The 70,563-nt window shown below is 36.2% G+C and overlaps 6 protein-coding genes across 8 annotated transcripts; 5 read left to right on the top strand and 1 right to left on the bottom strand.

Moving 5' to 3' along the window:
- Positions 1-2,915: 2,915 nt before the first annotated feature.
- Positions 2,916-9,636, top strand: LOC131022637 (vacuolar cation/proton exchanger 3-like). The gene is made up of 12 exons (XM_057952147.1): positions 2,916-3,417; positions 3,633-3,700; positions 3,770-3,798; positions 4,034-4,230; positions 4,464-4,679; positions 4,784-4,927; positions 5,026-5,142; positions 5,235-5,288; positions 5,658-5,774; positions 5,882-5,972; positions 6,053-6,092; positions 9,348-9,636. Exons 1-12 carry the CDS (start codon positions 3,154-3,156, stop codon positions 9,358-9,360), a joined length of 1,350 nt encoding a protein of 449 aa, XP_057808130.1. The 5' UTR covers positions 2,916-3,153; the 3' UTR covers positions 9,361-9,636.
- Positions 9,637-29,831: 20,195 nt separating this feature from the next.
- Positions 29,832-33,494, top strand: LOC131022636 (thylakoid ADP,ATP carrier protein, chloroplastic). Its single transcript, XM_057952146.1, has 10 exons — positions 29,832-30,285; positions 30,698-30,754; positions 31,194-31,256; positions 31,377-31,433; positions 31,520-31,603; positions 31,797-31,865; positions 31,955-32,067; positions 32,163-32,332; positions 32,688-32,766; positions 33,009-33,494. The coding sequence occupies exons 1-10, from the start codon at positions 29,965-29,967 to the stop codon at positions 33,130-33,132; spliced, it is 1,137 nt and encodes a 378-aa protein (XP_057808129.1). The 5' UTR covers positions 29,832-29,964; the 3' UTR covers positions 33,133-33,494.
- A 1,319-nt stretch (positions 33,495-34,813) lies between these two features.
- On the top strand, positions 34,814-39,588 carry LOC131022634 (protein root UVB sensitive 5). Of its 3 annotated transcripts, XM_057952142.1 has the most exons (16): positions 34,814-35,077; positions 35,170-35,229; positions 35,577-35,734; positions 35,883-35,983; positions 36,350-36,408; positions 36,483-36,529; positions 36,607-36,685; positions 36,769-36,841; positions 36,984-37,073; positions 37,296-37,355; positions 37,453-37,566; positions 37,676-37,736; positions 37,807-37,925; positions 38,151-38,243; positions 38,314-38,563; positions 39,131-39,588. In XM_057952142.1, exons 1-15 carry the CDS (start codon positions 34,941-34,943, stop codon positions 38,560-38,562), a joined length of 1,500 nt encoding a protein of 499 aa, XP_057808125.1. In that variant the 5' UTR covers positions 34,814-34,940; the 3' UTR covers position 38,563; positions 39,131-39,588. The 3 variants fall into 3 exon arrangements, with proteins under 3 accessions (XP_057808125.1, XP_057808126.1, XP_057808127.1); XM_057952144.1 differs by lacking the exon at positions 39,131-39,588 and having other exon boundaries at positions 34,980-35,077; positions 35,170-35,210; positions 38,314-38,708; XM_057952143.1 differs by lacking the exons at positions 37,453-37,566; positions 39,131-39,588 and having other exon boundaries at positions 38,314-38,708.
- A 128-nt stretch (positions 39,589-39,716) lies between these two features.
- On the top strand, positions 39,717-41,922 carry LOC131022635 (cis-prenyltransferase 4, chloroplastic-like). Its single transcript, XM_057952145.1, has 3 exons — positions 39,717-40,443; positions 40,518-40,585; positions 40,912-41,922. Exons 1-3 carry the CDS (start codon positions 39,916-39,918, stop codon positions 41,348-41,350), a joined length of 1,035 nt encoding a protein of 344 aa, XP_057808128.1. The 5' UTR covers positions 39,717-39,915; the 3' UTR covers positions 41,351-41,922.
- A 21,078-nt stretch (positions 41,923-63,000) lies between these two features.
- Positions 63,001-65,602, top strand: LOC131022632 (E3 ubiquitin-protein ligase AIRP2-like). Its single transcript, XM_057952139.1, has 5 exons — positions 63,001-63,594; positions 64,305-64,455; positions 64,542-64,608; positions 64,720-64,954; positions 65,213-65,602. The coding sequence occupies exons 1-5, from the start codon at positions 63,530-63,532 to the stop codon at positions 65,418-65,420; spliced, it is 726 nt and encodes a 241-aa protein (XP_057808122.1). The 5' UTR covers positions 63,001-63,529; the 3' UTR covers positions 65,421-65,602.
- A 490-nt stretch (positions 65,603-66,092) lies between these two features.
- LOC131022633 (high mobility group B protein 1) lies at positions 66,093-68,642 on the bottom strand. Its single transcript, XM_057952141.1, has 8 exons — positions 68,421-68,642; positions 67,639-67,714; positions 67,395-67,514; positions 67,246-67,303; positions 67,103-67,147; positions 66,730-66,810; positions 66,564-66,641; positions 66,093-66,332 (listed from the first exon to the last, which is right to left on the bottom strand). The coding sequence occupies exons 2-8, from the start codon at positions 67,710-67,712 to the stop codon at positions 66,291-66,293; spliced, it is 498 nt and encodes a 165-aa protein (XP_057808124.1). The 5' UTR covers positions 67,713-67,714; positions 68,421-68,642; the 3' UTR covers positions 66,093-66,290.
- Positions 68,643-70,563: the final 1,921 nt, after the last annotated feature.

The following is a 70,563-nucleotide window of genomic DNA, read 5'->3' as shown; positions in this document are numbered from 1 at the left end:
TAATTTTATTTCCTAAAACCCTATTTGATGGACATAGAAATTTCCAACTTTTATTTCATCATTTAAATGAAAGATTATTATTTTTGAAAAAACATGACGTGGAGGATATATCGACATTTCTAAAAAGCTCTAACATAAAAATATGATTTCTTTTAGACGAAAAAGAGGAATATAAAAGTATAATATTTTAGCATATGGTAGATTTGTATTTTTTTTTGTTTTTTTTAAATGGCTCCAACTTCCAATTATTAACGAATAATATAAATTAATTATTGTGTGTGTGTGTGTAATATTTAGAAGCCTCTTTCGTTTCCTACTTAAAAACATACACGTAGATATTATTTGGAAGCGAACAATTAATTAGTCATTTAATATGCTAATAATTTAGTTGTGATGTTTGTATATATAGGAGTGGGGAGTCCTAGCGGTCCTCCACAGATGAGGGCAACATGATGCATTAGGAGCGCGTTATGTGGCAACAATCTTCCAAGGCCTTCCAGGCCAAAAATGTGGAAGAATAAAATGATCATTTTTTTTTTTCCAAAAATTCATTTTTTTCCCGGGACCGTCATCAAAATTATATAAATAATTGAACACCAATATGCATAAAGGTAACCACAAATATGCATGACGTTGGATAAAAATATGCATGAGAAGGTATTAGTGTGTGACCCGTCGAGTGACCAGGGACGAGAGCTACATGACGGTGTCGCATTGTATTATGCATATATTTCAACACAAATATGCATAAAGAAAAACATAAATATACATAACATTACACACAAATATGCATAGCATTTTTCAACAACGAGAGACACCAGTTGGTTTGTATACTGATATTTTCCCATTCATATTTGGGTTTATGTTTATGCATATTGGTGTACAATCATATGCATAATTTTGACGACGGCCGCGAAAAAAAAATGAATTTTCGGTATTAAAAAAAAATAAAAATCGAAATGACTATTTTACCCCTTCGTGTTTTTTACCTTGGGAGGCTGCTGCCATGTGACGCGCTCCTATAGCACTACGTGGCCCCATTGTGTGGTCCGAATTGGGACCTATATACTATGAGGGGAGTGAATATTAGAGGATCCCACCTCTATAGGAGTGTATGTAAACATTTAAGATAATCTATGACATTAAAATAAATAGCTTAGTCCTGCAGCAACGTGTCTAAACATCACCAAAATTAAAGTAGTACTTATATAATGTATTACTTCCTATATCATTAATTTACCTTTTTTCTTATTACAAGTTAATGTCAAGTTCTGAATATAGATAAATCATCTTCAGCAACCGAATAATAAAAAAAAGTTTCAAGTAATTGTCTTAAAATCTGGTGATACGAATAATTACCGATTCCCAACTTAATTAATTTTTAAAAATACTAATGGTTTAGATTATTTTTCTAAGTGTTTTACATATATATTTTTCTTATGTTCGTGTTCATAACATATTTGATAATGATATGCAGAAATCAAAATTTAATTCCATCAGGACTTTTTATATTTGCACGTTTTGATATGTCAAAATCAAATTTAATTCACTTCCATTTTAAATGGTTTGGTTTACCTACATAGAAAATGAAAGGAGTGAGAAAAAAAAAGATATAATGTGTATGTACCCTTAAATATCATAATCATGCACGAATATGCTTCCAGCGCCTAAACTGTGAATGCTTTTTTTTTCTTAGAGCACAACTATGAATGCTTTTAAAATAGTGGAATAAACCTTCAACTTCCTACCCAACATATAGACTTTATTTGTACGTAATCATAAAACTAAATAAATATAATCATTACTTTTTGTATTTTTTTTGTATTTTTATTTTTGAATCCACTACATAAAGTATTTTAAAGTTGATATCTAGTTACCAGTAGCATAGCACCACCAATAAGTTAATAAATTAATTAGCGATTTAAACTATGTGTAATTTGTATATCATGCACATTAAACACAAATAGGCATCGATCGGTACACCGTACACTAAAAACTAGTACTCCCTCCGTCCGCCAAAATTATGTAAAATTGCTTGGGCACGGGATTTAATAAAATTGGTGATGATTTTGATGTAGTGGAGAAAGGGTCCCACCACTTTATGAGATGTGTGGTTGACGCCAAATATAGTAATTTTTACATAATCTTGGCGGACGGAGGGAGTATTAAAAATATGAGTTCAAAATTTTTGTAGGCCACTAACTTAGGACGCTTTGCAAAATTAGGTCACATTTTATTCGGGCTTACAATTTGGGCCATTTATTATTAATTTTGGCATAAATGAGCTATATTTGGGCACGATTGAACTATTTTGCACGTGAGACGTGCGTGACTTCACAGTTGGAGCTGAACGCTGATGTGCAATTTTATTTCATTCTCTTATTTGGTATATATACACATGTAAAAATAAATCATAAAATAATCATAATTAAAAAATCGCGATTCCTATTAGGATCTTTATTAAATACTAGTAATAAAATATTAAGCTTGCAGTGTAGTTTGAATTATTAAATCCAATATTCCCAGTGTCCTTTATAAACTATATTATCCAATATAAATTGAATCAAATAAAAAAATATTTCGGTGTAAGTTATCAATATCAACTCAGCTGTACCCCTATTTTAACATATCGGGAAACAGAAATAGAAAGGGAAAAAATCCATGAACCCAAAATCACGAGATACACATGTAGTTGCAACCGCTTGCTTTCGCATATACACCGATAATGAATGATAACAAACAACCTATATATATACGAACAAAATATGCGGCTTCCACGAAAATTCCATTTTCATTGTCGAAACAAAATAAAAAACAAACATTTTCTGCACCCTTTTCGCTTCACACGTGCCGCCCACATGTGTCTTCATCGTATATAAGTTTCTCTGCGTTTATATGCACAAAAAACTCAAAATATTATTCTTTTAAAAAATAATTAGATAAACGACTAGGTTTTACTCTTCCTTTTTCCTTTTTGTTTTTTAATTTCTTTATATATATATCTCCAACAAATCGAAGCACTCACCGAAAAGCTTACTATGTAGTACAGTACTATCGATAGAGTGTTTCTCTCTGTTTCAGACTTTGAGTCTCTTCGGGCACAGAAACGTTAACGAAATCGAAATCTAGGAAAGGTATAAATTGCCGACAACAATGGCGTCGCCCGAGGCGTGGCTGTTGGAGAACGGGAATATCAAGGTTTTGAGCAAGGAGATGCGGAATGGCCGTACGGCTCACAATGTGTCGTCTTCCTCGCTCCGGAAGAAATCGGATCGGGCGCTGCTCGCGGGTATTCGGGTCGGGTTTCTGAGGAATTTCCTCGGCAATTTGCAGGAGGTTTTGCTGGGGACCAAGCTTTTCGTTTTTTTTGTCGCCATTCCTTTCGCCATTGCCGCTAAGTATTTTCATTTCGGAAGTGTATGCTCTCTCTCTCTAAATTTTTTTTTTTTTTTTTTATATAAATAATCGGAATTAGATTAATTTGCTGGTGTGATGCGATGTTCGTATGCTTGAGTAGCTGTTGTGCATTTATAGTTGAAACATACTTGATTTCTTAAAATATAGTTTGCGTTTTATGGTATTTATTGAATTTAGTTGCAACATTTGAACTAATTTTGATGTTGACTAAACAGCCATGGGTGTTTGCTCTGAGTTGTCTGGGACTCATTCCACTTGCAGAACGTGTTAGCTTTTTGACGGAGTAAGGAATTTTTTTTTCATTTTCTTTTTTGTGTATAATAGAGCTTATAATCTTTGTTTATTTGTGCAGGCAGATTGCTCTCTTCACAGGGCCAACAGGTAATTATTTTTTTTTTCAAAATATCTTTTACACTAGCAATCAGAAATAGCGCATTTGAAATGTGTGTGGTCAGTATTAATAGTTATCATACTATAATGGTTTCCATGACATGCTTCAAGAAAGGACAAAATCCTCACCAAACCATATTTTTTAATCATATTATTTCAATTTAGCATATTCTTTCAAGAACTACATGTGTTTGAATATTTATTTAATTGGGATTTTTGGTTGCAGTTGGTGGGCTTCTAAACGCAACATGTGGAAATGTGACGGAGCTTATCATTTCAATATTTGCTCTGATCCAAAACAAAGTAGATGTTGTGAAATACTCCCTTTTGGGCTCAATTCTCTCCAATCTCCTCTTGGTTTTGGGCTCCTCTCTCTTCTGTGGTGGCATTGTCAACATATCTAAGGAGCAAAAGTTTGAAAGAGTAAGCGATATATTATCCACCTCAATTTTAGTATTAATTGCAATAATAAATTGTGTTATTTGCGACAATTAGTGGGACATGTACCATAATATACTAACAACTTTCCCACCCTCGTGCATGTGCTAATATGTACTGGTGAAATTGAATATTTAATTATGTATAGTTAGGGTTTCAAAAGTCATTAGTAATACTTAATAGTGGGTTTAATTAATTTTGTGGGGATTTTCTGACAGAAACAAGCGGACGTGAACTCGCTGCTTTTGCTGTTGGGGTTGATCTGCCATGTGCTGCCTTTGATGTTCAAGTTTACAGGCAAATCGGATCCGGAATTAACGGCGTTGGCGACGCTGGCGTTATCACGAGCCAGCAGCGTTATCATGCTCATAGCCTACTTTGCTTATCTCGTCTTCCAGCTTTTCACTCATCGTCAGTTATTCCAAGAGCAACGGGTGGGGCCCACTGCTGCGGCCTCTCGATATATCTTTTATTTCATCAATACTAGCTATATTATACCTCAAATATAATAAGTTTCAAATAATTTGATTATCTTCAGGAGGAAGACGCAGTTGACGACGACGGTGACGTCGTCGTGTCGGTGGAGTCGCCGGTGATTGGGGTGTATAGTGCCTTGATTTGGTTAGTTCTGATGACCGGCGTCGTAGCGCTGCTGTCGGAATACGTCGTCGCCACAATCGAAGTGAGTTAGGAGATTTTTCGATACGAAGATTATAGTATAAATGTAGTTTTTGGATGCGTTGAAAATGAGTAATATTGAGTTTGTTTGGTTCAACGCAGGCTGCGTCAAATTCATGGGGATTGTCTGTCTGTTTCATTAGTGTGATTTTACTACCAATTGTTGGAAACGCAGTAGAACACGCAGGGGCCATCATTTTTGCATTTAGGAACAAATTAGTGAGCTCTCTCTCTCTCTCTCTCCAGGTGCAATTTCATGCATTTGTGTATTCTCAAAAATAATAAAAAAATCATGTATTTGTGTGTTGCAGGATATAACTTTAGGGGTGGCTATGGGTTCAGCAACTCAAATCGCCATGTTTGTGGTAAGATAGTAAAAAATTATTTATCTTCGATTGATAGTAGTATTATTTATTATAGGGAGTGGTTCAAATGAGTCAAGGTAGATATCATATAAAATAAGAATAATGTTCAATCCTCGTTTCATGGAGATCTATTATGAATTTGCTGAATAAACTCATAGTCATGTGCTTGAATCGCATGAGTGACAAAAAAATCTTTTTTTTTTTTTTTTAACTTATAATTTTTTTTTACAACGAATTTATAATATTTCATAGTAAATTCATAGGCCATTTTATACAATAAATTTAATTTGTATAAAAATCAATCCCCTTTATTATATACAATAAGTGTGTGCGTGTGACTAATATATGTGAAATTTCTTGAAAAACTAGGTTCCTTTAAGCGTGATAATTTCATGGATCATTGGCGTAAAAATGGATCTTGATTTAAGTCTCCTTGAAACTATTGCTCTTGGCCTGTCGATACTAATAACAGCATTGGCGTTACAGGTATATTAACTCAACTTTGCTAATTTTTAAAAATCTATATTTGATATATTTTTTTAATGACCAAATTAATCAGATTTTGATTTTACGTGTCGTGATATTTTTAACAGGACGGAACCTCTCATTACATGAAGGGGTTGGTGCTTTTATTGTGCTACTTTGTTATTGGGGCATGCTTTTTTGTATCTTGGGAACCACTAAGTAAGCATTTATCCTAAATTAAAATATTTATTGCATACAAATTTTATTCGTAATCAAACTATTGTAATTTTCTTTTGCAGACACTGCTAACTTAGGATCTAATCACACGATCAAGAAATGGTAAGACTTTGAGTAAGAAAAAATATATAATATGTTACTATATTCGTTTCGTTTATATAGGGGAATGGAGATGAACTCTGCATACTGTGTGTATGATCAGTGGGATCCATTTAACAAGAATATGTTTTTACCTTTTTTTTTATATGTTATGAAGATGAGATGAGTTGTAAATGACATGCCAATGAATAATGCATTCATCTATAATCATATTCTATTTGCACAAATTTATATGATGAACAATATTCATTGTATTTCCTCTATAATCATATTCTATTTGCACAAATTAATTCATATGACAATGTGAAATATTTATGGTGGGAGGATATACTTTTACATCAAAGAGTGCACAATCGTAAGCAATAAAATTATGGTTACAAATTTACAACCATTTATATACTGAGGGTGTTTGGCTGAACTTATAAGCTTTTTAAAACAATTTATAAGCTATTTATAATTTATAAATTTCTTTAAAATTTTTGGTAAAATAAATCCTTAAATAATTTATAGGCTATGGAAATAAGTTTCAAGAGCTTATGCCTTCTACAAAATAAGTTCCTTTATCTCAATTTATTTTTTCAAAATTTTATACACAATAATTATTTTGTAAATATTATTTAATTATAATTTATTATTTTCATCATATATCCTTTCAAGTTTATCTCTCTTTATTTTTTTTCTCTTAACAAATTTTTGCTCTCTAATGTTAAATTCACTTTCTAGCTTATAAAAATACTTTCACGCTTTAAAAGCTCTTGAGAAATTACATCTTATAAGTTGTTGGAGCTTATAAACTTTTTAAAATAAGTTTAGCTAAGCACCTTCATTATCTACACTATACTATCTACTGAAGAGGTATTTGATTTGAGTAATAAATCAATTTAAATTAGTCAAGTATTTATAACTCGCCTACACTCTAATCATGTAAATGGATTATTATTTATCACCTCAAATGAGTTTATTGTTTAATTATTCTCTAATCTTATTCAATTCTATATATCACATCCACCAAATTAAACGTTTTCTAAATTTATAGTACCATCTGCACTGGTACAATTGTCGATATTTGAGTGTTATCCTTAGTAATATATAAACTTCTTGCTATAACTTACTCTAAATATCTATAACCCATGGTTAATTGTTTATTCATCTTTATATATATATATATATATATATATATATATACCTATATATATATATAGGGCTACGATATAAACACTTTTTAACATATAAAATATGAACTGCCTAAAATATATGAATTCTATGTGGAACATGTATGAATTCGCTGTGTAAATGCATGAATCGCGAAAAATAAATTTTTTGCTACCTATGAGATTCGAACTCGGGACCATGAATTCATTCAACAAGCTAGGTGATGAATCAACCGTAGATCTTGATGATCTAAAGGCTGAAAATAATTCATATTTTATATTCTAAAATGTATTTTTATTTTAGCCTAGCCCTATATATATATATATATATATATATATATATATATATATATATATATATATATATATAGACACACACACACACACACACACTTCTTTATTATAAATTTCACGTACTAATTAAGAAAATCGACATCTTTTTCAAATAAACAAAAATAGAAAAATCAAAATGTATTATTATTGTAACACAATTTCTATTGTGTTCATGAACTTTTGCATAACTATTCTTAAAACAATATATTTATATGACCATTTTGAAGATGCAAACATAATATTTGGCCACTAATTGAAAAAAACATAAATTTTGGCCATTTTTTACGTTTTCGGACTGTTTTGCCCATGGGCGGATCTTAGTTGAGGCTGCACTGGGCAAAATTTTATTTTATATGTATTAATATATTTAACTTAATATCTATGTAGCTAAGCTCATAGCCCAGTCCAATTTTCAGAGAAAGATAAAAAAAATTCAAAATAATAATAAAAAATTAATTTATTCTTGTAGAAGATAGATTAATTTTTTAAAAAACATAGAGAGATAGTTTTTTATATGCTTTCAATATATTTGTTATTGAATCAATAAAAAGAAAATAAATATTGATTATAATTAGTGATCAAATTATAATTCTAAGTCCATTAAGATTATACTTGAACATAAAGATGAATTGTACGGAGTGTCCGAAAAATTTGGCTCGGTAGCTACCGCCCCCAACCCCCGGGCATACCTTCAAGTTTAGCCTCCCGTATCGACAAATCTTGGATCCGCCCCTGGTTTTACCCTTAAATAGGGCGGACCGGATTCGGGTCGAATTCGGGTTTGCGTGCGGGTTAGACACATATGGCAATATTAGTGCCATTAGTGCCATTTTGAATACTTCCCTGTAGGGTTTAGATTATTATTTAGGGTTTAGATTCTCCATTTAATCTATTGAACGAATGGTACTTATGGCCATATTAGTGTCATTAGTGCCATATACTCTTTTATGTAGTGTTGCACGAATGGTATTTATGGTCATATTAGTGCCATTAGTGACATATACTTAGATTTTTTTTTTCCCGGTTGGCACATATGGCACTAATAGTGACATATGTGCCTAACCCGCGCGTAAATCCAAATTCGACCCAAATTCGGTCCGCCCTAATTAAAGGCAAAACTGTCTTTACACGTAAAAAATGGCAAAATTTTGTGTTTTTTGAATTACTGGTCAAATATGTTTTCTTCTTTAAAATGACTATGTGACGAGCGCTCTCATTATTCTCCTTATGCATAGTCGGACCGAAGATTGACTTCACTCAATTATTATTTTTTTTCTATGGTGAAAATGCTAGACGATCATTTTAGCATGCTCTTTTGATTGCGGCTGAAGTCTCTTAGAAATTGATGTTGTTTTTCTTTTGATTGCGGGAAATTGCTGTTATTTCTCTATTAGAAGATGACTCTAAAAAAATATTGTTGTTATTGTTATTTTTTTTAAAAAAATCGATCGGCTGAAATATTTATGTTGTTTCTCTATATTTTTAGAAATAGCTCTATGTTTCAGAAATCGCTGTTGTTTCTCCTCTCGAAATCTGTTAAGAGGAGAAATTCAAAACCGGTTGTTTATTGAGGGACGCACATTTGTTTAAATCCCCAAAATTAAAAAATAAAAATTGTGAGAGAAACCGTCAAAAGATGCGGTAAAAATTATTCGTTGAACTCTGTATTTTCATACATTAATTAATAGATAATACTATTGATTATATTTCATTTATTATATTATATTTGATGAGGAGAGAATCACGTACTAATCTTGATCGCGATCGAGTACAGGGCTGGATTCTAGCTGGTACCTCACGATGAGATATCCTTCTATGGCGACGCATGGGTGACAATGTTATTGGTAGTATCTGTCTCAGGTTCCACAGTTGGAGAAAAAGACAAAGGCCCGATAATCCCTGACACGTTACGCGGCCTACGTGCCCATAGCCGATTGCTCAATACATGAGGAGTGTGTGCGCGCGTGGAGAAAAGACTAAAATATCCTTTTGTTGTATTTATAAATAGTGGTCCTCTTTGTATTTACGGGTTACACATTTTTATTAGAGCATTTGAAATACTACCTCTTCGTTCGAATTTCCATCTTAGCTTTTTATGAACAGGTGATTAAATTCGTTAATAGCGCTAGGATCTTTACTTACATTTTTTGAGTTCATCAATACTCCCTCTGTCCCACGAATCTTGACATGTTTGGATTCGGCACAGGAATTAATGAGTTGTAGATTAGTGTGTAGTTAATAAAAGAAACAATAGGGCCGAATGGCCCTATTGAGCATACAAAATCAAAATTTAGCCCTAAATCTAAAAACATCAAAATTTAGCCATTAATTAGGTGGAATGCCTAATTTGCCCTTTCTACCCATCGCACTGCAGTTCTTCGATTTGGCCCAATCACTCTGGCGCTCCTCGTTTGTTCCAGCATAGTTTCGCAGACGCAGACGGAGGGCTCTCATATAGAGCGGTCGTGGCTGCTAGCGCGGTGGAGAAAGCGAGCTGCGCCGCGGAGGTCGAGGAAGCGGGAGCGATTGCTGGGGCTCTCGTCGCCAAGCAAAGGCGTAGTGTCGACGGTGGATGCCGCTGTGGGCGACGATGGGCTCTCGTTGTTCGACGACATCGTTTCGATTGGGGGAATTTCGAGTTTCTGATTTTTTTCTAATTTTTTTGGGGCGTGTCTGGGATGATTTTTTGGATCTGATCTGATGAGGCGGCGGCGGTGGATCTGATCTGATCGTTGCGCCGCCTCCTCCATCGGCAGATCTGATCTCCGCCTCCTTCGATTTCAGCCATCGACAGATCTGATCTGATCTGATCTGTGCTGCACGTATGGCACTTATGGCACTATTAGTGCCACAAGTGCCATAAGTGCACACTTCCCCATAGGGTTTAGATATTCCATTTAGTGTTTAGATTATCCATTTGGGGTTTAGATGTTCCATTTAGGGTTTAGATGTTTCATTTAGGGTTTAAATGATGTTGTTATTTCTGTATTTGTGTTGCACGTATGGCACTTATGGCACTATTAGTGCCATAAGTGCCCAAATGACCATTTTACTTAGTTTTATTTTAAATTTCCGTTGGCACTTTTGGCACTATTAGTGCCATAAATGCCAACGGAAATCCAAAATAAAACCAAAGTAAAATCTTGGCACTTATGGCACTATTAGTGCCATAAGTGCCTAACCCGACCCGGCACGCGACCCGCGTGCCTGATCCTACCCGGCCCGCCTCATTAAGGGTAAAAACGTCCAAATCAATAAAAATGACCAATTTTTGTGTTTTTTCAATGTGTGGCCATAAATTGTGTTATGTACTTCATTTTGGCTACTTCAAAATTTTACTCTTAATAAAATATAAAAGTGATAAAGTAGGAGATAGAAGATAATAAAAGTGATAAATTAGGAGAGAAAAGGTAATAATTATTATCCAAAATGGAAACGTGTTAAGATTCGTGGGACGGCCCAAAAAGAAAAACGTGTCAAGATTCGTGGGACGGAGGGAGTATTTAATTTTCTGAGTTCATCTATATTTAATATGGAGCTAGATAGTGGCTATATATTTTGGAAACATGGTCAATTTAATATGAAACTGTCGTATAATTTCAACTAGCACACGCCCACTAGTGCGATGCACGATCAGTATCGAAACCGAACGATGTTTTAAATAAATAAATATGCATATTAAATATATATAATTTAAATATAATAAATATAAATAGTATACCAAAATTAATTATTAATAAATAAAAAGATATTGAATTTATTATTTATTAATCAAGTAAAAAAAAATGCACTACTTAAAAACTAAAATACATCAAATATATGGACAAAACACATAAATTTAAAGAAAATTCAGTTAAAGAATTAATTTAGCCCAAAAAAGAAGAATACAACGACAAGCCCAACAATTATGTTAAGTTGAGTGAAAATTGTAAATTAAAACAATAAAGGAAAGCAAAATAAAGTCAACAAAAAACAAAGAATCCCTAATCTAAACCACGGCGTTGCTCTTCTTCTTCTTCTTCTCCACTCATCACCTCCATTTTTGAGCACCGCTAGACAGCGCCGTCCCGACTCACTACAAGAAAACGCGGCTCTAACGACCGAATTTTCGGTCGTTAAACTCGAAAAAACGGTCGTTACAGACCTAACGACCGAAACAACGACCGAAAATTGTGGTAGCCGTTTTGTTCGTCGTGTGGTCTTCAACGACCGTTTTTTTTCGGTCGTTGAAATTCAACGACCGAAATTTAATTATAACGACCGTTTATTCGGTCTTTAAAACCGTAGCCAAGCTCCCAGGGATGACGAAAATCAGGACTCAGCGACCGAAATTCGGTCGTTGATCAACGACCGTTTTCAAACGGTCGTTGATCTTCTGAGATCATCAACGACCGTTTTTAAACGGTCGTTGATCAACGACCGAAGTTCGGTCGCTGAGTCCTGATTTTCGGTCGTTAAACAACGACCGTTGTTAAAACGGTCGTTGTTCTTCCGAAAGAATTAACGACCGTTTTTAACTCGGTCGTTGTTTAAAGACCGAAATTTCGATCGTTAGAGGTCGTTTTTCCTATTTTTTCAGTCATTTCTTAACGACCGTTTTTTTTAAATTTCGGTCGTTGTTTAATTTCGGTCGTTTTTTTGTTTTTTTGTTTTTTTGTTTTGTATTCCTGTTTTCAATTATATAGCAATCTATAAATTATTCAAAATCATGAAGATGAGCAAAGTAGAAAGACATCAAATATAACAAAGTAGCAAATCATAAAATATGTCAACAAGTTTAGAAATTCAGTATTCAAAGTATAGTATCAAACAAACGATAGTAAATAATATAATCAGAGGTCCGGGTGGGTCCCATCAGAGGCGTCGGAGGGGGACTATGCATGATATCCTCGCATGAGGAGGGCGATCTGGGCTTGCATCTCCTGTATAGCCTTGCTCTGAGCCCCAATCTCACATTTCTGACCTCAGCCGCAAAATCAGGAAATGTGTTGTCAAAATATTTCCATGCAGGTGAGTCTGCAGGGTGTCTCATCACACCATCATTAACTGATGTAGCATGCCATCGCATATCAGCTGCTGTTGCTTTAGATGCATATAACCTTTGCAATCTTGGGGTGATGGGAAAGTAATGCATCTGACTTACTGCAACTAGGCGTCGTTGACGACTACCACTGGGACCAGAAGATTCTTTGTAACGTTTTGCATCGCAAAACTTACACTCGTTCAAGCTTTCATCATCCCCCCAAAAAAGCATACAATTATTACGACAACAATCAATCTTCTCAACTGGCAAACCCATCCCACGAAGCAATTTCTTTGCACTGTAGAAATCTCCAGTCACCAAATTATTATCGGGAACTATTTCTTTAATCAACTCCAAAATCTGATCAAAACATCGCTCAGACATATTATTATCAGATTTTAAACTCATCAATCGAGCTACAAGAGATAATTGGGTATGGGTTTTACAGCCAGGCCACAACTCTCTATCAGCCGCCTTTAACATATCATACAAATGTTGGGCTGTTGGGTTTGGAGATACTTCAATTAAATCATCGACATTGTGAAATTGAGCTGTCGCTACATCCATCACCATCGTCTCATAACGATTGACTTCTCTATCTTCCTCAATGGTTACAATACGCCTAGCAACATCAGGGACTTGCACTAACGCTTCACCATGCATCGTCCATATATGGTATCTAGGGATAAAACCATTCTTTGCCATGTGAACCCTAACAGTCATTGGAGTATCAAATTTTTTGTTCTTACATTTCGTGCATGGGCATTTGATCTTATTTCCAATCATTAAGTTCGGTCGAGAAAGTGCATAATGGATAAATACTTCCAATCCATCCATGAACTCTCCTGTTAGACTACCTTGAGCATATCGCCTATACATCCACCCTCTATCTAAACTCATGTTTATATTTCCTGCATTCATATATTATTAATGTTTTAATTAGTTCACACATTAGATATAAAATTAAGATGATGAATAAGAGTGGAAATTAAGATTAGAAATTAAGATTAGAAATTAAGATTAAGATTAAGATAAGGATTAGGAATTAAGATTAAGATTATGAAATGAGATTAATATTTGGATTAGGAATTAAGATTAAGATTAGGATTATGAAAGGAGATTAAGATTAGTATTTGGAATTAAGATTAAGAGTATGATTAAGAAAGGAGATTAAGATTTGGATTAGGAATTAAGAACTCAAATAAGGTCGGAGATTAGGATTATAGAAGGATGACTGAAGATTACGATTAGGATTTCAAGAAGGATGATTGAAGATTGAAATTTCAACACAACAACAAAACCAAGGCGGTAGTCATTGCTACCGCCTCCGCCTCTCCCCCACCGGCGGCCCAAACTCCAATTAATCACAATCATACTTAATCGCCTCTCCCCCACCGGCGAAACTATCATGCTTAATTATAATTAAAACATGCTCAACGCAATTAATCATGCTAAATCATATATGTCGCCTCTCCCCCACCGGCGATAAAGCGAATTAAATAAATTTAAACATTATAAGTTCTTTAAATAGAAATTAAGCTTCCTAAGTTCTTTAAATAGAAATGAACCTAACTAAGTTCTTTAAATAGAAATGAACCTAACTAAGTTCTTTAAATAGAGATTAACCTAACTAAGTTCTTTAACTAAATCTAATATATATAAACCTAACTAAGTTATTTAAATAAATCTAATATTTACAAATAAACCTAACTAAGTTCTTTAAATAAATCTTATAAAATAAATTATCTTACTAAGTTCTTGTTCTTTAAACAAATCAAATACAAATGAACATATAAATAAATTAACATATAATTTCACATTACATTCAAACTAAATTCACATTAATTCACATATACTATACAACACAACAACTAAATTTCACATTAATTCATACTAATATAATTAACATAAATTTGAAACATAGCCTACATTAATTCACATATAATTCATGCTAAGTTCTATGTAAATTTCACATTAATTCATATATAATTAACCTAAATTCATATATACTAACATATCAATATTAACCTAAATTCAAATTAATAGCCTACATTATATAAGTTACACGAACTAACCTACAATCTCTTATTCCGGCAACGGCAGGAGCTTTCCGGCGAGGGCAGGGGCGGTCCGGCGAGGGCAGGGGGCTGGGAATTAGAGTTAGGGTTAATAATTGATGAAATCTATAAAAAATAATTAATTAGGGTTAGGATGAATAATTAATTAACTTACCGTAGAGTATCACGTCGACGGAGAGCAGCGGCGTCGGACGGAGAGCGGCGGCGGTGGCGTCGCGTCGGACGGAGAGGAGCAGCAGCGGTCGCGTCGCGTCGGACGGAGAGAAGCAGCAGCGGTCGCGTCGGACGGAGAGGAGCAGCAGCGGCGGCGTCGGTGGAGGTGGCCGTTCGATGGACGGAGGCGGCGGGGTCGGGAACGGCGAAATCGGCGGAAGGAGGCGGAGAATCGGAGGAGGAAAGGGTGGAGAAGAAAATAGGGGAAAAATTAGAAAACCTAAGTTAAGTCCGCGAATTCAACGACCGAATGTCAATTTAACGACCGTTTTTCGGTCGTTGCTAATTTTAATTATAATATTAATAATTTCGGTATACAACGACCGAAAAACGGTCGTTAAAAATAATTATTTCGGTCGTTAATATTAAATATATTTAAATAAATTAAAATACAACGACCGTTAAAAAACGGTCGTTAAATATTTCCGAAAACTTAAAAATATAAGAACTCAAATTTAAATAAATTAAAATACAACGACTGTTAGAAACGGTCGTTAAATTAAAAATATATCAAAATTCAAAAAAAAACCAACGACCGTAAAAACGGTCGTAGTTACGGTCGTTATAAATTAACGACCGTTTCATTCGGTCGTAGGAAATAAAAAAAAAATAAGATTTAAAATATTAAACAAAACGGTCGTTAATATTAAAATTTCGGTCGTTACGGCCACCTTTTTAACGACCGAAAATTTCGGTCGTTAATTTCGGTCGTTGAAGCCGCTGTTTCTTGTAGTGACTACTCTGGCACCAGCCGCACGTCTTTCACTGCTTGTCCCTCTCGTTCAGTCGCATCTCTATCGCCTAACTCATCATCGTACGGACCACCCTGCCTTATACAACTGCAGCCGTAGCACCGCTCAAGCACACAGTCCAGCCTTTGTGGCTCCCACTGGACTCCACCATGCGGCCTTAAAAACATCAGCATACATGTAACTCATTTATGCCTTCAAACATCCCCTTTTCCTTCTCATTCTCCTTTTTCTTCTCCTTCTCCATCCATGAATTTTGAATACATAGAAACTATAATCTTATGGGTTCTTGAATTTTGAGTTTTAATTTGGCTATAATTGCTTGGACACCGATTAAAAGGAGCAATCTTTGATACTTTGAGAGCATTAAACAGTGGGACGCTTCGATTTTGCGTGATTTTTTATGAAAAGAAGTGCAGACAGAAGTGTGAAATGGTAAATGAATGCGATGTGGTATTTATAAATTGCAAATTGGACGTTTTTTTATATAGTTTGTTAAAACTTGAAGTGGTGGGTTGCTACAGGTAGTTCATTTAAGAAATTAAACATGGTGTTTACAAAGAAAAACTGAATTGTTGGTGAAACTCATGTTCTTTTAAATGTATTCAAAATTTTGGAGAAAAACTGTTTAGATTTTGCCGGAAAAAATTGACCGTTGAACTGCTGTTTTATATATAATATAGATTTAGTGGGTTGACATTTTGAATTATATATATATATATATATATATATATTTGAATTATATATATATATATACTCTGAATTGATTGATTAATTACTATTATGTCACAAATTTGACAGTAAAAAATTATCCGTCAATTGATTTTCATATAATAAATAGATTATTAAATAGTTAAGCTAGTATATATAAAAAAAATTGTTACCTTTTTATGGAGAGAAAAAATTCCATAAATTAAGACAAATCAAAGTTTGCAATATTCATTACCCATGGAGGCCTAACTGTCACATCGAATGTGTGAAATATGAAGAGATGTACCAATCCTAGCCTATAACTATTGTTAGAGTATGTTTACTCTATATTGTGTCATTATTTTGTAAATTGTAACAACAGTATGTTGTACATGTAGTAATACATGTCTGTAGAAGTGATATATTTAATAAGCACAAATCTCCTACTAGAATGTCTGGATATACTTCTACTCATTATGATAGTCCACAAAATTATTATGTAGCATGCGATTGGTCTTTTATTCTTGAAGAATAATTATCAGAGTGATATATCAAGATCATCCTAGCAGATTTTTCATCAAGCTAGAACTCATGTTTCCATTTACGATTAGGAAATGATTAACTTGGGCTATAAGAGAAGATTGAATACGTGAAATCTATATAAGGAGATCATATTTCGTTCAAGATGGTTGGGGAATTTCGCGCTTAACTAATCTAGTAATGTAGTTGGGAATTCTTGTTCCTACTAAGTGTCCCCCAGGACTACAGTTACTGATCATGTACCTTTATTTGTTCTAGCATAAAAGTGTTTGTGAGGAATACACTTGAGCGTACATTGTAAAAGAGTTATTAATTAATCTTTATTTGGTTTTGTTTCTCAAGGGATTAGGTGCACCTAAGAAAGTTAGTCGTTGTGTATCTTTCAATTGTTCACTGTTGGTGAGGTTTTGGGATGATATAGAAGCGTTGTAACATGAAGTTTTATTGTGTAAGTCCTTTGTATAAACTTCATATAGTGAAAAAAAAATTCATTGGCGAGGCCCCCCATACGTAAGTTGTTTAATCGAACTGGGTTACATTATACGTAAGTTGTTCTTTTTTTTTTTTTGCAAGAAACATTTCGTGATAATGTATCATTCCTATCCACATTGACTATTACATCACATCTCACCACATGTTTTATGAATTATTCATTCTTTCAACTATCACGCCAAATGTGTGAAAAATGAAGAAATTTACCAATAGGTTTCGTTAATTTTGATTTAAATGTGACAAATGTATGTTTAAATGTCGAGATGTAACATATAATGAAGCTTATTTACGTGTGTGCGAAAACTAAAATATAATTCACAAAATATCCTGTACACCCGGGTGTACCGTACACTCCGGTTGACTCGTACTCAAATCCTGACCCGCATGCTAATCCAAACCTGCATTCTGACCCAAATCGTGTAAATGACACCATTCAGTTATATAAATTACACTACTTATAATTGACACTATTCAATTATATAAATGACACTGTAACATTTTAAAATGTTATAGTGTCATTTTCAATCTTAGAGTGTTATTTAAAATATTATAGTGTCATTTACAACCTTATAATGTCAATTACAGGAAGTGTCATTTATATTTCTGAATAATGTCAATTATACACAATGTCATTTACAATCTTATAGTGTCATTTTATACGAAGTGTCATTTGTATAATAGAATAATGTCAATTACAGACAATGTTATTTGTATAACTGAATAATGACACTTACACGATTTGAGTCAGGATGCGAAACAGGATTTGGGTACGGGTGTATGGTACACCCGAATGTACCCAAGACCACCTCAATAAAATTTGTCCAATGCAAATAAAATTATGGTTTGGCCACTTAGAAAATTAATGTTTGGGCTGGTAAACTCATAGGCTCTATTGTACAACTATTTTATTGTCGGGTGGTTATATATATAGCTCCATGGTTTCTCACTACAATCTTCCAGTAATGACTAGTTTAGTACGAGTTATTATGGTGCATAATATACTATGACACTTTAATATTGATGAGGACTGAAATATGCACCAGCACTGTGCTAAACATAACGAGAATATTTCTAGTTAGGATTATTATTATTATTATTATTATTATTGTTATTGTGGTTATTTCTGATATTTGATACAGGATTGCCCTGATTCTCGGCTTGGCTCAGCTCGGCTCCGCTTTCCAGCTCTGATGGCTCAATTTCAAGATGTAGATTAGAATAACGGGGCTTGGTCTTGATTCATTGGGCTAATGGGCTTTAGGGGTCTAATGGGCCCAAGGGCCTTAAGTTTATGTTCATGCTTATAAATAGGGCCTTGATGCATAGATTAAGGGAATAGCCATTTTTCTAGCTTACAACTGGTAAAGTGTAAAATACTCTCTGAATTATAGTGGAAAACCCCCAACACCCCCGTGGACGTAGGTCTTCTCGACCGAACTACGTAAATTCGGTGTCGTTTTACTGTTTTTATTTACCGTGTTATTTCTCGTTTCACCAACTAGCGCCGTCTGTGGGAAAATCGAGCTAAGACGTGAGATTCATTGTTTTTCCAGTCACTGTTCGTCACTGTTCATCGAAAATCATGTTCTCCAATTTCTGAAATCATGCAAAACTTTTCCCCAAAATCGAATCCCAGCTCAAGTCGAAGCCAACTTCTAGCTTTTTTTTTCCAGTTTCCGGCGATACCATTTCCAGACTCCGATCACACTAGATCCACAAATTCCAAAGATTTCCCCAATCGTCACTACCAAAATCCCTCAAAATGAAAAGCCCTTTCTTCTATACATCAATTTTCCACCGCTCCAATTTATCAGATCTGAATCGGACCTACCCCGCCACCAAAGCATCATTTCTTAATCCACAATCACCCCCAAATCTCAGCGACCCTAAGCTTTTCCGGCCGCCAGTCAACGGCTGTCCGATCGAAGACCCCAAATCGCGATGCTCTATTTCTCTCTTTGCCATGGCCAAGCCACCCGCCGACGTGAACCCTAGGAGCCCCACCGCAGTCACTGCTCTCGGTGCGTGATGTTGAGCGGATACCAGCGAAGAAAACTCCGACAGCCTCCGCCGCGGCCTGAGGCGGCCAACATTGAATCCAGAAGCCTCAAATTGTGCGCCATTTCTCTATAAATCGCCTTCGTAGCCTGCTGGAAACACGCCGATGTTTGCTAGAGTCACACCGGCGAGGGATCATACGGATATGAAAGGGAGGATTTCTATTTATTTGAGATTTCCTCAATTGATTTCATGATCGGTTCAGCCTACTTTCATTTACTTATTTTGGCTTATAATCTCTTTCGATTGCAGCCTCTAGTTCATGCCGGGAAATGATGGGTTCGGGAGGTGTCGTGCTGAATATCACCGACGAAGATACTGATCTTGTTAGGTCCCAGCTGAGATCTAAATTATTACCAAATGGAGTGCAATCAAACGAAAATATCAACGGTCAGAATGGTCCCCAGGACGGTAAAGTTGTGATATCTCAATTTCTGGCTAATTCATCTACACCGAATTTTCATGAAATCTATGCGTTGGGTCCAGTGGGGTCTGCTCCTATGAGGAAAACACATAAATGTTGTGTTTATGTTGCAAATATGAGCAAGTATTGTGCAAGGATGAATTCCATTCAAGCTTTCAGTTGAAGAGCATCAGGATTTGTCAAGCGGTGAACCCCACGGTTCGGTTTGTTGATTTGGTTGTAAAAGATGAACAGAGGGATGCTAATGAGACTAAGGCAGCAGTGGCAGCTCAGGGCGACCTAGCTGAATGTAAAGAATATTAAGTGAGATCTTTCCAACCTTAATATTAATATCGAGGCTTGATGGATTTGTACGTATTTTGGTTGGGTGAACATGCGTGGAAGAAGGGGAAATATAACAGCAGTTGAATGCTTGTTGCTTAAGAAAATTGTTGCTTGAAAGGACTAGCGGGAACGCACGAGAACACCATTCAAATTGTGGGTGTACACTCTGACGGGTATTTCTCTGCTCTGACGGGTATTTCTCTGCTCTGACGGGTGCTCTGACGGGTATTTCTCTGCTCTGACGGGTATCTCTCTGCTCTGACGGGTATTTCTTTGCTCTGACGGGCTGCTCTGACGGGTATTTCTCAGCTCTGACCGGGATGCTCTGGGCGAATATTTTCAGCTCTGCATAAGACATTTAATACAATTCTTTGTATTATGCTAACTCTGCGTATTAATAGATTCATGGATATTTACAAGTTTACAACCCTATCTCAAAGGGCTCTCACCGTGTTTTTACTAATATTCGTGTTTAAGAATTCTTGTAGCACAGGAAACACAGATTTTGGGAAAGACTTGTACAAATATGATAAACATCATAACATAGAAAGGTAACCTACTAACTAGTGACGATTCAGGTACTTCGCAGAACTATACTTTATCATTACATGACCAAAGTCGATGTACAGCCCCGTCTCAGGGGGCTTTCATATTTGTACTAATATTTGTGCCTAAGGGATCTTGTAGCACAGGGCAATTAAATTTGGGAAAGCTTTGAACAAAATATGGGAACCGCCATATCATGAAAACGGTAAACCACTTGTAAGTGGTAATTCAGGTACTTCGCTGAACTTTATATCGTGGGGGCATGTGAGCATGATGGGGGAGTATTATGGTTTATCATTAGGCAAAATTATGATCTTAGGGTATTTTATGGGAACATGAATGATAGAGATTTGGGAAATATTCTACTTCTTTACTTGAGCAAAACCATGACTTATATGATCTTTGATGGGATTTATGTAATCACAACGTCGTCTTGGAAGCTGCACAACTTCTGCATATGTGCTTAGACTTGAAATATGGCATTATTAATAAACGAAGCTGCACACTTTCTGCATATGTGCTAGGGCTTGAAATACAACTTGAATTATGTTACTTCGGTACTGTAGTTATGCTAACTCTCTCACAATCATCACAAGCATGAGCACCAAACACATACACTTGACATGTTTTTGCGAGGCATGCACATGTCACCAGAGGGGAGAGTAGGGTGTACACCCACAACCAGCATTCACTCGGGAGGGAGCAAAGGAGTGCTAATCGCTGTTTAGCGAGTTGTTCCAATAATCGTAAGCCGCAAAAGTTGGTTGCACTCCCCGGGTCTTCCATGCTCCGCGCAGAGGGTTACTACTTAACCGTAAGCCACGAAAGTTGGTTGCACCCCATGGGTCTTCCATGCTCCGTGCAGGGTGTTCACTTAACCGTAAGCCACGAAAGTTGGTTGCACCCCCCGGGTCTTCCATGCTCCGTGTAGGGTGTTCTCTTAACCGTAAGCCACGAAAGTTGGTTGCACCCCCCGGGTCTTCCATGCTCTGTGCAGGGTGTTTTCTTAACCGTAAGCCACGAAAGTTGGTTGCACCCCCCGGGTCTTCCATGCTCCGTGCAAGGTGTTTTCTTAACCGTAAGCCACGAAAGTTGGTTGCATCCCCCAGGTCTTCCATGCTCCGTGCAGGGTGTTCCAATAATCGTAAGCCGCGAAAGTTGGATGCACCCCCCGGGTCTTCCATGCTCCGCGCAGAGGGTTACTACTTAACCGTAAGCCACGAAAGTTGGTTGCACCCCCCGGGTCTTCCATGCTCCGTGCAGGGTGTTCTCTTAACCGTAAGCCACGAAAGTTGGTTGCACCCCCGGGTCTTCCATGCTCCGTGCAGGGTGTTCTCTTAATCGTAAGCCACGAAAGTTGGTTGCACCCCCGGTTCCATGCTCCGCGCAGAGGGTTACTGTTGAATCGTAAGCCGCGAAAGTTGGTTGCACCCCCCGGGTCTTCCATGCTCCGCGCAGAGGGTTACTGTTGAATCGTAAGCCGCGAAAGTTGGTTGCACCCCCCCGGGTCTTCCAATGCTCTGCCACCGTCCGTGACCCCAATGCTCTGCCACCGTCCGTGACCCCAATGCTCTGCCACCGTCCGTGATCCCAATGCTCTGCCACCGTCCGTGATCCCAATGCTCTACCACCGTCCGTGAGCCCAATGCTCTGCCACCGTCCGTGAGCCCAATGCTCTGCCGCCGTCCGTGATCCCAATGCTCTGCCGCCGTCCGTGATCCCAATGCTCTGTCGCCGTCCGTGATCCCAATGCTCTGCTACCGTCCATGATTTCAATGCTCTGCCCTGACTTCAATGCTCTGCCATGATTTCAATGCTCTGCTATGATTTCAATGCTCCGCCGTGGCTCTAATGCTCTACCGTGATTTCAATGCTCTGCCGTGATTTCAATGCTCTACCATGATTTCAATGCTCTGCCGTTGTTTCAATGCTCTGCCGTGATTTCAATGCTCTGCCGTGGCTCCAATGCTCTGCCATGATTTCAATGCTCTACTCTATACTCTACGGGATGTTCTGCTCTACTCTACGGGCTACACTATTTTGCGCTTCTGCTCTATGGGCTGCTTTGATATTCTAATCGCTGCTCAGCGAGAAATAAGCCACCTTTTGGCGTGCTACTGTCATCCATCGGTCTTCTCGTGCGCTGGTTTTCTTACGCGCGGATTATCTATTGGTCTTCTCACGCGCTGGATTTCTGACGCGCTCAACAACAGGGTATATTGTTCAAACTCGACAAATATTTATGACGGGTTTTCTCACATGATCAGAGTATCATATTTCTCAACTTCGACATGGGTCTTCCTATGTTGTTCGGGTATTCTTGCAACGGTCTTCTGAGTCATCCAACACAAAGCATTTATATTGCTTATCTATGCAAAGTATTCAATATGGGGTATTCTCAGCGCTGGTCTTCTTATGCGCCCAAAGAAATGGAAATTATTTATCTTTGTCAACATTCAACAAACAAGAAGGAAATCTAACTTGGAACTACAATTCCAAAGTCAAGGGGAAAATGCTTATCTTTGCTTTCTTACAGTATTAAAACTCTTATGTCTTCATGATTTGCAGGGATTAAGGAAAACATCACAGCGCTGGCTTTAACAATACTTCGCTGGCTGAACACGAAGAATACCCGGTTCAACCAGACTAGGGGGAGTAGCTGATGAGGACTGAAATATGCACCAGCGCTGTGCTAAACATAACGAGAATATTTCTAGTTAGGATTATTATTATTATTATTGTTATTGTGGTTATTTCTGATATTTGATACAGGATTGCCCTGATTCTTGGCTTGGCTCAGCCCGGCTCCGCTTTCCAGCTCTGATGGCTCAATTTCAAGATGTAGATTAGAATAACGGGGCTTGGGCTTGATTCATTGGGCTAATGGGCTTTAGGGGTCTAATGGGCCCAAGAGCCTTAAGTTTATGTTCATGCTTATAAATAGGGCCTTGATGCATAGATTAAGGGGATAGTCATTTTTCTAGCTTACAACTGGTAAAGTGTAAAATACTCTCTGAATTATAGTGGAAAACCCCCAACACCCCGTGGACGTAGGTCTTCTCGATCGAACCACGTAAATCCGGTGTCGTTTTACTGCTTTTATTTACCGTGTTATTTCTCGTTTCACCAAATATCTTGTTTGGTAAGAAATAGTACGAAATACACGACCCTTTACAAATAAAAAGTCTGAAAATATTATACAGATTTGAGTGATTATGTATATCACTTACGGGGTGATATACGTAATACAAATCATAATTATAATAGATAGTTTAATGCATTATACCAACAACATATTATATTTTACAGAACATGATATTAATATGGCATATAGTAAAAAACATCTCAATCAGACATATCACACAGTATCTCATACCGCATACCAAACGAGTTCTTAAAATAATAACAAAAAATAAAAATAATTTCAACCCTATAACTTCATATGTTATTTATAGTATAACTTTACTATAATGTAATAGTTGTTCACAATTTTAACATATTAATTAATTTGAACAAATTTTCCTTCTTGATTCTCCTTTCAAGATGATTTTATTTTCATTTTCTCCTTATAGAGGTTATGCACAATTCAGTTGTCTGCTTATACTAAATTATCCATGATTCTAACAAATTTAGGAATTTAGAAGTTTGATGTGTGTGATTTAGTTGTCTAGATTCGAGATATTTATCGTGTGTTTTTATTTGATTTTGCCCAAGTTCGTTGGTATTTTGCGCAGGAATTGCGTGGATGGAGAATGAAGATGGCAGATGTCGGGAGATGATGAAAGTCGAGAATTTTGGATCAAGTTGAATGCTTTTTGAAGATGTTTAGAGATTGGACTTGGAGTTAATTATTCTAGATTTAATTAAAGCCTAATACTCTTGTGTTTTAATTAATTTTTGGGCTCATGTTTTGAAAAGGCCGAAAAGCCCATGTCTTTGGGTTGGACGACACCTTAGGGATTCTTTTAATCCCTTAGTTGGGAATTAGTATAGCCGCATATATATTGGAGATAGATTAGATTTTAAGTTGTTAACTTTCGCACCACACATTATTATTCTCTTAGGTTTAGAATTAAACTTTGGCTTTACTTTTGTTTTGTTTTTGATAATTGACGGCTAGCATCAAGACTTGAGCAGAAAATATTTGTTCCATTGTGGTGATTTTTATTTCAATTCAATTTAGTTTACTTGGTTTAATTTTCGGTTTTAAGGTGTGTGGTCAGTTTATTTATTTTAATTGCAATTTATTTCGTTCATTTTATGTTTGTTAATTTTATGTTTATATTTATTTATTTGCTTGTTCTTAGTTTAATTATGACTAGCTAATTTCTTAATTCGGCGAGAATAATGAAATATTGATTTAATAATCTGTGAGACCTAATTGAGCATAAAATTGATTCCTGTTGATTTCGATTTGTTCCTTGTGTTTAAAGATAGTTCTGATTTAATTTAAGCCTGATCAACTTAGGTTAAATTGGATTACAGTCAATTGGTTCCCCCAATCCGTAATTGTTGGAATAGGGCTGATTAGTGATAAAGCTACCATGTTCGTAGTAGGAATAAATTGGTGGATTAATTATTACTAGCGTATCTAGGATAATTGGTCTAAACTGAGTTCCTTCATCTTAATGCTATTAGAATATTAAATCTAGGTCTGGCGTCTCCAGCTAGGTTATATTTTAATAAGGGAAATAAGCAGGTCTGGCGTCTCCAGCTGTTTATCGATACAGTAAGTAGGAATTGGGGTACGTCCGTTGCGTTTCACGGTATCCTATAACTGGTTGGTTGATATGAATTAATTAATCTTTGCGTCGATGATCAGAGTCATTAAATTAATATGGATTTATTCGAGCCGAGTTACCTTTTCTTTGATTTATTTCTAGTGTGATTTTCGTTGATTTATTTATTTTCTTAGTAAATTAATTTTTCTATCACTTTAAGGCGTGGTGGCTACACCAATTTTAGATCTTTAGGAAATTGATTGCAATTACCCGTTCTCTGTGGTTCGACCCTGCTTGTTACTATACTCATTTAATTCTTGGTAAGATTGCAAGAATTATTTGGTGGAATACGACGTCCACCAAAGTTACTTTTTGAATTTGATTCTAACGCTATTTTTTTGTTATGTTCATTTTTAAGCAACTAAACTACGAATCAGAGATCAATAACTAATCATGATGTCAGTAAAATCATTAAATAACAATTGTATCATTAAGTATTTGATGGTGACTATTTTCTGCCTCGAGTATTTGATGGTCGATTAATATATATTGAATTCGTATATCGGTTTAATTAAAGAAAATGGTAAAGTAAAAATGGTGATTGAGATGTAGGTATATGCATAATGGAACAGAGGAAAAATGGGTTGAGAAATGAGGAATTTGGAGAATGGGAGGTTGATGTTTCAATCCATCTCGTAGGTTATTGAATAATTAAAATATATACTTTTTTATTAAAAAATTATATTTGGAGTTATAAGGGTAAAATTATGTACTCCATTCGTCCCAGTAATAACATTCCAATTATTTTTTTGGGGGGGGGGACTCCCATTTATAATGCCTCAACCCAAAAAGAAAACAATTTATTTTATCTACTCTCTCTATTTCTCTCCTCATTTATTTTATCTATCTCTTACATTTTCATTACTTTCTCTGTCTCTCTTCTTATTTATTTTATTTACATTTTCTTAATTTGTGTGTCTTATTTTTTTTGAGACGTTATTATTGGGATGAAGAGAATACTATTTAATTTGTTGCTACAGGTTATAGGATAAAATTGTAATTTCATAAAAAAAAACTATAATTACTTTAGATAGTGTTTGAGTAAAATGAAAGTTATAAGTAGAATTACCCTTAATTGTTGGGCCTATATTTGACTCAATTAGAGTAGGCACTAGCCCATATACTAAGAGCATCCCGTTCCGACCAATTTCTATGTTTATCACATTTCATTTGCTCTCAATATTAGGCCCACAGTATAAATATTATTTTAAGGGAGGATAAACATTTTTTTTAAAAATAATTTTGGTAGATTTGGCAAAATTGGAAAGAAAGTACTGTAGACTTTATATTGAGATCAACAAAATACTTGTCAAATTAAGCCATAGTGAGCCTACCATTGAGTATTTTAAGATGCGTGGATAATCTATATATTATATAAAAGATCAGTATAACGGTAACTTTTTATCGCCAAATTTTCTCTCTCCTATTATTCTCTTCCTATTTAACTAACTACCGTCATTCTCTCTCTCTCTCTTTCTTTTTATTTCTTTACGTGCTTTCAATTTTTTTTTCTTTTCTTTATTTTTTTTACTTTTATAATTATTATTTTTTCTAATATTTATACAGTTTGATTAATTAAAAAATTCATTACGCGTATCAAATTAAATACCATGACAACAACTTTAATTTGATTTATAATATATAAAAAAATAAATTTAAAATAAAAAAAGTATTCAAATTAAATTTTTTAAAATTAATCTCTTTCTCTCTCTTATTTTATAAAGGAAGTTAGTTTATCATTATATTTTTTTGTTATTTGCATAAAATATTATTTGAAATCATGAAAATTATGTACATTTTATTATGCAAGGCTGCAATTATTTTTATTACTCTTTTCTTTCGAGTTTTTATTTTATAATATATAAAAGAGGAGTTTTCTCCCTTCATTTTTTTCCTCCATTTTTTCTCTTTTATTTTTATAATTTTAATTTTATTCTAAACATTGTCCAATTTAATTTATAAAAAAAATATTCAATGTGCATCTTAAGTTTAAGTTCGTCAGAAGATCTTTAATATGATATAGAAATTATAAAAAATGAATTTAAAACGAATAGGTTATTAATATTTTAAAATATTTTATTTTCTTTTTCTTTGGTAAAATTTTACAATTTTTTATTTATGTTTGTGTAAGAAAATATTTATTTATTATTATTATGAGAAATACTCTATAATAATAATGTGTAATATTAATTTTCATTATCAAATAATTTAAAATAATTTAATAATTTAAATTATCATAACACTTTATACATAATTGAAAATTACGTTTTCAAATTCGGAATTGTATTGAGTAATTAGTATTTTATTTTTAAACCATATTTTGCATTTATTATATTTATTTATTTAAATATATCATTTAATTTCGATTTCGCCGTGCATCGCACGGATGGTCGTACTAGTCTATATAAAAGATCAGTACAACGGTAACTTTTTACTGCTAAATTTTCTCTCTCTCATCATTCTTTAAATTTAACTCATTTCTCTCACTTGTAACCAACTAGTTGTCTCTCTCTCTCTCTCTCTCTCTCTCTATATATATATATATATATATATATATATATGGTGTGGTTCTAGAGAGAACTACATTATTTGTGAGAACGGGAGAACCATCAAATCTAATGCATTCACTGTAAAAATTAATGCATCCGCTGTTAAAATTAATGCACTCAAATAAATAAAAAAAATGCTCCCTTCAGGATTCGAACCCAGGATCTGCATTCATTCAACAAGATGATGCATCCACCGTAGATCTTGATGATCGAATGGCTGAAAATGGTTCTCCGGTCTTCTTTTATTTATGGTTCTTTCCTGAACCTCTCCCTATATATATATATATATATATATATATATATATATATATATATATATATATATATAGGGTGCGGTTATAGTGAGAACCACAATTATCGTGAGAACATAAGAACCAATAAAATTACTGCATGCATCTGCTATTAAATTTAATGCATCCAAAAAAAATAATTTTTTTGCTCCCTTCAGGATTCGAACCCAGCACCTGCATCCATCCACCAAGATGATGCATCCACCGTAGATCTTGATGATCGAATGGCTTAAAATGGTTCTCCGTTCTTATTTTATTAGTGGTTCTTATTTGAACCTCTCCCTATATATATATATATATATATATTCTCTTTCTTTGTGAGTTTTCAATTTTTTTTTCTTTTTTTTTTCTTTTAGAATGTTTGTTTTTCCTAAAATTTATATAGTTAAATTAATTAAAAAAATTAATACGCATATCAAATTAAATATCATGACATAAGCTTTAATTTAATTTATAATAGTATATATAAAAACTTTAAAATAAAAAGAAGATATTCAAATTAAATTTTTTAAAATTAATCTCTTTCTCTCTCTTATTTTATAAAGGAATTTAGTTTTTCATCTTTTTTTGTTATTTGCATAAAATCAATTATGAAAGCTTAAATTAATACAATAGAGAAGTATAAAAATAACGAAACGATCAAAAAGAAAAAAGAAAATAATGAGTCATGACAACATAACTAACGAAGTCTAGCTCACGAAACAACAAAATTCGTCCTTTAAAGTTAAAGGGATTAATCGAGTGAAATAGTTACTCTATAAATAATTAAGAATTTACACAAGATAGTCGAATAAAAGATAGATCAATTTAATTACTTTTATCAACATATTCTCTCACTTAAAATAAAGGCCTTCTAAAAAATTATAGAAGAAATGAACGGTTAATCTTTTACTAATAAACTATCCAAATGAGGCTGGATGAATAAAATAGTATACTATTAAAAAAATCAACTTTGAAATATTTGGTTGGCGCAAAATAATACTCACACCAATCATCCATCCTTGATTAAATAATAGGTGAAGGGTGTATTTGCTTTAGACATATAATATAATGAAATACTATAAATTTATCATTTAAAATTGGAATCACATTTTTAATATTTTATTTAATTTGAATGATAATATATTTTATCTATTACTCACCACTCACAAGATGGTATAAAATTATACTACTATTCTATATTAAGTATAAAATTATCTCTTTTCAAGGAAAAATGTGTTTGAAAATTTGTATCAGTTGTTTGAATTTTTTCATTATGTCAAGTAAACGAGAATGAAACTTATCTCATCTATTTGAAAGCAAACGCATCCGAAAATGTATGATTAAGCTTTTACTATAAACTATCCAAATTAGGTTGGATGAAGAAAATAGTAATATACTATTAAAAAAAGAACAAATGAAAAATTTGGTTGGCGCAAAATATTTTTCACACCAATCATCAATCTTTGATTAATCTTTTCAAGAAAAATTAAACAAATCTTTCGTTAATTCATAAAATATAATATAACGATGTACCTGACAAAACCGACAAGAGAAGAAATAGTGCAATATAAACCCCAACGCCCCTCTCTCTCTCTCTCTCTCGACACCTTATCTGAACAGAGGGAAACAGCGCTTAAACCCCTCTTCGAAAAATGAGCGATAATTCTCAAGCCACATTGAGATGGCGGGAAATTCCGGGGCTTGACCCGAACCGCTCGGGCGGGCTCCGCCTCCCCCAATGCAAAACCACACGGTTCGGCGATGGCAGAGGGCCTAATTTTGCTTGTATTTCGCTCGCCGAGAAGAGGGAGGAGAAGGAGTTCTCGCCGTCGTTCGATCAGATTCTGAAGCATCCACTCACTATGGTTGCATTGGTCCCCAAAGACGCCGCTCTCTTCGCCGCCGGGGCAATTGCCGGCGCCGCCGCCAAAACTGTCACCGCGCCGCTCGACCGCATCAAGCTTCTTATGCAGGTTCATTATCTATACATACTAATTTTTTCTTCTTTGAAAATTGAAACCAGAATTTGGGGGGAATTTCTTATTTGGTCAACGTCTTAGTTTCTCAGCTGAACTTGTGAATTTCCTTCCAGTATTTCGAAATTGTATTGTTTTTTTTTTCTGAATTACACACACATACAGAAAGGTACGCATATTGAGGGATTTATTCCTTTGTTTATTTGAAAGCATTTGTGAAGTGTTGAGTTTAAAATTGATTTGGCTGCCTACAGTGCTAAAGAATATATGCATGCCTGGAATCAGCTGGATGCCGATTAAAGAAACAAACAAATCTCTCATAATTATAAAGTCTAAATCTCGAATTCCAACATATTAAAAGCTCATAATGGTTTTGCTTATTCTTTTTTTTTCCCCTCATTTTATGCAGACTCATGGGCTCAGAGCTGGACAAGTAGGTGCGAAGAAGGGGATAGGTTTTGTTGAGGTATTCCGTTTGCATCTTTCTTGATGGTGATTATATTGGCTGCTTCTTTATCACTACTCCACTTCTAATTTTTAACTGGCAATTGGAATATTATTGCTTTTGTGACAATGCTTTTATAAGTTGAATAATGCTCTATTTTATTTATTTTTTTGTCTGTTTGCTTATAAGTGTTGGTGACCTTGAGAGCATTCAATAAAGTCTATTTTACCATAATCTTGATGTGAATCAGAACTGTTATGCAAATTTTCTTTTCTTTTAACTTTTCTTACTTGGTGGCATACAATATTAGCTCGCAGATTCTGTTATTTTGGTTATTTATGAGTTTCAGGCTTAAATCTATTTTATTCCATTTGCTTACATAGCAACATCCCTTGTTACCTTATCTGGCCATCTACTTTCTTGCTGTTACTATATTATTTATTTTGGAATTTTCATATAGGCTATCTCGTTGATCGGAAAGGAAGAAGGGCTGAAAGGTTACTGGAAAGGGAATCTCCCTCAGGTTTGATCCAGAAGAGCTACTCTATGTGGCTAAATATTTTGGATAAGATGAGGTCTATATTTAGTTTGGTTTAAAGTTCAATTAAAATGAGAATTTATTATTTGCTTTTCAATGGTGTAGGTGATCCGGATTATACCTTATAGCGCAGTTCAGCTTTTTGCCTATGAATCATACAAGGTATGTTGCAACTGTATCCCCAAAGAAGCATAGCATCATAGCACATGCAATGTTAGTGATGCAATTGTTGATTTCCCTTTCTTCAGAAACTTTTCCGGGGAAAGGATGGCGAACTCTCTCTACTTGGAAGATTAGCAGCAGGTGCTTGTGCTGGCATGACTTCAACTTTCGTAAGTTGAAAAAGAAATGGATGGACTTGATATTTAGCATTGTAAAAATTTCTCCTTTGGCAATTGCTGAATATTGTTATATGAAAAGTAATCTTGTGAACTCATTCGAGTTAAGAGTTAGAACGCCCGACAGAACTGCTTTTGCTATTTGCTGTGGGTATGCAGAGTTATCTCAGTTGCTATGTTTATCCAGGTTACATACCCGCTAGATGTCCTCCGTTTGAGGTTAGCTGTTGAACCTGGCTACAGAACTATGTCACAGGTAATACTACTTTCTCTATGTTGCTTTGTGCAAAGAGGATTCACTGTATGTGATGCAAAATCCCTTAATTCGTTTTCTACGCCTTGCAGGTTGCTGCAAACATGTTGAGAGAGGAAGGATTTGCATCGTTTTATAATGGTCTAGGACCTTCTCTTATTGGAATCGCACCTTATATTGCAGTGAACTTTTGCGTTTTTGACTTGTGAGCTTTACTAGTCCAGCAGTTTTTCTGGTTTGTTTGTGTTCTTTCACAATGAAACGGGTTTTCATACTTAAATCTGAATATCTGAATGACAGGGTGAAGAAGGCTCTTCCGGAAAAATATCAGAAGAGGACTGAAGTATCCATGGCGACGGCACTGGTGTCGGCTACTGTGGCCACTCTCATGTGCTATCCTTTGGACACAGTTAGAAGACAGATGCAAATGAAGGGTACCCCTTACGTAACAATCTTGGATGCCTTTCCAGGTAATGTTAATTACTTATACGAAAACATGTATGAATGAGGGCAGAATAATAACAATTTACTCGATTCTGGCCTCGTATCTTTGTTGTATAGGATGAGTTTGTGATGCTTTAAGCTGTTATTATGAAAGGGGGCTGTCTTATCCTACAAAATGTAACTGGATTTTTATTTTTCAAGAATATTAGAGCCAGCTTGGTCTTGCTTTTAAGCTATTGTATTTGCAATTGCAATTTGCCATCTAGGTGCCAATTTTATAGGTAAATTGGGTGTTCAGGCATTAGAATGTGATCTAGATATGCAACGAAGTTACATGCGCTCCAAGTTGCTAACAATCGCGACAACTTTTTTTTGAATCAGGTATCGTGGCTCGTGATGGTTTAGTGGGACTGTACAGAGGTTTCATCCCCAATGCATTAAAGACTCTACCCAACAGCAGGTTATTTTCTCTTTCTTCTCCGTCTATGTCTATACATTCCTCTTAATGACTGATGAGACCTTAGAATTTTCAAATGATGTTATTCCCTACCAAATCTCGTACAAAAAGGGATTAAATCAGAATAGCATGTTTCATTGAACTTAGTTGTCTGAAAATCGGCTTCTTCACGAGACATGTCATCCTCCCACGATCAAACTAATGCAGTTTGGCACTGATAGATTCCTTCTGTTTTTCTGTTGCAGCATAAGGCTTACTACATTCGACAGTGTGAAGCGTCTTATCGCAGCAGGGGAGAAAGAACTTCAAAGGATTATAGAGGAAAACCGCAAGAATGCAGATCAAAGTGCTAGCGACAACGGATCCTAGTTAGCTTGCTTCGGCATCCCTCGCGATGCAGAAACTTCAAGCTTTTTTGTTGAAGGAATTGAAGTTGAGATTGAGCTGTAGGTGATAACTATACAAACCAGGCTCCATTTTTTAGTAATACAATCCGGCTATAGTGAATTAGTATTAGATTATATGAAAATTTCACATTTATTGTTCTCATAGTGTAACTTCAAGTTGAAACTTGATAGTTTTTGCATTTTATGTTTCTTTTCATGTGGGACTGTGGGTATTATCATATAGGCATTTGTATTATCATATTATTTTTAGATCTTACATCCTCTCAACATTTACAATGTTGTTTCAATGATATACTGATATACGTAGTAAATATTTTCTAATGCTGTCCCATTGTAACATTGGCTATTCCATCACCATTGTCTATTTTCGTGAAGAGAAAATGATCAAGATTTATAAATTTAGTGTAAGGCTTAATTGAAATTATCAAAATAGGGGAATGTACACTAAATGCAACTAAATCGGGTGTATTTTTTGTTAGATTTGGATGAAACATTCATCTTTAAGTTTTAGGGGATTTTTATTCAAAATCAGTAAAAAATAAAATAAAAGAGCAAATTATATATGACCTTTGTGTAAAGGGTAATTTTATACATAGCCCCATTTTTTCTCACTATAGCCCTTTAATTAAAAAATGAATAATTATTTTTAATATATTTACTTTTTTTATCCTTACGTTTAATTTTAAAATTATGATATAATAAACCCTAGCAATTATAGCCCCCACTAACATCCAATTCCCAGATTCCGTTCATCAACATCCCATATCTACAATAACAAATTTTTCTCTTTCGATGAACAAAAAGAAAACATGATATTGTAATAACTTCACACAAATTAGAGGTTTGTCTACTCAATATCTTTTAGCATTTCAATATTCTCATTCATGTTTTATTCCTTCAAAATATATTCATTCAAATAAGAGGAAGTAAAACAAGGCATTCAACCAAGAATTATACAAAAAAAAAAAAATTAAAAATACTGCATTAAGTTGGATAAATGCTACTATTTCTTAATGTTCCTGTGATGTTTACATTGGAGTTGAGTATTTGAGAGTCGTCGCCTCTCCTCTGCAAGAAGCATGTGAAAGATAGTAATTAATTACCTCATATTTATATCTTAGTTTTATTTATTGAATTTGCAACATTAATTTGTTTTGGTTTGTGGGTATCAACGGTGCAACAATTGTGGACAAAGAGATGGAATTGGACAATCTATGAATCTATGGTTATTTTAGTGCAGACTGATTATATTTAAGTTATGAAGTGTGGGGAAAATGATGAGTAAATTCAAAATTTTCCAAGCGGACGGATAGAATGATTCTTGAATTATCAATGGAGGTTATACTTTTTTGATTTTTTTTTTATAAAAAGTTTTAAATATGAGGCTACAAGGATAAAATAGTAAATATATTAAATTTTTAATTAATTTTTTAAATAGGAGGGTATAGTGACAAAAAAGAGAGGCTATATATAAAATTGCCTTTTACAAAAAACAATTTAAAACTGATGGAATGGCTAAGCCCAAAATAGGCAAGCTTAACTGGTGGGCCTAAACAATTTACTAGCCTCCCTCACATTGGGCCCACCACTTTAAGGCGATGACAAATGTCTATTAAATAAATGTCTTTCTCCCAAAAAAAAAAAAAAAAAACAAACAAATTTCGAATAAATATCGACTCTTTCTCTCACCAGTCATCACCCATTCATTCTCAGGAGAAGACCATCCCGCTAAATTCAAGCGACAGCGAAAAGAAAAAGTTATAATTCAAAATGGCTTCCGCGCTGCGGTTGAGCTGCCAGAGCTTCAACTTTAGCTCCTGGCAGAGTCCGGCGAGAGTTGATCGGTTTCAGATTTTGTGCAGCAATCTACCCCATTCAGCCGGAGCAGGAGACTCACAATGTATAAAGTAAGATCATCTGCCTTCTGTTATTAGCGGCTTCGTTGCTCAGAAAACACACGATTCTAGCTTTTTTATACGCTTTTGCTGATTATTTGTAGGGAGGAAAATGAAGCGCGATTCGTTTTGCTGGAGAAATACGGTAATGGCACATCCAAACGGTAATTGCTACTTTCTATACAAGTTCTATTAAATTTAGGTTGTTTTTTGTTTAATTATTTTGCTTGCTACGAATTTTTGTATTTATGCTTAGCTTGAGCAATTATGTTATCAATGTTTTGTAATCTAGGTGAATTAGATCCTGTACACTATTCACTTTATATATGCATACATACAATCTGTACACACTCTCGCGTCTATGTGCAAATCTTCTCTAGATACCAGATTTGGTGTGGTTCATTATGTAATATTTAAAAGACCATGCTATTACATGAAAATTGTTTGCAAAGGGATCCTTTAGCTCAGGATTACAATTGTGATACACTACTTGTGTATTTTGTTGGTGCAGATTTATTTTAGAATCTGATCTGCAAATTAGAACCATTCTCGAGGATGGTTCGGCCCAAACTAATGTGATGCAAAACTCGGATGCTGTGGGAACTGACATTTACTTGTCTTGGCTTCCGAAAACAATCAAAGATTTTATCCTTCCAGCAGGTTTCCCAGGTTGTATACATTTCTTGCTAGTATTATTCATTTTGATGAAAAACTTGTGCTACTAGCCTACTAATGCATTTTCAGTTGAACCAGAAGTAATCTCCCAGCAATTCAGTTATTGACATGGTGCAATTTAATTCAAATCTTGTGTATGCAGATTCAGTGTCAGATGATTACTTGGAGTACATATTGCTCCAGTTCCCAACTAATGTTACAGGGTGGATATGTCATACACTGGTCACATCTACTCTTCTAAAGGCACGTGAAACTAACTCAAGCCGATAATTTAGCTTGGGTATGTTACATAGCAAAAAGCTAGTGTGCATACAGAAACTACTATTTGAATCTTCATTATTTTATATAGAAACTTGAAGGCTTTTATTGTTCCTTGGAGCCTGACATAGTGTATTATATTTTTGCCCGCTTCTCTTATGCAATTCTTGGGCCTACATTATATTTTTTCTCTTTACTGTGCTTAATTAAGTTTCTGGTCCTTTTGTTCTTAAAGCCATTTATGAGCTTTCCTTTTGAGTTGGGAATATGCTGACATAAATTATTTAAGCAACCTGTGCTAGCAAGGTTAGTACTCGATTATTGGTACTAAAATTTGCGGTAAAAATATAGGCTGTTGGAGTAGGCTCATTTTCAGGAACTACGGCTGCAGCTTCTGCTGCTGCTATTAGGTAATTGCTTGGATCCTTACTCAACTGTTGACTATACATACTCACTGTTGATGCCCATCTGTTTGTGTTCACAGATGGGTGTCAAAGGATGGCATTGGTGCTCTTGGCCGTTTATTCATTGGTCTGGCTATCTTACAGAACTCTAGAAAATCAATTTCATGAACATGCAAGTAATATTTTCTTTTATGTCATTGTCAGGTGGAAGGTTTGGTAACCTTTTTGATGATGATCCAAAACAATGGCGCTTATATGCAGATTTCGTTGGTAGTGCTGGGAGGTTTGACTCTTATGGATTCAATTGATAATACTTGTTTGTAGTAGGTCATGTCTTTGATGAGAAATATAATCCTTCCCTTGCAGCATCTTTGACCTCAGCACCCAGCTCTATCCTGCATACTTTTTACCTTTGGCATCACTAGGAAATCTTGCCAAGGTAAAGTTGCCAAATATAGGATATAAAAACATGTTAAATGAGATCGAGCAAGTACATCTTATACCGTTTTCATGAAGTCCAGAAGATTGTGAAAGTATGTCGAGAAATGAAGTGTTATTCAGTAATTTTTCTATTTCTGCAGGCGGTAGGGAGAGGTCTGAGAGATCCTTCATTCCGCGTGATCCAAAATCATTTTGCAATCTCTGGAAATCTGGGAGAAGTATCAGCCAAGGTGGACTATTAGCTTATTCCCTATTACCTTTGGCCGCGATGAGCTTTGCTTCAGAAATAGAAATTGTCTTGAGCATCAAACTATTATATAGATTCTGTGGTAATAACATAAAGGGACTATATTATGTAGGGAAATTTCTAAAATTTGGTCATGGCCTTTATTTGGGAGCTATTACTCTGATTCTGTGGTAATGTTGCTGACTTTTATGGTAAAAATTGGCAGGAGGAAGTGTGGGAAGTGGCTGCTGAGCTGGTTGGCCTTGCTTTAGGCATACTTGCTCTGGTATATTGAATCTTCACTGCTAAACAACATTTATCTGAACAAAATTCTCGGTTCACAACAATTATTTTTTGATAGCTTAATCAGAACCACAATTTAGGATACACCTGGTTTTTCATCTTCGTATCCTACATTGACATTCACGTGGCTTGGAGTGCGGCTTCTTCACCTCTGGTTCCGCTATCTGTCACTCTCAGTTCTGCGGTTTAACACGGTGCGATATGATTTTTTATCTGCTTTCTGAGAAGTGTATTGCACAATGTGCTAATATTCTCATAAAGAAGAAAACGTGTATTTGCTTAGCTATATCAGTTTTCTGACAGATAAATCTCAAGCGTGCACGGATATTGGTGAACTCGCATATTTCATGGCAAAAGATTCCTGGTAACATATGCTCTTCTATCAATTTTGACATTTTGTTCCAACAGTGCTGAATAAGTTTTCACTGGATCAGGAATCAGTGACTGTAACAAGATGGAAAATATATTGTTGTGGGAAAGATTTCTTAAACCAAAAATCACTTTTGGTGTGCCCTTGGAAGAGATGATTAATGGCAAGAAACCTGGCTCTCTGGTATGATATTTTCTTTATTATTTCATTCACTGTTCTAGTTTAATACACCGGCTGAATTCTGCAGTTTGTACTACAAAATACATAAATTCTATATTACTCTTTTTCTGTATGTATCATAATGTCGTAACATGCACAAAAATAAATAAACTTGAAGTAAATAGATATTTGCTCAGAAACATAGAACTGTTGAAATTTATTTATGTCATGCAAAGTCTTTCTGAACAGGTGAAGACACTTCTCAAACTCTACGCAGAGGAGAAATATTTTCTTGTGGTGAACCAACTCGGAACAGAATTTGAGATCTTTGTCTCGTACAAGGTATGGAATTCTGGAGTAACTACCAACCTGCATCTATCATATCAAATCTAATAAACCTGAATCCTTGCAGGAGGGAGCTACAAGTCTATCAGTCCTACGAAGTGTGTGGCAATCCTATTGGCTCCATCAAAATAGGAGTGAATCAGATGATGTCTTGAGCCAACTCGAGCAAAGCTTGATTGCATTAAACGATAGGTTTGATGATTTTGTGCTACAACTGGAAAGGACCGGATGGGAGACTAATCAGATATATCTCAAGGTGCCTAAGGAAATTACAATCCAAGAACAATCTCCAGCAGCGTCGTCGTCGTCCTCATAAGGTGACATATAAATAATGAGTCCTTTTGAATTACCACGGAAATATAGTAAGTTACTGCCTTGCTGTAACCTTCATGAGTTCTAGAAATTTTGTAATGAAGAGAGATTTTATTACTTACTATAGTTGAAGACTTTCGCTGGCTGACTTGTTCTTGTCTCTCCGTTTATTCAAAAGAGTACGTAAACTCAGACAGGCAATTGAGATATACTGACGTACTGTCGCATGCTTTTCCTCCGTCCCACGAATCTTGACACATATTTCTTTTTGGACCGTCCCACGAATTTTGATACATTTCTAAATAAGGTAATAATTATTACTTTCTCTCTCCTACTTTATCACTTTTATACTTTATTAACTACACACTTAAAACACTAATCTACAACTCCTTAATTTCCGTACCGAAACCAAACGTGTCAAGATTCGTGGGACGGAGGGAGTATTAGATATAGTTAAATTTTAAACTATTGGAATGTTGGTAAATTTGTAATTAAATGACTGCAATGCAAGAAGGATTTGAATTTGTCTTTAATACTCTGTTTTGGAACTTCAATTTTTGGGGTAATGTTAGCACTATGGCGGGAGAGGTCGAGAATCCAAGGAATTCCATTCTACTATCCCACTCCTCCTCGTCACCAGCGCGGTCGAAGTTGATCAGAGCCTGTGGAAGACCGGATTCATGGCCGATTGTGGGCGCAATTGGGAAGTGAGCGTCGAGCGCATGGTGGTGTAGAATGCGCTCGACTGTTGATACGGTGGTGGGAGGTGAGGCAGAAAAGAAGGAATGAAAGCAAAAACGGGTAGAAGATAAGGGGTGAGGAGACGAGAAGAAAAGGGAAACAAGTAAAGAGAGAGTGTAAGACCTGAAATGAGTGATATGATAGGATTTAGGTTTAAATATGTAGTTTGATTAAGTTTTAGTTATCATCCAAAAAGAAACATGTTATGTGGTACGGTTCCTAAGGAAAACACAAACCATGAATAATGGAATGCAATGAGTAAGATTTATTTTATTTTTTGTAAGAAAAAGTTTGTTCGCGGCATTAGCTCACCTTTTAAAAGTTTTGTGCGTTAAGATGCTAATACTACAAATCATACGTTTTTTTATTTCTTTTTTTGGACTTAATTTTTAAATCATGGCACCAAACCATATGAACTACCTACCTTTTGTCATTATATTTACAAGGTCTATGGAAATTTTAATGCCTCAAAAAATGGATAATTTATTACTAGGCCAAAGGTTATTGTAAAGTAAAAAATAGTTAAACTACAAATATTTTAACTTATTTAAAATATGAAAAAGAAAAAGAAAAAAAGAAGACATAGTTGCCATCTTCATCGGCTGGCCACTCATTAATGGATCAGTTAAAACTCATAAAACTTCAAAAATCAGTGCCGCCTTCCAATTTTAGAAACCCTAAACTCCCGCCTTTCCAAAACCAACCGCGGCGGCAGCGAATGGCGTCTCTCCAACTCCGCCTCTCTTTCACCCCCTCGCCACTCAAGCTCCGGCAGCAGGTGCCGCGCCGCTCACTCGACCTCAAGCTGCCGCCGCGCGCGTTGTCTTCAGCCATCAAAGCCGCCACTGTAAACGGGCATCCCGGCGAGGACGCCTTGCTAAAGGGGACGACGGCGCCAGCTCAATTTTCCGGCGAAGATTCAGTTGCGCTGCCTGCGGGACTGCGGCGGGAGTCGATACCGAGGCACGTGGCGGTCATTATGGATGGGAACAGGAGGTGGGCCCGGATGAGGGGTTTTCCTGTCGGGTCGGGCTATGAGGCCGGAGTTCGGGCCTTGAGACGGATGGTGGAGCTCTGTTGCAAATTGGGGATAAAGGTTCTCACAGTCTTCGCCTTTTCTTCGGATAATTGGTTTCGTCCAAAGGTAAACAATGCGTCAAATTAACTTTTTTTTTTTAATTGAATTACTTTCAGTTTATTTGTTGATTTTTGTTATAGGTGGAGGTTGATGTCTTGATGGCATTGTTTGACAGAGGATTAAGAGAGGAACTCCAATATTTAGTGAGGTATCTACTGAAAAGAATAAATTTTAATATGTTGTGTTATCCGGTGAGCCACGTCAACTTTCCGGACCCAAAAAACGAATGGAGGGTATAATTGATACAAGATTGACAGTTCATGATTTATGGAAACATTTGTGAAAATAGTTAGGGGTTTAAAGTGATATTTACCCTTATTCTAAAGTATGGTCTAGGTTGTTTATACTATTTTTGTTTCAAAGATGTTATACATAGCAGGATTATATCAATCACAATCAGTACTATGATGTGTATTATGCATGGTGGCTGCCCTGCTGTTGATCGGTTAAATAATGCATTCATTTCCTTAACAGTGCAGATGTTAGGATTTCAATCATGGGGGACTCCTCTAAACTCTTCAATTCATTACAGGCATTGCTAGCCAATGCAATGGAAACTACCCAGAATAACTCAAGACTTCACCTCATTGTTGCAGTTAACTATAGTGGCCGGAGTGATGTTGTGCAAGCCTGCCAAAAGCTCGCGGTTGAAGTAAAGGATGGACTCATCGAGCCCGAGGATATCAATGAGTTTCTTGTTGAAAGGGAGCTTGGAACAAATTGTACTGATTTCCCTCATCCTGACTTGCTAATACGGACTAGTGGGGAGTTGAGAGTTAGTAATTTCTTACTATGGCAGTTGGCTCATACTGAACTATATTTCACTGATTCACTTTGGCCCGATTTTGGTGAAGACGAGTTCCTGCAGGCCTTAAGTTCCTTCCAAGAAAGGCAGAGGCGCTATGGTTGTTGAAGCTTTTAAGAGTTCAAAATTGTGTTGAGAGAGCTCCTGGAAATAACAGGCACTCTCTCTTGTGACGTAATGGGGCTGAATGATCTCGTTTCGTTTTACCAATTGACAAGACTTATAGTAACCCCCCATCATACAGCTTGCTCATGACACCTTTGAAGAGCTTTTGGTGCAGAAGCAATGAGCATCAGTGCTTTGTTGTGGTATTAGTTATGTGAATAGAATGATGCTAAATCTGCTTCTTAGGATTGAGTCATTGTTGAAGGAGCTTCAGTGCTTTCCCATTGCTATCTAGGAAATGAGTGGAACCCAAAATTCATTCATGTTTGAAATGAAAGCTCGATTGACTGCAGACGACGCGCTAATGAATTGTATATGCAGCTTGTTTAGAGTTCTTGAACTTCAATTATTTGGATCATTTTCAATCAGCATTTGTGACAGTGAAAATGGAGTGGTCCAGCTTGTTGAACAAGTGTTTTTGATCTATGAGAGGGTTAGTATGTCTCTGTCGCAGCCACCTACTAACCTTTTAGTGTAATTCTTTAGTTTCTGAATGAAGGATATTTTTATAGTAATTGGTATACGTATCCTATTTCATCCTCTCTCACCTCCTCGTTTTTTCGAAAATGGTCAACTCAAGTTGCTTCAAGGCTCAGCTGAATTTATATATAAATTGTTTGAACTTAATTACTCATTCCTTATGAGATATACAATTATATTCAGAAAATTCTGTTGTTTCTCTCCTTCTTTTTTTTTTTTCAGAACAGTAAACCGGAAATTGGGAGATATTGAAATATAAGTTCGGTTGAGAATGCGTGCCAACACGCATGATTAATTTAATAATTTTTATGAATAGACAATTTGGTCAGGGTTTAGATCCTATCCTGAAGGGACGCTATATTAATTGGATTAATTTATTCGTAAATTTTATTAATTTATTCATGTTCTTATTTCTCACGAAAAATAATAATTTCAATGGAATTACATTCTATTAAAATTATTATGGAGTAATAAATCTTATGAGTGATGCTATTTGGCCAATATTATATGAATGGCCATAATAGTTTTAACTAGTTTTACTGTTTTTACACATTATAAGTTTCTTCTTTTTTTTTGCAATTTTTTTTACTGTTAGAACAAATTAATAAAAAAATAGCTACAATGTGTTTTAATAAAATCAAATTAATTAAATTCTATTTTTATTTTGTACAATAAAATTTAAATATATGATTTTTTTTTTTGTCATATTATGAACGGCCATATTCGCAAATGGCATTAATGTAAATCTTGATTGAAAAGTGTGAATAAATAAAACTTATAAAATGCAATGGAAACTTTGGGACTGTGCTGCCAAGTAGGGGTTCAACTAAGAATTATTCGATTTTCAGTTTGAGATAAGTTCAAGAAACTGTTACTGCAATTTTATTTTAGGGCTAAGAGCACCCATATTGGTGGCCCCATCGCTCCGACTCGAGTCGATTGTGGCAATGAGTCAATCAATGGAGGAGAGGGAGAGCTCGAGTCCAGCGCATCTGGATGAATCCAGCTCATTCGCCTTTTTCCCCTATGCGTTCAATACACGCGTGAAAAAAAAAATACAAACCTGGAAGCTCAGCCACACAAAAAAAGGAGGAGAAATGGAGAAGAAAAAGAAGAAGCGATTTGGGCTGGGCTTTTAACATAAATGGGGTTTTGCTAGTCGGCTGAGCTTTTAAAATAATCTATTTAATTATTTAATTAAGTAATGGGCTTTAAAATCAGTGGGCTTTGGCTAAGTATTAAAATGTTTCATTTAATTATTTAATCATTTTAATTTCAGTTTTCTCAATTACTTTTTTTTAGTTTTCTTAATTACTTTAATTTTAATTAATCTAATTTTAAGTTTATGTAATTTTTAATTACTCCGTCCGTCCACCAAAAGTATGACACTGTTGTGCACATGTTTTAAGAAAATTGGTGGTGATTTTTTATGTAGTGGAGAAAGGGTCCCACCAAAATTTGAAATGAGTGGTTGAGATTGAATTAAGGATGATTTTTTTTTTTTTTTTTTGTAAATAAGGAGTGTTTGTAAGGATAAAATATAAGAAAAAGTGTTGGGGTCAGGTCTTAATATGGAAAGTGCTATACTTTTCGTGGACACCCAAAATAACAAAAGTGTCATACTTTTCGTGGACGGATGGAGTATGTCTTTTAATTTAGGCAATGTTAAATTAAATAAAAAGGATAAAATCAAAACTAATGGATATAAGTCAGTAGGAGGAGTCACCCCAATACATGACATTGACTCATAAGTGGTTCTGGATGTGGATAAGCCAGCAATTGACTCAACGAATGTGGATGCTCTAATTACCTGTAAATCCATAACGTTTTTTTGGAATTTGGAAATGGACCCATAACTTTTCTTTTTTGAACATGGACCCATAACTTTTTCTTATCTTTTATCTTTACAAACACCTTTTATTTACAAAAAAACCACCATCAGTTCAATTTCAACCCCTCATTTCAAAAATTGGCGGAACCCTTTCTCTATTACATAAAAATCACCACCAATTTTATTAAAGCATGTGCCCACTAAAAGTGCTATACTTTTGGTGGACGGAAGGAGTAGTATTTAGCTTAGTGATTGAATGTAACTATTGATCCAGATCTGAGAAATGGAGGAAAAACGAAAAAGAAATTAGGGAAGGAATTGTGATATTTCATTGATACAAAATTCTAGGTTAACAAGGGAATTATATACTAAGTGGTCCCAAAAGCAACAAAAGCAAAAAATGTCTCATACTGATAAACTAACATAAAATGAGTGCGAGTTTCCTATCTCTCTCTCTCTTCAGCCACGTGGAGAGCACAGTTGCTCTTCATCAAATTTTCTTTTTTTGATAGTTGACTCCTCTTGGTTAAAATCTCATTCTTAAATCTGAAAATTCCAGCACATCGTCTTCCTTAGAAAGCTCCAACCTTTCTTCCTCTTCTACCCAATAATCACAGGGCTCGTAACAATATTCCTCGCCAGCGAAAATCCTTGCCCACAAGGATCGAAAGATGGGAACTTGCATCAAAAATATTTTTCATCTTCCCAAGTGGCTAACTCAGTGCCTACATTCGACCATTGAATCAATAGCTGCGAAATCAAATCCTATTTCCTCACCATTGTGCGAGTGTCCAAATGGTCAAAGGCTCGATCTTGAACCTTCATTCAACGTCGGTATCAAGCAACTCCCCGACATGTACCACTTCTCTTCCCAAACACCGCTTAAGTAATGATACATGACAAAACTGGGTAAATCCGAGCAGACTCTGGTAGATCCAGTTTATAGGCTACTGTTCCCACTCTATCTAGGATTTTGTAAGGTCCATAGTAGCGAGTAGACAATTTTAGTGTGGGGTCTTCTTTAGGCAAATAGAGTTTTGCTCGAAAGGGTTAAAGCCTGAGATGAACTTGGTCTCCAACTTGAAATTCCATCTCCATTCTGTTCTGGTCGGCATAGAACTTCATCCTGCTTTGAGCCAGTATCAAGTATCTCGCAGTAATTGCGTGAACTCCTTTCTTTCAGTCATAACCACAATAGCTTCAGGGCTAGTGGAGTCCAAAAATGAGCCTAACCCCAATTGTGTAGGAGGAAAACTATACAATGCTTGAAATGATGTACACTTTAAGCTCGTATGGTAGTTGATATTGTACCAATACTCGACTAAGGGTAGCCACCTTAGCCATTGTCTAGGGGCAGAACTTGCCATACAACGGAGATAGTTTTCTAAAAATTGATTTAACCTTTCTATTTGCCCGTCGGTTTGTGGATGATACGCCAATGACATATCCAAAGAGGTCCCAATCAGTTTAAATAACTCCTTCCAGAACACACTCGTGAAAACCTTATCTCAATATGAAACTATACTGATAGGTGGACCATGGAGTTTATAGATGTTGTTTAGGAAATGTTTAGATGCAGACTGGGTTGTATAGGGATGAGATAGGGCAATGAAATGAACATATTTTGTGAACCAATATATCACTACTAGAATAACATCTTTGCCTCTTGACTTTGGAAGTCCTCCACAAAATTTGGAGAGATATGAGTTCAGGTTGTTTTGGGATTATGTAGCGGTTATAGAAGGTCTGGGTAAAAGGCCCCCATCAGACTTATTCCTCTGACATGTGTCACACTCTTTAACAAAGTTAATAACATCATATTTCATCTTTGTCCAATAAAAATGACTTTTAAGCTTCATGTAAGTACCATTAATCCCAGAATGTCCCCCATAGGTCGTGTCGTGCATCTCAGAAAGTATAGTAGCCCTCAGTAGGATCACATCCAATAACTAACCTCTTTTTGTTTCTGAGTAAGTCAACACTAAGTTGATATTCATCAATCATCATAGGCTTACTTATCAATAGATTTAGCTGCTAAAACTTTAGTGATAAAAGAATCACTCTGGTAACTCAATACCACCCTCTGGATCCAAATTGGAATAACTGCTGTGAGGGTAGAACAGTGTGTCTGTGATGGAGTGCACCTAGAGAGAGCATCTACAACTTTGTTCTCAAATCCCTTTTGATTAGGGATGGCAATCGGGTACGACGGGTACGGATAGTGACTATCCATACCCATACCCACGAACTAAATGGATAGTGGTTGCTAACCACGAAACTATCCATGGATATCAAATGGTATCCAAACCCGCTACCCGCGGATACCCGCTACCCGTCGGGTATCCGCGAACCCGCTATCCGACGGGTATCCGTCGCCCGCTATCTACCGGATACCCACTATCCGCCGGATACCCACGTAATAGAATTTAAATATAAATTTACAACAAATTTAGTAGAAAAAAAAAATCAACACAAATAGCATAGTTCAAATCCACAAAGAACAATGTTTAAATTCAAATTCACAAAGAACAATGTTCAAATTCATCAACTAAGATATAAAGTGCTAGCCCATAATCTCAAAATATATATTCAAAGCCCATATTTTATAGAATTTTTTGTGGATAATTGACGAATAATTGACGGGTATTTTTCGCGGGTAAACGGGTTTCGCGGGTATGGATAGTAAGTATCCAAACCCATACCCACGAACTAAATGGATAGTGAATTGCAACCACGAAACTATCCGTGGATATCAAATGGTATCCAAACCCACCCTAATGGGTTCGGGTTTTTGCGGATATCCGCTACCCGCGGGTAAATTGCCATCCCTACTTTTGATATTGTATTTCATATGTGAGCCCCAATAGTTTTGTTAACCACTTTTGCTGCAGAGGGTTTATGGTTTTTTGGTCCAAAAGATGCTTCAATGTTTGTTGATCTATCTTTATCACAAATTTCTGACCTTGTAAATAAGTTTTCCATCTTTGAACTGCCATAACCACTACCAAGAACTCTTTTTCATAAATGGAGAGAGCTTGATTTTAGGACATAGACTCTTACTCATGTAGGCTAAAGGTCTCTAATTCTGCATTAGAATGGGCCCGACCCCTTTGCCATTGGCATCTATCTCAAGCACAAAAGGTTGGCTAAAGTTTGGCAAAGCTAAAATTGGTGCAGTGGACATAGCTAGCTTGAGTTGCTGGAAAGTTGTTTGAGCCTCATCACCCCACTTAAAGTTGTTGTCTTTTTTCAGAAGATTAGTAAGAGGTCTACTGATTAAACCATATCATTTGACAAATTTCCTGTAGTACCATGTAAGCCCCAAAAACTGAGTTATTTTATAGTTTTGGGCACAGGACAATTTATCATGCTAGAATCTTATTGGGATTAGTTGCAACCCCCTTTGGAGTGATGACATGGCCTAAGTATTCAATCTTTTGCTGCCCAAAGTGGCATTTACTTCTTTTTACATAGAGGGTGTGTTGCCTTAAAAGTTCAAGCACCATTCGCAAGTGTAAAACATGTTCATCCCATGTTTTAATATAAACTAGTATATCATCAAAGAAAATTAGGACAAACTTTCTCAAGTAACATTGGAATACCCAATTCATCAGAGATTGGAAAGTTATCGGGTGGCAAAGCCCAAAAAGCATTACCAAAAATTCATAATGTCCTTGGTGTGTGTTGAATGCTGTGAGGTACCTATCTGAGGGAGTAACAAGAATCTGGAAGTACCATGACCTTAGGTCCAATTTAGAAAAGTATTGTGCTCCGAACAGCTCATCCAAAAGCTCATCAATGATGGAATTAAATAGTCATGTTTTACCGTGAGGGAATTTAAGTCTCTGTAATCAACACACATTTTCCATGTATTATCTTTCTTCTTCACCAATATAACTGGAGCAGCAAATGGGCTTCTACTATGTTGGATGATCCCATCCTCAATGATTCTTTCAATCTCATTTTATGACAATGTGATGTTCTGTATGGTTGTTGTTGTCTGGCTTCAATCGAATCTGATGTTCGACCCCTCTTTCAGGTGGCAGCCCTTGTGGCTCTTCAAAAACATCCTTGAACTCCTCTAGCAATGGATGTAGAGAATGTGACTCGGCAAATTGTTAGGCAGGCTGTGTCACTAGAAAAATTTCTTCTATATAATCCATGTTCTTATGTACGAGATTGTATAGACCTGCTTATGTGATCAAGTGACATTCACTACTGTTGGTAAGAGCCTGTAACTTCACCTTATGACCACCCTAATTAACTGTGACAGTCATCTTATGGTAGTCCAACTCAATTGGGGTATAATGTTTGAGCTAATCCCCTCCAAGTATTAGGCCATACCCTTCATTAGCCAAGATTATGGGTGAATAAGTGAATTGATGTCCCTGCACACTCCAACTAAAATCAACAGCCTTTTGTATGCTGATAAGTCTCTATCCATTAGCTACCTTCACCATAATAGGTTTAGCCCTTTCCAACCTGCTACCCAACCTCTTAAATGTCTGCTCTTGTAAGAAACTAAGGGTACAAACACTTGCAATTTATGCCTTACTACTTCACCCATAACCCTCATGGTTGTGCTTCCACCAGCCATCAGGGCACCCATAGACATTTGAATCTCTTCTATAGGTTCTGGATTAGCCCCCTGAATTTCCAATTCCACAAACTCTTCTTCCTATTGCTTTTGTTCTAACTTTTGTTAATCTATCATAGATATGTAGAACACTATGTGCTTGCATTGGTGTCCAAACACATAAGATTCATCACAATTGTAACATAACCCATTTTCTCTTCTTGTTGCCATTTCAGCCTTATTCAGTAACTTAATAGGAATTTTTGTAATGTTCTGAATATATAGTGGGGTTGGCTTAAATTCTGCTTTCCTGAAGGTAGTCCCCTGGCCTAAATGACACTTAGGAAGTGTTGCCCTGGACCTCCTTGCAATAGCTTCCAGAGTTTGTATCTACCTTTGCCCATTCTCAATTGCTTCTTGTAAGGTTCTGGGTTTGAAAAGTAACATGAAATTTTGCATTTCATCAGATAAGCCACTCAAAAAAATTGCTACAAAATAATCCTCCGAGTACTTAGTCTGGCTACTAATCAATAGACAAGCCCTCAACTCTTTGAATTTTTCCACATAGCTATCATAAGAGCTTGATTGTTTGAGATTTTTAAATTCAATAATAATTCTACCCTCATTTATATCCTAAAATCTGGCTGCCACAACCTGCAAGAACTGATCCCAACTAATATCTGAAACATTTTCAAACCCAAAATTCTGAAACCACTGCAGTCTTAGCAGAAGTAAGTTTAAAGTAGCTGTTACACTTAATGATCCAAGCCCTGGGATTGGATCCATTAAATTTAGGGAAATCCACCCTATGAAATGAATTACTAAAATGGGGGTACTTCAATCTCTGTTTATAGGAAGGGGGTGTGCGTTTGAAATGATTACCTTCTGACTGGTAATAATCAAATGGTGGTTATTCTAGAATGGACTCATCATCATGCGATGATTTTCTTTTGCCAAGATTCAGGAGCTGTAGTTTGATCTCTGCTAGGGTTTTGGATAAGTGTTCACACTTTTTATCAATTCCTTGCATCTTCTCCTCCACCCTTTTGATTAATAACATGAATCTGTTCATGCAATCTCTCTTAAGTAGCTGCTCGTCTCATTGTTTTTGCTTGTAATGTCTGATCCAGTTTCTTTTGTGCCTCTTGCAGATCCTTGAATCTTGTAACATCGGCCATTTGTTCTAGTAAAGATGCTCAAGTGCAAGAACCATGCTTTGAGATACCAAATGTAGTTAACCCAGTAGTAGATTTAGTGTAATAGTATTTAGCTTAGTGATTGAATGTAACTATTGATCTAGATCTGAGAAATGAGGGAAGAAAGAGGAAGAAATTAGGGAAGGAATTGTGATATTTCATTGATACATAATTCTAGGTCAAGGGAATTATATACTAAATGGTCCCGAAAGCAACAAAAGCAAAAAATATCTCATACTGATAAAATAACATAAAATAAGTGTAAGTTTCCTATCTCTATCTTCAGCCACGTAGAGAGCACAGTTGCTCTTCATCAATTTTTCCTTTTTTCATAGTTGACTCTTCTTGGTCAAAATTCCATTCTTGAATATTAAATTTCAGCTCGTCGTCTTCCTTAGAAAGTTCCAACCTTTCTTTCTTCTCTACCTCAATAATCACCAGGCTCATAACACAAACACACACAGAAATACATAAACACACAGCCTGCACGCTCGAGCAAAATCAGCACAATCCCACCCACGACGTGCCGATCAACGGCGAGACGCCGCCGCCATAGCCACGACCAACGACTCCTCCATTTCATCTCTATCCACCTCTATCTCTCACACATAGAACATGCATGGATTTTGGTTTGTTGTTGCAGAGAAGGAGAAAGAATCGGAGGACAACCGACCTTCTATGGCTCGTCTCCACCCTCCGGTGCTCGATTTGTATGCGGCGACGGTGATTGGGTGAATTTCGTAGGGGGCGCCGGCCTCTTGTGGCCCTGACGATTTCCTACCTCTCTCTCTCTCTCTCTCTCTCTCTCTCTCTCTCTCTCTCTCTTCCACTGTGTGTGTGTGTGTGTGTGTGTGAATAATAGGGGGCGCAAATGGTGGTGGTGGTGGCGGCAACGGCGGGTGGGGGCGGGGGGAATTAGTGTTTTGGGGTGGAGAAAGAGGGAAGACGCTAGGTAAGGGGGTTTTTGTTTATTTTTTATTATTATTTTTATATATTTTCCACATGTCATAAATGTGTCCAAGTATCATTTTCGACGGTCATCGTGTCATTTCTGGTTGCCTCTTTGCCTCTGTATCATTTTTCAACATTCAAGTAGAAAAAGATAGATCATTAAATAAATTTCAGATAAAAATAAAAGATAATGAATTCTGCCGTCGATTTTTTGAAAATAAGTGCAATTTTTTAAAATTTCAAAGAACATTATGTATTTTATAGGCAATTAGCCTTTTATTTTATCAAAGCATGTTGTATAGGAATAGGCATATATTTCTGCTGCTGGTTAGCATGCGTTACACGGTAGATATTTCATATTTGTGGTCTGAGTATGGCTGGGCCATCAAGGTTTGTCGGCTTTGATTAATTAATTATTAGTATTTTTTAATGTAATCGGTGCTAATTATTGGTTGTTGACATTTGAAGACTTAATTGAGTAAGTTGCACACAAATTAAATTTTTTCTACTTTACATCTTTTCAAATTCCATGTGTACTTCACAAGGGAAAGATATTGCATACACCAATCATAATAGACCTCGTATAACTAAATGAATAAATACATAGATATTAGATGTCACAGTGTAGAAGAAGAATATGTCGGCTGATTTTTGTATATTTCGAGATAATATATGAAAAGGTTAAGTATAATTTGTGGTCTAAATTTCGTTATTTTTTAGGAAAAATGAATTTTGCATGTGGTATTCTTATAACTGAAGTAGAAATTTAATTAACTTTGTAATTGCAATATTCTTCCATTTCAATTAATGTAACTTAACTAATTCATTGTATTTTCTGCACAAAAATTTGACAATTTTGTTCAGCTTTTTGATGTAGAATTGTCGATTGTGAGTCAAAATAAAATTTTATGCAAAATTTGAAAATAGTGAATAATTTATAATACAATTAAAATTATTTAAATTTGAATTGGTTCCTGGTCCTGGTCGGAGACCAATGTGTTCACGTCGGCATTCCAACAAAGAATAAAGATGTGCAATAATCCGACAAATTGAGTCAATTTTTTTACGTAGAATTTTCGAGTGTGAGCTAAAACAAAAATTTATGTAAATTTGAAAATTGTAAATAACTAGTAATGCTTTTTTCGTTCCACCTCAATTGACGTAGTTTTTTTTAGCATGATTATTAGAAATCGTAAGATTGTAGTGTAAAGTATGTATGTATATATTTAATGTAGTGAAAATTTATTATTCAAAAAGAAAACATGTAAAATTGAATGAGACGGCTCAAAAAGGAAACAAGGTCAAGTGAAGTGGGACAGATGAACTAAAAATTATACTCTCTACATCCTTAAAAATTATGGTCTTATTATCATATTGGTACGTCCTTGAAAATTTTGATTTTTTCTTATTTGAAAATAATCTCATAAATTTGCACTAATAAAAGATGTAATCCAAACTCACTATTTATAAAGTTGTGAGATCCAATTTCACTCAGAATGTAACTATCATTTTTTTTTTTTTTTTAATTCGCTTCATATCTTTATTGCACCATAGTTTATAGGGGACGTATGAAGTATTACTTAATAAAGTTTTTTTTTTTTTGAAAGTTATTTAATAAAGGTGTGGACCACGACCCCAATTAAAAATAATGGTGACCTCAGCTTGAGTGACAAATTCATCCTTTCGAGTCATAAATCTAAGTTAAATATGAGCAGGCAAAGTTTAGATAAACTAAGATAAGAGTCCAATAATGGAAGACAACTGCAGAAGAGGCCCCACCAAATAATAACGATCTTTGCATGGCGGAAACTTGCTCTCATATACAATACGCCGTCGTTTCGCAGCTATATTTGCATTAAAATTAAGAGTTAATATATAAAACTATCCACTTTCATATTGTAAAGATAAAAATTGTCCACTAAGATAAAAATGATAAAAACTGTCCACTTTTTAATTGAAAAGACAGAAATACCCCTTACTTTAAAATTTGAAAAAATGGCCACTCATTTCTCTCTCTTCACATTCACGTCACACTCTCTCTCTCTCCCTCTTCCTTTCCTTCTCGTCCTCGCCGCCGGTCCACAGTTGCCGCCCACCACCACCGCTACGCTGTTGTTCTGAGACGGAGGGAGCCGCGCACGCGGCAGCGTTGCTCCGCAAGTGCTGACGCGCGCTTCTGGCGCGGCACCTTTGACTCCGCTGCGCCGCCTCCCCCGGTCCGACGCTCCACCTTCCCCGGTCCGACGCGCCGCTTCCCTGGTTCGACGCTCCTTCGGAAGCCTCCCCCTCCGTTCGACCTTGGCGGTGGCTGCTGCTGCAATTTCCTGTGCTTCAGATCCGAGAATTGGGAGCGGATTCCGCCGTCGTCCGGAGAGGGCGAGGCGATTGGCTGGGAGGCAGCGGCGGCGGCGATGGCGATGGCGCGACGCCGACGATGGTGTGGCAGCTACGGCAAGGAGACGAGATAGAGAGATTTAGGGGAAGGCAGGTTGCACTACAAGAATTCAGAATTTTGGGGAAATCAATTGTATTCATCTTGATTCAGAATTTTACTTTCTCTTGTACTCAAAATTGGGATGGTTTGTTTATCTAAACCTCAATTCAATTTTACTTTCTTCAAGTAGTTTAATTGCAAGGACTTGAAATTGGGGAAAAGAGCAGGAAATTGGGGAATTTGTGGAAGAAGATGATGTGTGAATTAGTTTAGCTTGATGAATGAGAAATAGATGTGAAAAAACAGAGGAAATTTATTTCACTGATGTATAGTCAATTGATGGTAGATTGAGTTGTTGTATTTTGGTGTTGTACACCAATTTGATTGAGCTGTATAATTATTTTTTTAATGTTCTTAAATTCACAACCAAATTTATGAATTCACAATTTAATGTTCTTGAATTCACGACCACATTTATGAATTCACAACTAGATTTATGAATTCACAACCATGTCGATGAATTCACAACTTAATGTTCTTGAATTCACAACTAACTCGATGAATTCACAACTTAATATTCTTGAATTTACAACCAAATCTATAAATTCACAATCAAAATAAATTACAGTTTTAATTGTGAATTCAAACTTTAAAAACTCAAAGAACTTTAAAAACTCAAACTCACAACTACTTGAATTTACAACCAAAATAAATTCTAGTTGTGAATTCGACTGATTGTGAATTCACAATCAACATAAATCTGGTTGTGAATTAAATTTTGGTTGTGAATTCGTTTGTTGTGAATTCACAACCAAAAAATTCTAGTTGTGAATTAAATTTTGGTTGTGAATTCGACTGGTTGTGAATTAAATTTTGCATGTGAATTCGATTAGTTGTGAATTCACAAACAAAAAATTCTGGTTGTGAATTCGACTGGTTATGAATTCTCAATTCACAACCAGTGTGAATTCACAACCAAAATTTTTTGGTTGTGAATTCACACTGGTTGTGAATTGCGGGATTTTTTAAAGGAGTGATGTAAAGTGGATATTTTTTTTAATTTTTAATGTGAAGGGTATTTTGGTAACAGTGGACATTTTTTATGTTTTTTATTTTAGTGGACATTTTTTATCTTTACAATATGAAAGTGGCCATTTTAAAAATCCACTCTAAAATTAATTGAAGGTTTGATTTATATTGTGTGAGTGTCTTTTTGTCTTTTTATGTATTTTATAATAATAATTTTTTAAAAAAAATACGTGACTGAGCATTGTTGGAATAAATGGCTTAATTTGAATGAGTAATTAAATGCCAATTGGAAAAATAAGGAGTCTGGTGATTTATGCTTAATTTACTATATTTTTAAGGGTTTGTTTGTGCGTATTTTAAGATAATCTTCTGGAAATTGGTGCGTTTATGGTGTATTTTATGCTTTGCAGGAGATTTAGGCTTTCGAGATGAAAGAATGCAATTTTGGATGATTTTGGCGTTTTCTAGGTGTTTTGGTCTCCAGAGCAGAGAAATCATCATTCCTCTGGAAGACCAGAGAAATCAAAGCCCAGATCAGCGAAGTCGAAAGCCAGAGTAGAGAAACCAATCGCCAGAGAAATCAACATATCAGAGCAGAGGAGTCTCTAGTCAGAGGAGTCGAGGTCAGAGGAGTCGATGCCAGAGGAGTCGATGCTAGAGGATTCGCTTTCCCGCTGCCAGAGCGGAGGAATGCCAGAGCGGAGGTCCATTCCTCTGGCGATAGCAGAGAATTCACCGTTCCTCTGGCGAATGCCAGAGAGATCATCATTCCGCTGGCAAACCAGTTCTCTGGCGAGGTCAGAGAAATCACTCATTCCTCTGGCGTGACCCGTTACCCTGGTGACATCCATTCCTCTGGTGAGAGCTGCGAAGTTGGCAAAAGTGGGAGTATTTTCCGGAGCGCGCATCCAGCTGGAGAGTTGCCTTATTTCACATGATTCTATTACCTTTACAATTCTACTTTGCATGGCAACTTTCATGGTAATCCGAAGGAAATCTGAAGCTTATAAATAGGTCCTCTTTTGACCTATTCAGAACACCAACACCAACCCCCCGAACCCAAGCATTCATACTTTAGTTTTTAGCTTTAGATTTTTATTGTTTTCTAGTTTTCAAGGCTTGGATCAAGATTGAAGATTCAAGCCGCTACTTCAGTTTTCATTCAGTTTTTATATAATTCAGTTTTTACAATTGCGTTCTTTTTAATTATGTTTATGTTTGATTTTATTATGTCCAGCTAGTTCTTTTATTCTGAACCTAGGGTTTGTACATAGCTGATTGATTATGTGTTTTTGATTTGTTGATATCAATTTGCCCTCCAACTTGTGATTTATGATTCCTGGTGCTTAATTTCTTGTGAATTATTTGGCCAATAATTTACATGTCTAGCTGTTCAGTTTGAGTCTTGAATGCGATAATTGTTCAGCCGATTCAGGAATGCATGATATAGTGTTAGCCTTGAGTCTTGAATGCGATAGGTGAAGCTATAGGAAGCTATTCTTTATGTGCTATTTGGAGTTAATTTATTCCTTGGAGTCTTGAATGCGAAAAGGGATTTATCAATCTACGTTCATAGGTGGTCGTTAGAGACGCTTGTGAATAATATAGTGATCTTTCATCAGAGTTTGATTAAAATTGGTAATTGAATCAATAGGTTGAATGCATGTAGTTGATTAGTGAAAGTACATCCCTAGGGTCAGAGTTTTCCTTATATTTGAGTAGTAATCGTTATTTATATGCTCTTTAGTTTTTAGTTGATTAAATTTTAGTTCGTAATTCATCTTCATAATTGTTTGCCTGTCTACTGTTATAACCTGTTTAGGAGATAGATAAAGTCGTTTCGTTGTGTCAATCCCTGTGGATACGATATCTGGTTACTATTTCTGTGCTACAATTACACCGTGTTAGTTGCGGTATTTTGTGCTAATAATTTAGTGATCATCTGGCGCAGAGGAATCAAGTCTCCTCTGGCGAAACGATTCCTCTAGCGCCTCGACTCTGCTGACGTCTTGACTTCTCTGGTGTCTCGACTCCTCTGGCATCTTGACTTCTCTGGCGTCTTGACTTCTCTGGCATCTCGACTCCTCTGGCATCTCGATTCCTCTGGTGTCACGATTCCTCTGGTGTCTCGACTCCTCTGGTGTCTCGACTCCTCTGGCGTCTCGACTCCTCTGGTCTGCTCTGCGGACTCCTCTACTCTGGCACAACGACATCAGCTCTGGCGAGCTTAGCTCTGTTCTGGAGCGAATTTGGCTCTTTCATTGAGCGTCGTCGCGAGGAGTTTTGAGGAGCCTTTAGTTTTGATAAATGAAACGGTGGCTCGGGTAACATAGCACCGCGTGGAGAATTTGGGTGGATGAGGTTGCTGACGTGGCAGCGTTCAGACTGGTGAGGTGGGGGTGGTTGGTTCGCAACCCTTTGACCGAACCAATGCGATGGTTCGGACTATGGTTTGGTTCGAACAGACACCCCTGGCGGACACCTCTTCATAGCACCATCCTTCTCCTATAAATACAGCCCTGCGGAATGAGATTATATACACCAAAATTAATTCAGATAATTAATTTTACTCATTCTCTCTTCTAGTTCATACTCAAGTCCCGAGTATTCTGTAGTTCGCTGGAAGTTCGAGTTCCTAGTACAAAGTCTCGTACTCATTAAAACCGTTGTATCTTGGGGACATTTGCCATCGAACCGTGTGTATTGTGCGGGGCAATTTTGTCTTACGGAGAAAGAGTCCAACTCTTGCCTCGGTTCCTACATTCACGTCGTTATTCTGTCCACATTTCTACACCCGTCAATAACAATCGTAAGACAAAATTTCTATGTAGAAGATGACGACACCACCCAACAACAATGTTCCACCCAACAACAATGCTCCACCAGTTCCGACCAACGTTCCACATGCTCCAGCACCTGCTACTGCCGAAAAGCTGGAAAAATTCGCAGGTTCTGAGTTTAAACGTTGGCAGTATAAGATGCTTTTTTATCTTACTACTTTGAATATGGCTCGTTTTGTGAATGAATTTCCTCCATCTGTGGGGGAAGACGATACTGATTCACAATTGCGGATCGCATATGATGCATGACATCATAGTGACTTTCTATGTCATAACTATATACTGAATGGGCTAGACAACACTCTCTATAATGTCTACTCTAGCGCCAAGACGTCCAAGAAACTATGGCACTCCTTGGAGACGAAGTACAAGGCAGAAGATGCCGGCTTAAAGAAATTTATAGTCGGTCGTTTTCTAGACTTCAAAATGGTTGATAGCAAAACTGTTGTGGAGCAAGTGCAAGAATTTCAACTAATCTTGCACGGCATTCTTGCCGAAGGTATGGAACTGTCTGAATCTTTTCAGGTGGCCGCGGTGATAGAAAAATTACCACCACATTGGAAGGACTTCAAGAACTATCTCAAGCACAAACGCAAGGAGATGGGACTTGAAGACTTGATCGTTCGCTTGAGAATCGAAGAGGACAATAGAATCTCCGAAAACAAGACGAACAAAACTTCCATGGAGGCAAAAGCAAATCTAGCCGAGTCTAGCAACAAGAAGAAACGCAAGTTCAAAGGCAAAAATCCAGACTCAAAAGGTCAAAAGAGGATCAAAGGAGATTTCTTCAACTGCGGCAAACCCGGCCACATGGCAAAAGATTGTCGCAAACCGAAGAAAGACAAGCACAATGGTCACCATCAAGCCCACGTGACGGAGACAAAGTCTGTGCCCCTCGACTTAGGCGAACTTGACTTGTGTGCCATCGTAAACGAGGTCAATATGGTCGGCAGTCCAACAGGATGGTGGATCGACACCGGTGCTACCCGGCATATCTGCGCCGACAAAACAATGTTCACCTCGTATGAAGCTCTTTCCGGCGACAGAAAACTGTATATGGGCAATTCTGCCGCATCCTCTATCAACGGAGTTGGAACCATTGTGCTCAAGATGACGTCGGAACTCAAGGTATCCCTACAGAAGGTGTTGCATGTTCCCGACATTCGCAAGAACTTGATCTCAGGATCCGCTTTGTGCAACGCCGGATTTAGACTAGTGTTTGAAGCAGGCAAAGTTGTAATGACCAAGAATGGTCGCTATCTAGGAAAAGGCTACCTAGATAATGACCTTTTCAAGCTTAATGCTATCCCTGTACTTGTACGTGATAATGAAATAAAGAAAAAGGTTACTTACTTGGTTGAATCTCCTAATTTATGGCATGATAGATTAGGACATGCAAATCTAAACACACTACGTCGTTTAGTAAATTTAGACTTATTGCCAAAGATGTCCTTCAATCAACACCAAAAATGTGAAATTTGTGTTGAAGCAAAAATGGCAAAATCTCCTTTTCATTCAGTGGAAAGATCAACGAAACCTCTTGAATTGATTCACACCGATCTATGTGATTTAAAACTTGTACAAACAAGAGGTGAAAAGAATTACTTTATAACATTTATAGATGATTGCACAAGATTTTGCTATGTGTGTCTTTTGAGAAGCAAAGACGAAGCATTCGAAGCTTTCAAAACATACAAAAATAAAGTTGAGAATCAACTTAACACCAAGATCAAAATGATTCGAAGTGATCGAGGTGGCGAGTACATTGCACCTTTTGAGGAATTTTGTCGTGAAAATGGCATTATTCATCAAACGACTGCACCTTATTCTCCACAATCAAATGATGTTGCAGAACGAAAGAATAGAACATTGAAAGAAATGATGAATGTTATGTTGATAAGCTCAGGCCTATCACATAACATGTGGGGGGAAGCTATTCTTTCGGCTAATAAAATTTTGAATAAATTACCCCAAAAGAAACAAGATAAAACTCCATATGAATTATGGAAAGGAAGGAAGTCGTCCTATAAATATACAAAAGTGTGGGGGTGCTTAGCAAAAGTTGAAGTACCAAAACCCAAACAAGTAAAAATAGGACCAAAAACTGTTAATTGCATCTTCATAGGATATGCAAACAATAGTAGTGCGTACCGATTCTTGGTACACAAATCGGAAGTACCCGATATAAATGAGGGAATAATTATAGAATCAAGAAACGCCATATTTTTTGAAACTATATTCCCTAAGAAAAAGAAGAATGATACAAGTTCGAAAAAGAGAACTTATGATGATATTTCGCTTAAGGATAACGGACCAACACATGAACCAACACCGCAACCAAGACGCGGAAAGTGAACAAAGACTGCGAAAACCTTTGGTCCGGATTTCGTAGTTTATACTTTAGAAGACGAACCAAAGACAATGAAGGAAGCATTGTCTGGTCCTGATGTCGATCTATGGCGTGAAGCTATCAATGGTGAAATTGAGTCAATCTTATCCAATCACACTTGGCATATTGTTGATCTTCCTCCGGGAAATAAACCTTTGGGTTGCAAGTGGATTCTTAAGAAGAAATATAAAGCCGATGGATCTATTGATAAGTATAAAGCACGTTTGGTAGTTAAAGGCTACAAACAAAATGATGGGTATGATTACTTTGATACATACTCTCCAGTCACAAGAATTACATCCATTAGAATGCTACTTGCTATAGCCGCATTATATAATCTTGAGATACACCAAATGGATGTAAAAACAGCATTTCTAAATGGAGATTTAGAAGATGAGATATATATGGAACAACCCGAAGGGTTTGTGATTCCCGGCCAAGAAAATAAAGTTTGTAAACTTGTCAAGTCTTTATATGGACTCAAACAAGCTCCCAAACAATGGCATGAGAAATTTGACCAAGCAATGATGTCGAATGGATTCAAAATAAATGAATGTGATAAATGTGTGTACATCAAAGGAACATCCGACAACTTTGTCATTGTCTGTCTCTACGTTGATGATATGCTAATTATGGGTAGCAATAATAAAATCATCGTAGAAACTAAGGAAATGTTAAAGAAGAACTTTGACATGAAAGATATGGGATTAGCGGATGTGATTCTAGGAATTAAGATCCTTAGAACACCCGAGGGAATAGTCTTATCACAATCTCACTATGTTGAGAATGTACTTAAGAAATTCAAAGCTTTTGATCTGCCTCCGGCTAAAACGCCCGTTGACCTAAGTATACACTTAGCCAAAAATCGAGGATAACCCGTATCACAAACAGAATATGCTAGAGTTATTGGAAGCCTAATGTACTTGTCAAATTGTACAAGGCCAGATATAGCATATTCGATTAGTAAATTAAGTCGGTTTACAAGTAATCCCGGAAAGGATCACTGGACCGCGTTGACAAGAGTGTTGAGATACTTAAAACACACAATCTCTCATAGTATACACTATTCGAGATATCCCGCAGTTTTGGAAGGATATTGTGATGCCAATTGGATATCCGACACTAAAGACTCTAAATCCACAAGTGGGTTCATATTTACCATTGGTGGAGGAGCAATATCATGGAAATCTTCTAAGCAAACATGTATAGCCCGATCTACAATGGAATCGGAATTTATTGCTTTAGACAAAGCTGGTGAAGAAGCCGAATGGATAAGAAACTTCTTAGAAGATATTCCCTGTTGGAAAAAACCTTTGCCTCCGGTTATGATACATTGTGACAGCATGGCTGCTATAGGGAGGGCAAAGAATAGTTTGTATAACGGTAAGTCACGACATATTCGTCGAAGACATAATACCGTTAGACAATTGATCACTACAGGAATAATGTGCATTGACTATGTAAAGTCAAAGGACAATATTGCGGATCCGTTTACTAAAGGTATTAACCGTGATCAATTATATAACGCAGTAAGGGGAATGGGATTAAAATCCACGCACTAAAGAACTTTCATAGTGGTAACTCAACCATGATGAATGGAGATCCCAAGAACATGGTTCAATGAGACAACTAAATTATGAAAGTTCAAGTTAAGCACTTGAAACTTTAAAATTCATTCCTATAGCTGCTCAAGTGCAAAGCCTGCAGTTTGTGGTAAAGGGTAAGCCTTCAAGGTTTCTAATGATTCTTATAGCCTTATTAGGTGGAGTATGGCAGGATACTCCTTATAGGATATCACCTATATAAGTGAAGAAGTGGGGCCGCTTCAATTATCAAAAAACACTTATGAATCCAAGAAATGGTCCAAGGCCGAAATGGACACAACGTGAGAACGAAAGATATTAGATCTATTATTGTGTGTATGTTGTTGACTAGATTTACACAAAAGTTGACCGGTTCAAGACATCATGTTCACCGAGCAACGAGTAAATCCGATGGCGTTACACTAAGGAAGGTTCAAAGCTAACAACTACCTATCCTAATGCAATAATGGATCGTCGGGACTTAGTTTTTTGCATTTGCATTAATCAACATTCATGTGGGGGATTGTTGGAATAAATGGCTTAATTTGAATGAGTAATTAAATGCCAATTGGAAAAATAAGGAGTCTGGCGCAGAGGAATCAAGTCTCCTCTGGCGAAACGATTCCTCTGGCGCCTCGACTCCGCTGGCGTCTTGACTCCTCTGGTGTCTCGACTCCTCTGGCGTCTTGACTTCTCTGGCATCTCGACTCCTCTGGCATCTCGATTCCTCTGGTGTCACGATTCCTCTGGTGTCTCGACTCCCCTGGCGTCTCGACTCCTCTGGTCTGCTCTGCGGACTCCTCTGCTCTGGCACAACGACATCAGCTCTGGCGAGCTTAGCTCTGTTCTGGAGCGAATTTGGCTCTTTCATTGAGCGTCGTCGCGAGGAGTTTTGAGGAGCCTTTAGTTTTGATAAATGAAACGGTGGCTCGGGTAACGTGGCACCGCGTGGAGAATTTGGGTGGATGAGGTTGCTGACGTGGCAGCGTTTGGATCAGACTGGTGAGGTGGGGGTGGTTGGTTCGCAACCCTTTGACCGAACCAATGCGATGGTTCGGACTATGGTTTGGTTCGAACAAACACCCCTGGCGGACACCTCTTCATAGCACCATCCTTCTCCTATAAATACAGCCCTGCAGAATGAGATTATATACACCAAAATTAATTCAGATAATTAATTTTACTCATTCTCTCTTCTAGTTCATACTCAAGTCCCGAGTATTCTGTAGTTCGCTGGAAGTTCGAGTTCCTAGTACAAGGTCTCGTACTCATTAAAACCGTTGTATCTTGGGGACATTTGCCATCGAACCGTGTGTACTGTACGGGGCAATTTTGTCTTACGGAGAAAGAGTCTAACTCTTGCCTCGGTTCCTACATTCACGTCGTTATTCTGTCCACATTTCTACACCAGTCAATAACAAGCATATCGAGCAAATTGTGGTTTGGGTGAATAATTATTCGTAAATTTAATTTATATATTGATATACTCAAGATTTCGACCGACATGTGTAGCGCCTAGTCATCCCATCAAGGATTGTGCTATAATTGTATCTGAATAAAAATAAAATAAAAAAATGATTGTGCTACAATTATTTGGTAAAAGATATGATGATGTGCAGTGCAGGTATATTTTTGTCATTTGGAAACAGGGCCATCATATTCCAGATTTGGAAATACTTGTCGACGAAAAAGTGAATCACTATATTTGTTGTCGTTTAAATATAGATTAATAGTTCTAATATTTCGATGAATAAACTATTTTAAATATTTGAAACATAGTAGGTTATACCTTTCTAATTATTGGTATAAATATAATACTAGTTCGGCTAAAAAATTATCTTGCTATTAAGTATAAAAACAAGTAATAGTATAAATGAAAAACGTTCCTTAACAAAATATACGCACAAGTCCTAGAGGATGATGAGCACTGTTGATATTAAATTTATGTCACTAATTTTTTAAATATTAATTTTTGTTTTAATATTTCATAAATTTTTATTTGAAAAAATTAAATTTACAAATTATATAAAAATTTAAACTCGATTTTATGCATTTTTCTTCTTTATTTTCAAAGAAAAAAAAATAGAAAAATAAATCAAGTTTGATTTTATAATAATTTCTATAATATTTGAAATAAAAATACTAATGTGGACTAACGCTCACGGAATATCTTCGCAAATAGTGAGTATTCTCCTCAATGTATTTTTAGGGATAATAATAATAATATTATTATTTCCTAAAAAAATATTACTCCTATTATTAAGTAGTGGAAGGGTTTGGACTTGGGCCCCTTTTTTTGAGGCAAGCTTTAGATTGCGTTAAATTAGGCAAAACTAACACGGCAGCCCACCTAACACACACACTAATTAATTTTTATTTTTAATAAATAAACTATTTAATCTAAGAAGAGTGCAGTAATTGAAGCGTGCGGTCCAAGCGAAGCTGCCATCACTGTTTCAGTAACCTCTGATGTGTGGTGACTCTCTCTGTGTGTAGTGTGTGCAACTCCCAAAACCCCCTCTGCAAAAACTTTTATCTGAATTTTCAATCTTTTTTTCCTTTTGATTTCCCTTTTTAGGGGATAAGGAATTCCAAGATTTTTATATTCTGTGTTGTGGGTCTTGTTTGTTTTTTAATTTTCTTGAACGCTCTGCGAAAAAGGTGGAGTCTTTTGATAATTTCAGGAGGGTTTAGAGAGAGAGAGAGAGAGAGAGAGAGAGAGAGAGGGTGAAGAAGAGTAGAATATGGGTGAAGAAGAGTAGAATATTTCGGTGGAAATTGGATGGGAGTGAGAGAAAGGAAGTGGGAGGGTGATGAGGAAGTCTTTTAAAGATTCACTCAAAGCGCTTGAAGCTGATATCCAGCATGCCAACACCTTGTAATTTTTTTAATCTTTTTTTTCTTGATGTTTTTGTGGTTGAATTTTTGTTTTTGATTTTTTAGGGATAGATTTTTTTTAGGAAGGTAAAATTATTGTTAGCATCTTTATCTGTTAGAGTTTGTAAAATATCATCAACTCAACTGGGAATTTAGTATTTACCCTAAGAATTTTAGTCGATATATTTTTTTTTATTAGATTTGAATATCTCTATGTGAACTGCTTTCATTCATGAGGTTAAAATATCAAGACTTTGAAGATGATAATTTTGACGAGCTAAAGCAAGTGAAGGAAACTATGTTTCAAGGGCTTTATATGAAGTTTTGACAAGTTTTAGATTTTGCCCTCTTCTTGTGAATTTGGGGTTACATTTGGTACATTTTATGGCATGGCCTAATCCAGCTCATGTTTTAGAGGGGATAAATGATGTTTCTTTTGCCTGGATTAATGCAAAATTCGTCCCTTTCTTGATCTGATGCATTGTATTTAATGTCATTCAAGGACTTCATATGGATTTTTTAGCTAAGTTCTAAAATTTTTGCCTTCTTCTTGTGAATGTGGGGTTACATTTGGCACATTTTAAGTCATGGCCTAATTCAACTCATCTCTTAGAGTAGAGGGAATAAAGGATGTTTTTTTTTTTTGTTGCTGGATTAATGCGAAATTAGTCTCTTTCTTCATCTGATGCATTCTAGTTACTCGGGAAACAGGGCATCAGATTATCCGAGGGCGTATGATGGCGCCTGCCTTCAGATGAGACTATCGTATAGCCCTTGCGCACATATTTTCCTCTTCCTTATTCAATGGACTGATTGTCACCTAGCTGGTGCGCTCGGGCTGATTAGGATCCTTATTTACAAGGTAGCTTTGTTGTTTCATGCATATCGTGTTCATTTGCATCATGGTGATATCAAGAATATTGATATGAGGAGGGTTGATGACTGTAGGCTTATGGTAATGGTAAGACAACCATGTCTATTCATGAAAGGAAAGCTAGTTTGAGGGAGTTCTACGGTGAGTCAATGTAGAGATTCATATTTTACCTCATTTCTTGCTTTGATACGAGTCTTGATCTGCCCTCTCCGTGATTGAGAAGCTTGAACTCTGATAGTTTTGTCGGGACAGGAGTGATATTCCCCTCTTTGCTGCAACTCCACAACGGTATCACTGATGCCGAGGAGAGGAAGCAGAGAGAGCTGTGTGAGACTAAGTACACGAGAAGAGATGAGATGAGCAAGGGAAAATTGTCTGAAATTGAAATCGAGAGGGAGGAGGAATGTGGGATTTGCATGGAGATGAGCACCAAGGTTGTCCTGCCCAGATGCAGTCATTCCTTGTGTATTAAGTGCTACAGGGACTGGTAAGCTAAAGACTAATCTGCTTCGCCTTGATTTTTTTGAAATAATGGACGCGTTTACCTCATATTCATTTACTGCACACAGTCCTTTTGTGTGAGTTTTAGATTATGCTACTATTTAATGAAGAAGAAAAAAAGTAAATTTCATCTATGTTTGCTTTGACATTGTACAGCATGTTGGTATAATGATCTTTGCTTTGTATTGGATGTATGTAAGCATTTCTCGTAAACATAACTGATGGTGTAATGCTTCGTGCTCAGGCGCGCTAAATCTCAGTCGTGTCCGTTCTGTCGGGATAGTCTGAACCGGATGAATTCTGGGGAGCTCTGGATATACACCAGCAACTGTGACATAACTGACTTATCCACCATTGCAAAGGAAAATCTGAAGCGACTGGTCGTGTACATCGAGAAACTGCCCCTCGTCGTTCCAAATCCGATGGTGGTCTCTTATGATCCTCATTCTTGAACAAGGGCTGGGCTCCTTGTTCATCTCTTGTACAGAGTAATATGTCAGGTGATTTTTTTATGTGATTCTATTTATATATATTCTATTCTACATTTGTCATACTGTATATATGGTTTGGCCAGCTTTAGACCATAGAAACAAGCTTGCACGATTGTGTTAATTTCAAATTTCTTCTCATCCGATGCCCAAGTGTAGTCTGATGTTTACATGTATATAGAATTTGCTCCCACTTTTTCTGACAGACTCACAGGGAATATCTAACACTTAAAACATGTATTTTTGTTGAGATTTTTCATGATTGGATCCTAGATCTGTTTTGGTGGAGAAGAATCCAAATGGAAATAGACTCATTAATGTTTTGTATGTATTCTAAGTTTGGCAATCCAATTCTTGTTTTCTGACATGATATCTTATAATGAAAACAACTCTTCAACTTACTAGCCAAACCATTAATTTAAAATGAGGCAGGCTTGATTTGATATAAAAAAATGACAAGTCTATGATAATGTTTGTCGAGTTCATTGTTTAATCAAATCCCATGATCTATCACCATCATCCAGCCAAACAAGTAATTTTACACGTTTTTTCTAATGTTGAGAATAACCAAGGCATACGTTAGATAAATTCCATTCTCGATTAATGTATTTTTTTAATATTATTGAAGTCTAGAGATTTCAGAGAGAGACGAGAGCATAGGGCATTTGACATTAACAATGGTAAAGTGCTCGATAAGGAGCTATGCAATACATAAACTACACATCATGTTTGTCCCATTTTACATAGCAAAATGTAGGGTACAACCATTCTTAAACATACATAGGCCACGATCCTCACAGCATAGATCGTAGCAAGCATTTGACGAGGTACTCTTCAATCGTCATCTTCATCGTCGTCCTCCTCTTCATCCTCCTCCTGCGAAAAGGGTATTCACATCATTAGTCAGATCAGAAACTTTACTAAAATCATATAGTCCAGAAAAAAGGAAAATTATTGTTGCAAATTAGAACTGTGAAAGTTGAAGCAACTCCAACAAATGCCAGAAACATATATGTTGGATAATTTTTTTTTGTTTGGGGGGATGGGAGAACCAAATGCAGCAATACTATTGTATGAAATCAAAATGTTCAAGTATGGTATCCAGACCTGTACGCTCTCCTCATCATCATGAACTTCAGATGCCGACTTCTCGGACCCTTCATCACCCTCATCAGCAGAGCTCTCCTGCAAATCAAATGACACAGACTTTTGAGATACAGCTCATTCTCACGATCAAATTAAGCGTGGGAGCATATAGAAAAGGTTCGTTCACCTGCTTCTTGTTGTAAGCATTCATAAGTTTCTCGTATTCAACCTTCCTCTTTGCAGCTTTAGCTTCATACGGAGCTTTTTCCTGCCAATCAGAAGGCGACATACAGTTTCAGTATTTAAGGGCAGACTATGTTTCTGTAAGTAACCAACATCAACATAAACATATTTGCAAATTGCATCAATATCAGAGCTGTCAAAATCTGTTAGGTTTTTATGCATGACAAAAATGACCATGACTCCTAACTAAACTAAGGTCCAAGTCAAACTACTTGATCCAAGTAAACAGCTTCCAGATAAAGAGAAGTGCGTTGACCGACTTCAGAGAGAAAAAAAGTAAACCATAGGTATATGATGAGATATCGAGTAGCACTTACAGCTTCAGACAAGGATTTCCACCTCTCTCCACCAGCTTTTCCAACCTATAGCATACACACACAGGAAGAACCCAAAATTCATGACTTTCAAATCTATAAACTATAAATCACCATTACTAGTAACAGTAGAATAAAGTCCGTACTGCTGAGACGGCTTTGACATTTGGATTTTCCTTTTTGAAGGTCTTCCGGAATTCCTCACTACGACAATAGAGACAGCAGATTGAACACCAAAGTCATAACAGCATGAAAAAACATCTATTCTAAGATGTGACATATAGGGAGCTCGTACAGGAAGACAAAGAAGGCGCTTGGGGGCCTCTTGGGCTTGTTTGGATCTTTAATGGCCTTCTTTTCCTTCTTACCCTTCCGTGTATCTACCTTTGGGGCAGCCTTCCTCTTCCCTACCCTCCTGAAAGGAATAAACATACATATGGGAATACATATTAATAATATTATCATCCAGTATTGCTTCAGCATAAACTCAAGGAAATTGCAAGATTAACCACACACACACACTAGAAGGATTTATCAACCTATCTTCAGCAGGCTTCAATGCTTCTTTAGTTTCCTTTCTCGTAGCCCCTCTGCTCCTGCTACCAGTCTTCATATCTACAAGTCAAAAAATCATAAATCCGGACATAGTTGCCAAAATGTTATACACATTAAGCTATATAAATGTGTGTATAAAAGCCCTGCAGCAAATAATCATAGAAAAGCAGAATCAAAAGAGCTGGTGACGCCTTCTTTAGGCTTGAGAGAGTAATAGTATTAAACTATGAAGCCAAAAATACTCTTCTCTCTTTCTCACACACACAGACACCACACAGTTTAATCAATCAGTAAAATCATAAACAAGCAACGGTGGATTGCTATTAATTTTTACATATTTAGTAAAACTGTATCCAAAAGCAAATCGAGACAACAAAGTAAAAACAAGCCAATCTCACCCCGAAAAAATAGTTGAATTAAATGAAACCAGCTATATAATTAAATTCAAAACACTAAAATCCACAGCTCATCTCTACCTCCACGACCGTTTCCGAAAAATCAGGAATAAAAATAAGCTCATAACTACGGCCGCCAAAATTATTAACTCAACTACGCAAATCATTATAATTCAACAAAAAATTAAACAGAAAACAGTAAGACTTCAGCAAAATATTCCCGAAAACAGCAAAACACGAGCAATATTATGCAAAAAAATAACACAAAAAAAAACCGCTACAAATTGAAAATCGCAGAGCTAGATTTCAGCAGCTGAATTCATGTGAAAGGTAGAAATTATAAGAGAAATTAACTAAGAAAATAAGCATACCTAGAAGATAACAAGCGATCGGTGATCGGTCAATAGAGAGAAGTGTATCAATGAAAGGAGAGATCAGAGAATATAGTACGACCCCAGCGAGTGGGATAGAACGCTTACTTTAACGGGGTACCGGGCTAGCTGGTAATGAGAGCCACAGATTTAGGGTAAAAAAATCCCGTTTAGTGACAGTAACTAATTCGGCAACGCAGATGATCGAGCCGTTTGGAGGTGGAACCGGGAATAGCCGGTTTGTTTGTGCGCGAAGTTATCGCGTGCTGCAGCGACAGGGGAGCTATAATGTGTCGTTAACCAGGAGACGACACGTGGAGCAAACGGATTTTTGTTTTTTATACTATTTTGTTTTGGGGAGCTCTGGTTTTGGGCCTGTTGGGCTCTCATCCCTTTTGGATGGATACTGATCTTCTGCACGATGATTGAATAAGTAAACATTAGTATTATGTCACAAATTTTGTTAATTGTTATTTGATGTTGAACAATGTTTATATATATATATATATATATATATATAGGGAGAGGTTCAAGAAAGAACCATAAATAAAAGAAAACCGGAGAACCATTTTCAGCCATTCGATCATCAAGATCTACGGTGGATGCATCATCTTGTTGGATGAATGCAGATCCTGGGTTCGAATCCTGAAGGGAGCATTTTTTTTTTAATTTTTTTAGTGCATTAATTTTAACAGCGAATGCATTAATTTTTACAGTGGATGCATTAAATTTGATGGTTCTCCCGTTCTCACAAATAATGTAGTTCTCTCTAGAACCACACCCTATATATATATATATATATATATAATATGATGAACAATGTTTTTCCTATAACGTCAGAACAACTCCTAATGCATGTGAAAAAGTTTCTTCAGTAAAATGTTGTCCAGTGACGGACGCAGAATTTCTATCAAGGGGTGGCAAAAAAAATTATATCAATCGAAACTAAATATATATACAAATTATCTATGAAATTCAATCAATATTCAACTCTTTAGGGCGTTTACTTTGGAGAATTAACCTTGATAGATAAAAATAATAAGGTTAATTCCTTATTTACTTTGATGGATTATAACTTTGGGATATCCCAAGGTCCTTGATTATTTTTATCATTCAAGCAAATTTTGCTTGATTCTTATCCATGGAAAATGTGGGATTGGAGATATCCTACTCTTGAGGATAAAAATAATCAATCATGCATATAATCAATCGTGCAAAGTAAACGCCCCTAAAGAGTTGGTTATGCTTGATAGCGTTGATAAGGCTAAATAGTTAATTTATTTGCTTTTATCTACTTATTTGGTAGATCCTATATGTATTCATTTAGGCCCATTCTTAAAGCAAGCTCGTTCTTATTCTATTATTCCTCTTTAGTTAATATATCCCACCTTCACCCTCTAATATATTCTCTATACTTCAAACGTGCCCTGTATTAACTTTTGGAAGACAAAACTAACCCTCAGCACTACACTCCCTCATTGGTCAACTGTCACACCACCTCCATCACCTTTACCCTAACACCTTCACGACGAGGATTTGTGGATTTTGCTTCAAGACAGAATCAATGACCCAGTCGTCGGATAACTTTTTTTTCATTGAGAATCGGCGAAAGTTCTCTCAAAATCTTGTTCATTTAATAATCTAACGATATTGAGCTTTGATTCGTGAAGAGGGAGAAGTTTCCGTCAGGAAGAAACTATAAGAATAGATATTGATTGCAAAATTTGTAGAAACCTTCAAATTTTAAAACCCATTTCTTGAACCCTTTTGTCTCTTGATCTTTTTTTTTTCTTGATTTTGATGTGTTCTTTGTTGATTTTGTTGGAAGTGTTCAACGATAGTGATGAGGATGAAATTAGGGATTCACATTCTTCTAAAGAAAGTCCAAATAAGATACGTTAAGCTCACCTAATGCCCAAATATAAGCCATACACAACTAAAAATATGTTGTTATATTATTTTGATATTGTTGCAGGTTTAAGATCCACGCTGAACATATTTGAATCAACTATAAATTCAAGTCCACTAGAGCTGGTATTATAATCTGGTAGAGCTACAATGAGAAAGAAGAGGCAGATTAGAGTTATCAGAGGAGAATTCTATATTCATGACCAGAGCTGAAGATTTCAGAGAAGACGAACAT

The sequence above is a fragment of the Salvia miltiorrhiza genome, chromosome 4 (assembly GCF_028751815.1).
Source record: "Salvia miltiorrhiza cultivar Shanhuang (shh) chromosome 4, IMPLAD_Smil_shh, whole genome shotgun sequence".
NCBI lineage: Eukaryota > Viridiplantae > Streptophyta > Magnoliopsida > Lamiales > Lamiaceae > Salvia > Salvia miltiorrhiza.
This window is presented reverse-complemented; position numbering and strand designations above follow the sequence as displayed.

What these genes read in the sequence shown, in the direction of transcription:
- LOC131022637 (XM_057952147.1), top strand. Translation starts at nt 3,154, where the DNA reads ATGGCGTCGCCCGAGGCGTGGCTGTTGGAGAACGGGAATATCAAGGTT. An exon ending in TCTCTTCACAGGGCCAACAG is followed by an intron (nt 3,799 to 4,033) that starts GTAATTATTTTT and finishes TTTTGGTTGCAG; the next exon opens with TTGGTGGGCTTCTAAACGCA. An exon ending in TGTATCTTGGGAACCACTAA is followed by an intron (nt 5,973 to 6,052) that starts GTAAGCATTTAT and finishes TTTCTTTTGCAG; the next exon opens with ACACTGCTAACTTAGGATCT.
- LOC131022636 (XM_057952146.1), top strand. Translation starts at nt 29,965, where the DNA reads ATGAGCGATAATTCTCAAGCCACATTGAGATGGCGGGAAATTCCGGGG. An exon ending in GCATCAAGCTTCTTATGCAG is followed by an intron (nt 30,286 to 30,697) that starts GTTCATTATCTA and finishes CATTTTATGCAG; the next exon opens with ACTCATGGGCTCAGAGCTGG. An exon ending in GGAAAGGGAATCTCCCTCAG is followed by an intron (nt 31,257 to 31,376) that starts GTTTGATCCAGA and finishes TCAATGGTGTAG; the next exon opens with GTGATCCGGATTATACCTTA.
- LOC131022634 (XM_057952142.1), top strand. Translation starts at nt 34,941, where the DNA reads ATGGCTTCCGCGCTGCGGTTGAGCTGCCAGAGCTTCAACTTTAGCTCC. An exon ending in TGGGAGAAGTATCAGCCAAG is followed by an intron (nt 37,074 to 37,295) that starts GTGGACTATTAG and finishes AAAAATTGGCAG; the next exon opens with GAGGAAGTGTGGGAAGTGGC. An exon ending in GCAAGAAACCTGGCTCTCTG is followed by an intron (nt 37,926 to 38,150) that starts GTATGATATTTT and finishes CTTTCTGAACAG; the next exon opens with GTGAAGACACTTCTCAAACT.
- LOC131022635 (XM_057952145.1), top strand. Translation starts at nt 39,916, where the DNA reads ATGGATCAGTTAAAACTCATAAAACTTCAAAAATCAGTGCCGCCTTCC. An exon ending in ATAATTGGTTTCGTCCAAAG is followed by an intron (nt 40,444 to 40,517) that starts GTAAACAATGCG and finishes TTTTTGTTATAG; the next exon opens with GTGGAGGTTGATGTCTTGAT. An exon ending in GAACTCCAATATTTAGTGAG is followed by an intron (nt 40,586 to 40,911) that starts GTATCTACTGAA and finishes TTTCCTTAACAG; the next exon opens with TGCAGATGTTAGGATTTCAA.
- LOC131022632 (XM_057952139.1), top strand. Translation starts at nt 63,530, where the DNA reads ATGAGGAAGTCTTTTAAAGATTCACTCAAAGCGCTTGAAGCTGATATC. An exon ending in TAGTTTGAGGGAGTTCTACG is followed by an intron (nt 64,609 to 64,719) that starts GTGAGTCAATGT and finishes TTGTCGGGACAG; the next exon opens with GAGTGATATTCCCCTCTTTG. An exon ending in ATTAAGTGCTACAGGGACTG is followed by an intron (nt 64,955 to 65,212) that starts GTAAGCTAAAGA and finishes CTTCGTGCTCAG; the next exon opens with GCGCGCTAAATCTCAGTCGT.
- LOC131022633 (XM_057952141.1), bottom strand. Translation starts at nt 67,712, where the DNA reads ATGAAGACTGGTAGCAGGAGCAGAGGGGCTACGAGAAAGGAAACTAAA. An exon ending in AGCGCCTTCTTTGTCTTCCT is followed by an intron (nt 67,304 to 67,394) that starts GTACGAGCTCCC and finishes CTATTGTCGTAG; the next exon opens with TGAGGAATTCCGGAAGACCT. An exon ending in ATGCTTACAACAAGAAGCAG is followed by an intron (nt 66,642 to 66,729) that starts GTGAACGAACCT and finishes TTTGATTTGCAG; the next exon opens with GAGAGCTCTGCTGATGAGGG.